Genomic DNA, 72089 nt, shown 5'->3' with positions numbered 1-72089 from the left:
TTTAAAGAATGCATTTAAATTTAACAACATAAAATGGTACTTATATTGTAAAACTAAACTGTAAAAAATATTATTTACCATAAAAATTCATTATTTCCCTTGCATTACACAAACTTTAAACTAAATCAGTCCCATTACTGAGCCTTGCGGTAATCCTACAGTATTTCGATTTATTTTTTTGAAGTTTAATTCAACTCCAATTTTATTTTTAAGTTTTTCATTTTCAATAATATTATTACTCAATTTACCAAAATAAAAGTTTATTTTTAAAAAAGTTTTGCTGTACTAATTATTTTTAAGCGTGACAGCTGTTTCGCCTTCTGAAGGCGAAAAAAAAGTTGAATGTTGAGTGAAGTTAATGATTAAAGTTTTTTTGTTTTTTTTTTTTAAATATGCACGACAGCTGTTTTTACATTCGGTGAAACATAAAAGATAAAAGAAAATATATACAAAAATGCAATTATAATAATGTCAGTAAGTACCTTTGGGACAAAAGTCAAAATAGTTTTTAAGACTTTTAAAACCCATATCGTCTTTCTAATTTATCAAACTACAAACTATACCTAATCTGTATTTCATTATCCTTTGTTTATATACCTACTAAATTATGTACAAGTATTAATGTTTCCTGAAATGTATTGTTATTTAATGTAATTTTCTGATAACTGCCTTTCAATTCGTATTCCGAGAGGAAATTACAAATAAAATCCATTTTATACCAACGGAGAAACCAACAATCTACAGAATATTAGTAGCTTCACCTTAATTTTATTATTTAATGTGTACAGAGTCAAAAATACATAATATGAGAATATGGGATTTGTTGTTAGAAAAAAACGCTTCCCAATAAATTGGGATATTCAATACGGTTTCATCCCAAATACATATCAGGGACCTGTTTTATTTGTATGGTTAAATTCTAACTAGTTTCTAATTTAGTTTCTTGTATGTTTGTGCTCGCAAAACTCGGAAAGTAGTCGACCGATGACGTTGAAAATTTCAAAGTTTGTTTTTATTAGTACCAGGAGTCTTTAGATATGTTTAAATGGAAAAAGAAGTCTGGGACGCCCAAGGAATACCTCTGCACCGTAAGGAGATACAGGTAGAATTAAATGTAATATAGTTTATTAAGGGTAACATTGCGGTATTCACTAGTGAATGGTGGAAGAAGTCAGTGGCGCTTGAGAAATACATTAGCTATAGCGAAGCATTGTGGGGATCCTTTAGTGATTATATATTTATCAAAACACAACTAAATGTTTTTAATACGCATTTCGTTGATGCTTCTTTTAAATATATTATAGAACATTATTTCGTAAGTTTGGGTACCATCACATTGATTTCCAAACATCTACCTGCACCTGTATACTATTTATATAGAATTTTAAACAATAATATTTCTATACATTATAAAAGGGCTACAGGAATAAAAGTTGTTAACATAATTATTATTCAACTGACTACATATTTCTTTTATATTTTTGCGAATAAAAAGTAAAATATTTTGTCGTTCATAAAACTCATTTGGCATTAAAAGATATTATTATATTAGGTAACAAAATATAAAATGTCCAGCCTGATTTGTAGATATTACTAGCTTCATAAAATACATCGAATTAACCCTTACTAGTTAGTTATTTTGGCCGCTAGGTTCGCACCTGCGTTAGGGTGGTGGGATGGGTTAGGGCTCAGCCGGGGGCGGGGCTTTAAAAGACCATATAAGCCCTTATTTAGCAATAACGAGTACCATTCTTACTTGATATTATCTATCGAAAAGAACAGTTAATAACTCAATTATAGTTTTTAAAACGAACCAAAAAGGATTATTATTTATAATATTTTGTGAAATAGCCGTTATATCGTATTCAAAGTGAGATAATAATCCATAACTTCAATTTGAGAGTGATTTAGTTTTCAAACTCGTTACAACTCTTGATTGTCAAAACTACGAAAATGGACCATCACATCAGCCTGGGTACAGTGTCTTCCAACCATTACTGGGATCGTCTCTGCATGAATTGGGAATCTCGTTCAATCGAGAGTCAAATCCACGACAGCTATCCAAACAATCGTGCCCGAGGAAGTGGGAAAAGACGAATGGAGGAACATGACAGCGTGTCGCAAGTGAAGAGGAGAAGGATATTTGCGGATATGATTAACGGGTCACCACCATTGTGGTCCTTAAATAATTCTGATAATGAGGACGAGACTGTGACATTTCCATCATCACCAAATTCAGATTCAAATGGGATATATTTCAATTTCTTCAACTCCGTGTGTGATGCCTTGGAGGACTTCCTGATGCAACATCCCGAAAGAGAAAGATCAGTCAACATCGACATCGACGAAGACGAAGCATACGACTCTAAAGATGAACTCCGCAAATTCGAAGAAAACGAGGCAAGAGCAAACTTCAACACGGAGACCCGCCTGACGATGCTCTGGGAACCTGTTTTTATCGACAATCAAGCTGAAATATCGCACAGCCAGATTTTCAACAGTTACCCAAATCAAAATGCAGAGAAAACATACAAAAACTTCCGCAAGCGGACGGGAAGCCTTCCCGATCTTCTGGCTCTGCCAAAAGGTGAAAACATTCATCCAAACGTGTCAGGAGAGAAAATGAGAATGGTATTTACAGAGATGGAGATTGAAGGGCCGCAGTCGTTGAGGTCATTAAATCGTCCCATCGCCAATGTTCAGACTCCGAGTCTTGCATCACCATTTGCTGAGCATATCCAAACACGTAGCGCTTCCTTCAACAACATATGTAAAGCCATGAACCAGCCTCTCACTCACTACCCTGGGAGGGCAAGGTTGAACCGTACCTACTCCGAAGTTTGGACAGATCACGAAGATAACCCACACGACTCGGAAGAAGAGCTCAGGATATTTGAGCAAATCGAGGGAAAAGTCTACGCCAATACGGATAGCGACTCCGACGATGAGGTCTTCGTTGAAAACCTATGCCAAGTTTTTAGCCATCTTAACACAAATCGACAGTGACTTATAATTTTTCATTTACTGTAGTATTTTAAACTATCCGCAATTTAATATAATATAAATTAAAAATTATCTGCGTCATTTTATTTTTGTGTAAATTATATTATGTATTACCTTAGTATCTACACGATAAGAACAAGATTATTTTATTAAATAGGTACCTATGTCATAGATGTGTATAACCAACTTCAGTAAAATAATTTCGACTAATAAAATACTTCCCATTACAAAAAATATAAAAATTTTGGTGACCCAATGGCACGTTTTAATGTACAAGCTTTACACTGCCATCGTGACAATCCCAACTAAAACGAAATAGGTATGTATTTTTATGCTCTCAAAAAGTTGTTTGACGAGAATAATTTATATTTATAAATAGGGAATTGATCGATGATCATTGATTGCCTTCGTAATTTTTATCCATCGCTGTTCCTTTTATCAGTCAAAGTTTATTTATCTACATCTGTTTATAGTTAAAAAATTAAAGTTGATGGAAACACCGAATTTCGCATTTAAAAGACAATGGAAATAAGTTGAAAGAAAATACAAACACTCCATATTATAGAATGGAATCACCACGGATGTGTTTGGGATACCACATTAAATTAGTAAAATCTCCATTATGAAAATGGGCAGATACTTTAAAAATCAGACTGGCGATTTACAACAAGGCCAAATCATTAAGAATGAATAATAATTTGTTTTCTGTATTCTATCTACCTTCATATCGGCTGTTGTGAAATTATTATAACGTTGAATCCATTAAAAACATATAATCATTCTGATGTATTTATGAATAACCATTGAAGGCTTGTGATGATATATTTTAATAACGTGCATGTTATGAACACTTTTGAAAACATTTTGTAAGAGTTATTAGTGGAAAGAAGTGAAATTCAAATATACAAATAAAATAAATCTCCACTCTTAGTCCAGTCAGTGGGGAGTTTTACCTTGCAAAAGGTTAGGTAGTAGCGATTTTGATATATGTTGTTAAGATTGGGACTCTAAGGAAAAAAAAAAGTTTTCGACCTTGGGAGGGTCGAGCTCGACCCGCCATCTTGGATTGAAGGTGCCAAAATTTGTTTTTTTCAAAATAATTGTGAAGTGGTCGTTTTTACAACCAAATTGTTGATAGCAAACTTAAAGACAACTAAATTACCTACATTTTTTGTGGAAAGTTTTTTTTTGTAAGTCTAATAGGTAACGAGTTACAGTGGCGGAAATGTGAATATTTTTCTAAAAAATGATGAAATTCCCAACTTTGTAATTTTTTCGGGTTATTCATTATATAATTATAATAATTTTGCTAACTCATTTCTACACCACCATGATGTAGAGAACATGGAGCATTTTTTTATTGTGGTATCCCCAGTAGGTCTACTCCACCAGCGATGGTAGATTTCGAAATTATGTTACATTACTATGAATTATGTTACTATAAATTATGTTACTTAATAACAGTCTTCGTCATCAATGTCATCATCTAACTCATTGCCTGTGATACTGAGATTCTGGGTTTCCATTGACAAAATCTCTTCTTCTTCGTCCTCGACATCGATGTGAACCTCTGGCGAATTTCGGCATGTTTGACCATTACAGCACCCACATACAATAGAACACTTCAATCCAGCTTTCCTGCAGCTACATGCAACGCCGCATCCTTTTTTACAATTGCATGAAATAAATAAGTCTCGGGGGCTGGTTTCTTTGTCATTATTACTGGAACAAGCCCGTTGGTGTCACGTTTCCAGCCCCAGTTTTCTGGATTTTTTTGGATTCCATACCATTTTTGGACTTGATGGTACGTTCTAAATGCATGGCATCATGCAGCGTCGTTCGTTGGTGGCAAAGAGGCAAGATTGAATTTGCTTTTTGTTGTCGACTTTGCGAAACGTTTGTAGCGGACTTCTTCCAAGGTTTCCTTATCCATGTCACCCCCGTACAAAGCAACAAGAAAGCGTGTTCCTGCAACTGCTATGTCTTCTGGTGTTGCATCATGTTGTTTGAAGATTCCTATCATGGCATTGAGTCTTGTGTCGTTTTGCACAAGCGAACAAAATTTTGTTTTTCCTTGGTTGAAGAAGGACGATGTTGTATCACAGCCGCTAAAGGCATGAAGAAACAGAATATTCTCAGCCGCCTCTTTGTATTTCACACTATTCGAGGAATACAGTCTTTCAAAAGTTTTGCCTCTCCCGGGTTTGCGAAGATATATACTACTTTTGGGTGGTGCTAATGCTTTCAGCAGAACTAGGAGATCAACGTCTTCGCCAATAATGAAAACAGCGTCATATGATGAACACAAGGAAATCGCAGTATTGACAATCAACTCATCAGCATCATCTTCAGCCTGCTTAACTGTAAAATCAACCTGTATAAATTGCTTTGTAAGCATCGAAATCAGACGGACTTTTTTATTTTCATTGGCTAAAAATCGTTCTTGTGAAACTTGAACTGGCATTGTTTCATCGAAAAGAACATCTGCAGACATGTGCTTCTTCGATCGGCGAAATCTTTCTGCGGTTTTCGTATTTTTTTCACCATCATCAAGCGGATATCCATCGAAAACAATGACTGCATGTGATCCATAGTGATTTCTTACATAGTGAACGTACTTCTCGCAAATTGACCCAAAATAATCCTTCCGATTCCCGTACAACTTTATGTAAAAGATATCCTCCATCCACAACATTAATTTTGCTACCTTCAAGTTGCACGCCTTCTGGAAGTTGTTTGAAAACACCATAAAATGATGATTTCGTACCTTTGCGCATTCCTTCTTCAGTGAAAAGCGACAAAGGAAATGGGGCGAGTTCGAATTTAAGGAAATCCTTCAATTCTTCGTCGGATTTCTTTACAATACACATTCTCTGGAACAACATTAGCGGGTTGATGGAAATAGTTGTTTCGCCGACCTTTGCTGCTGTTGACTGCTACTAATGGAATAACTTTGTCCTTACGTTTAAATTTTATAGATTCAAAATTTTCAGACGTGGTAACCATGTTCGACATCCTCTCGGTACCTATTTCTCTGGATAAATGACAGTTAATCTTTTCATCCCCGACAATTCCAGTACTGATAGAAAGAAGTGAATTGATTTCGTGGAAGGGACAATGCTGAGAAAACCAATCCAACAGCTTTTTATCAACAAAATTTATCAAGAAAACTGGAGTTTTACAATTTTTTGTCAAAATTTTCTTCTTTCAACCGCTGTAACTCGTTACCTATTAAACTTACAAAAAAAAACTTTTTTAAAAAATGTAGGTAATTTAGTTGTCTTTAAGTTTGCCTTCAACGATTTGGTTGTAAAATCAACCACTTCATAATTATTTTGAAAAAACCAAATTTTGGCACCTTCAATCCAAGATGGCGGGTCGAGCTCGACCCCCCCAAGGTCGAAAACTTTTTTTTTTCTTTAGAGTCCCAATCTTAACAACATATGTGAAAATCGCTACTACCTAACCTTTTGCAAGGTGGAGCCCTTTTTTATCCCCCACTGACTGGACTATCTAGTGTTTTACGGCATATTACGCCAAGTTTTCAAAGAGTCTTGAGGGATCGGAAGGTAAAATTTTCCATTTTTAAAACATTTATTTGAATTATTTCAAACATTCCAGCGTATTACAGTTTACATTTGTAGAAAGTTGATAATTATTTATAGGTTATAACTCTTTTGTGAATCATTTTTAAGAAATTATTTGTTGTTAAAATAGATGTTAGAGGAAATAAGTAAAATTCAATTTAAAAAAAAAAAAATTCTTATGTAACCATATAAAGAAATAAAGATTCTTTTTTTCAGATAGCATTGGAATAATTAATCATAAATGTTCCTATCAAATTATAAATGAAAATTGATGTAAGTTTTGATTACGACTCACAATTTCAGGTACCTCGTGACGGCAGGGATAAACATAGAAAAATAGCTCCAATTATTATTTTCTCAATTTGTAATGGTGAAAATAAACGTCTACAAGTTTTCACTTAACACAAGTAATCGGGTTTTGTTAAAATTAAGCTACTTTGATACTGTTTTTGATTAGTTTGTCAAATCCATAATCTCTGATTATATTTCGTATACAATATGCAGTACTTATTCTATAATACATATTTTCAATTACAGTATTTAATTTAAAATAAATATAAAGTACCAACAATAAAAATAGACATAGAAAATTAGATTATCATTTTGGTCGGTTTTAACATTATTATTTTTAAGTATGTTATTACCGCCATAATAGAGCTGTGTTGTTATGTATTTACCAATATAATATTTGGAAGGTGCCTATCACGTCAATTTTTTCTTATCTAATCTTGTTCCTCTCAACTTTTAAGCTAAATTTTTTTTACAAAAAATATTTTAAACGATGTTTTAAATAATCTAATGTTGTCTTATTAAGTATCATTCATTTCACCTAAATCTTATTTTCAAGCATTCTAGTCATGATTATAGTAGTACATGCCAAACACTCGTAAATCTAGATGTAAAGAAAAATGAATACGTAGAGGTTTCGTTTTTTGCTCCTTGTCAAATGGTTCCAAGAAAGAAAATTGTTTCGGAGACCCATATAAATGTCCATTGGTTTACCTGCATTTCAGATATTAGTCAAATTATATTTTTTTTATGAAAGTAGACACAGTGTTAAAGAATCCTTTTAAAATCTCGATGCAAATGGGTTGAATACCATTATTATTTTCTGGTAGATAGGGTAATGAAGACACAAATTAATATTTGAAAAAACTTTAATAAAATAGGAGACAAGATAAAACGTTCAAATTAATGGTATATAACATTACTAAACCAGATATAATTAATAAATTGCAATAAGATATACAATAAATTTATTCACATATTAAATAAATACGTTATGCGGAAATGTTATTTAATTTAGTGCGGGATGTCAGTTGGTGCTTGGGGTGCTCTGGGTGTGAAGAAGATTGAAATTTTGGCGGAGGTTTTCAACGATGACCTCATCGTGAGACTCGCTATCCGTATTGGCGTTTGCTTTTGCCTGGAGTTCCTCGAATTGCTTGAGCTCTTCTTCTAAGTTCTCTAAGGCTTTATAGGCGGTGTTGAACAGATTGAAAGAACCAGCCAAATCTGAAGGTGGTGATGGTCTTGGAGTCGCATCCTCGTTGGCAGAATGATTTAAGGACTTTAATGAAGGTGGCCCATTAACCATCTCTGCGAAAATCCTTCTCTTCTCTTGGGACACGCTTGGATGAATGACTATCGGCCTTTTCCCAATCCCTCCGGCACGAATGTTTGGACGATCGGCATTGCTCCTCCTCTTCTTCTGGAAGGCTTTGAAGTATTTGATCAGAGCTCTTTGATTTGGATAGCTGTTGTGAATTTAACAGTGCGTCTTATCTGGGATATCGATTGAATGAGGTTCCAAATCCATGCTGTGGCGGGCAGAGTATTGGTTGGAAGACACTGTGCCTAGGCTGATATGATGGTCCATTTTTGTTATCACTATCACAAACAATTTCATACAAATTACGATTTATTACTTTGTTATTTTTGTTTTATTTCGGAGGTTTATTTTTGTTTCGATATGATGTTTTAAATATTAAAATCGAGAACTTTGATCCACAAAATTCTTAGTTTCCTATAACCAAAATCAAAAAGTATATAAGACATGTATTGTTACCTTTTTCGTTTGTATACGAATGTATAATTTAATTTAACTCAATAAATAACAAAATATTAATAATAACGATATACTCATCTCCACTGTATTTAGATGTTCCTAATTACTCAATAATAAGAATATAACAGAATACTATATATGTACAACTACACATATAGATTAGTGTAAATCGCTCACAAAACACAAGAACCAGTTTCTTCATTGGTGAGATTGCGAACATAAATATACTTTTTAACCATTTGTACTTCTATAACATCCTGTACCCACTTATATATTTTAAATAAAAATAAAAAAATTAAAAAATATTAAAAAGCGCAGTGAAAGATAGCCGTAAGCTTGCTTGAAACCGATTCAGCATATTTTCAAAAACGTAAATCAGTTAGCTACCTAGTCAAAGTTAGCCATCTTGTTTAAATAAGGCGTGATTGAATAATAACGTAGATGCAGTAAATTTTCAAAACCGGAAAAGTCAAAATTGTATTTAGTAAATAAAAATTATTGACTAAATACATTTTTTTTCTTTTTCATGAATATGATATTACTGAAGCAAATGGATGCTACAGTTCCGAAAGAAAGATGAGCTGACAGAAGCAAATTTGAAACTATTATGAAATTAAAGCGCGCTCTACACTCGCGGCGCGAATGGCCGCGAAGGCCGCGAAACACGAGTGTGGATATTGTTCACGCCTTCGCAATCTTCGCATTCGCGCTTCGCTCCATTCCCCCATTTTTGTCGTTTTTTTAGCCCGCGACAAAGGGTTTGCGGTTAAAGTCGCGAACAAGACTGAAGCTTTGCGAGTGTGGATGGACACAGTTTACGCGTGGATCGCGGCGTATATTCACGGCGTGAATTCACGGCGCGACTTCGCGCGCGAGTGTAGACTCAGCTTTAAATTGTTCGCACATGTAGAGTGGACTGTCAGGAGAAAATATGTGAATAGATGAAGATGTCGGTGGCGCCCGAGGAGAGCACTTCAAAGATTACCGTCGATAGTTTGTATTTAACCCCTGAATTTTATTCATTTTTTAAAATATTAACGTGAGTTTGTACAACGTGAGATAGATACTCACAGTATCGCCCTGGTGAATCAGGAACCAGAACCAGACAGGAGTCTTCGTGGTTTAGGGGTAAGGTTCTCGACTAGCAATACAGGAGCCGCGGCTTCAACATTGCCCTTTCGCTGTTATACACAAAACAGCATGAAGGAATTTTAATTACTCACTGAGAAAACATTATTTCCTTTATTACCTGTCGGTAAAGTGCAAATACTGCTTTGCTTAAAGTTATTTTAATTAACGTTTTATAAATTGCAAACTAAATATCAAATACTCAAAAAGAATCCATGTGTAAAAACCGTAATTTCTTTTCAATTTGTAATATACCTACCCTTTTAGTCATAGTTATTTTTTTAGAAAAGAGTTCCCTGAAATTTACCAACCATTAGGTGTAATTAGCGGCTGTCTAAACATATATTGAATAACAATTAAAGTGAAGCTATCATTACTCTATCGATAGTAGATTTTTCCAAATGGATAAAATGGATTTTAATGGTTATAGTCTCTCAGAATAAAAATACCATTATAATAATCGCCAACTTTTGATACAATTCTAAAAACGAAACGACATAAAAAGAAAACGACATATAATGGCTGAATCAAAGTAAAAAATTTCTTCACATCGTGAAAAAAATTATACATAAGATTACCAATATGAAAATTAACTCTCCTTAATACCTCTCATACAAACAAGCATAGCATTATTCATTGTATTTATGAAAAAATAGGAATGTTTAAATAGTAGAAAAAATCTTTATGAATTATTATTGACTTATTGTGAATTAAGAAACTTTTGTAAATAGTCTTATGTAAATATATAATTAATAAAAATGTCAGTATTTGGGTTCATTTTTAATATTATTTATACGGACGATATCACTAGAATAGTAATTAAAATATAACATTTAAGTACCTTCATCACATTTTAATAAGTTTTATTGCGAATCATTTCATTGTTTTCAAAGTAACAAAATTATGTATTGGTTTAATAAAATGTCTGACATTAAGTTATTCATATTGCTCACTTCATTTAATCATTGATTGCAGCTGGTAAAAAAACTTTATTTACCTTTAAAGAATTCTAAACGTTCAGTAAATTCCCTCATTATGAATATTATGATGAAGTACATTATTAAAGACATTGTGTCCCGGTAAGACAGAAATCCTAGGTTCGATTCAAACTTGAGACAGTTATCATTTTATTTTCTGTGTCTTGTTCTGTTTCATGTTTCCTTTGGATTTTTTAGTATTATTTTATTCTTCAATGATATATTATAATGAGGTAGAGCCATCAAAAGTTAAAGGAAAGTTGTTCAAAAAAAATGTCTAAGAATATATTTAATGAATTTGAGTGATTATTTTTTGTTATTATCTTTATACTTTTTTTCCGATTCTTTTCAATGATTTCTTCGTTTCCAAATATATTATACATCATTGGTCGATGAATTGCAATAATACATTCAAACTTGATAAATTATAATAAATATGTGCTAGATCCCAAATGAGGGTTTCAAGCATTTTTTTTTAATTTTATAAGAACGTCTAGGAGTTTGCAAATCTTTAGAATTATTTAAATAAAAGTAATTAATAATTTATAGTTAATTTTTTTTTTTTGGTAAACTAATGTTTAAGTCAAGATTTTTTATGCATAGCACAAAGGGTAACAATTATTTTATAAGCAATAATTATTCGCCTGAAACACTCATCCACATTGAAAAATCTCCTGATTAAACGACGCCATCTAGTGAGAGAGTTAGCACTTACAATGCCTTTCTCATATAAAATAAAGTTGGTTGTTTTCAGGTGAAAAAATGTAACAAGCAGTAATTGTTGAATGAAACACTAGTATATATTGAATTATTTCGCGGATAAGAGATAAGCCGCCATAGCTCAGTGGTCAGAGCTGTCGACCGGAAATCGAAGGGACACGGGTTCGAGTTCCGTTGGCGTCATGTATCTTTTTTCAGGAGATTTTTCACTCAGATGTGGATGAGTGTTTCAGGCGAATAATTATTGCTTGTAAAATAATAAGTTTATTATTATTATGAGTCACCGGTCAAAAATAAATTTGTCCAAGCTATCAAAATTTCCACCTTTAATGTTGTCTTATGGATATTTCCAAGAATTCTATAACAAATTGTCAGAACATTGCGATGGAATTAAAATCGTCCTCAAATGATCTAGCCCGAAAATTCCTAGAAAAGTCACCTGATAAGTGAGTAAAACTTTTTATATATTTTTGAGTTATCAGGTCTTCATACAAACCTTGGTCGTCCAGATTTTTTAAATGATAATAGCTTTTAGTAATAAAATGATGTACCTAAGTATTCTTTTTATATCAACTTTAATAAGTACCTTCCTCGCTACAATTGACAGCTGAATTAAAAAATAGTGTAGATACCCATATCATAAAGAAGGAGATATAATAAATATTTATTTTTTTAAAGTAATCCAAATGATAATCCAATCAGAACAGAATCCAATTAAATACGTTATTTACCTATGTGAAGCACGTATTTAAATTATATTTTTTATCAGGCAGGTAGTGTGAAGAATTCTTTTAAATTAGCAATATAATATGGTACTTATATTCTTAAACTAAATTGTAAAAACAATATTTCAATAAACGCCGATTTACATTGACTGAATCTGAAAATAATAACACACAGAAATAACATTTTTAATAAATTTTGAATAGATTTTTTAGAAATAATTGTAACATTCAGTGAAAAAAATGAATCAATTTAACATTAAGTTATTTGAAAAAACGTTTACAAATACACACCTACTTGAGGGTAAAGATTAAAGAATAATATAATTATTTAATTAATATGAATTGAATGCGGACACTGAGATTAGGTTATTGATAAAATGGAGCTAAACAACTAATAAAAAACATGTACTAGAATATTAAAGTTATACATAATACTTCCGATTTTATGTCCGGGTTAAATCTTCCCCATAGGAAAAACTAAACCCTTCCACACACTTTTCCACAAATGATCGTCTAGTCAATCAACATTATGCAAGTGCATTATATAAGCAAAATAAATACAAAACAATACAAGAACAACACGTCAACCCACCAGAGATCAAATAGGAAAATAATTCACCGTCTCCAGATATGTTCATATCAGAGGGTTCGGCTCTGTAGAACTCCTAACAGAGCCTATAAATCCTACTGATCCCTCAACATAAATATTTAAAAAATCTTTCGTTATCCTACATGTATTCAAAATGACCGACTTTTGCATCTTTATATATAATTTTTTTATATATAAAGATGCAAAATAAATATAAATATAATAAGATCATTATTACGTCATAGATAGATTTTTTTATTTCTCTTCACATTACGCAAACTATAAACAAAATCAGTCCCACGACTGAGCCTTGCGGTAACCCTGGAGTATTTATATTTATTATTATGAAGTTTAATTTTTATTGAAAAGTTTTTCTCGTACTTATTCAATAATATAAATACTCAATTTACAAAAAAACTGTTTATTCACAAACAGGTTCGCCTTTTGAAGGCATTATTTAACTGTCAGACGTAATAATAATTACACAGCAAAGTTTGTTTTCAAATAACGTTTTTTGGTTGATTGTATTTTAAATAAATTTGGCATATCAGGGACCTGTTTTAATTTTGTACGAAAAAATAATAAAAAAAACCTAGTGCATCGCACTAAGAAACCAAATCCTGCATTTTGCATTGTTACTAGGGACAAATGCGGAAAGATGCTTTGGTTGAAAGGGAAAAGTTTTATTTGTATATTGTATATTCAAAATGAAATATAGATTTCTATATAGTGATTAAGGCGATACCATACGTAATAATGCAAAATCATGTGTTTTTGGTTTTAAAATTTGGTCGCCTAGAAATGTTTCTGATGCTTTAATTAAATACTGCGAGTAGAATACATCTTGACCTTTGAAATAATCGAGTATTTTATAAGTCTTTTTATAAGCCCAGAAAATAATAATGTATAGGCCTATGAAAACTGCTTTAAAGTTCAAAATCTCCTACTTGCGAACCCATTTTCGGTTATGATTTTATTGTATAATGTGGCAAATTAAATTATTTACAAAAAAATATTTATGCCTGAACATCCACAAAATAAAATAAAAGCCACTTTTTGGCCATGTTTTTTACTTGCGTAAATCAAAACAGGCGGATGGTATTAAGCCGGAATTTAAACCATATCGCCATCTACGTGAGGGTTGTTATTGATAGCGGCTCAATTTAAAATATTATACGACGTAGTGCATCGCCTTAAGTAATATGTGCACTTGTGTACTATCTATATGAAATTCAAAACAGTATAACAGAGAAAACGAATAAATATTATTAACATAATTTCTCTTCAACCGACTACCTACCTATTGAGTATGCGAAAGGCATATAAAAAGTAAAATATTTTCGCGTTCATAAAAATTACGTTGAGAAACAAAATCTAAAAATTCCAGCCTGATTTAAAAAATTTACTACCTTCTTAAAATACATGGAACTAACCCTTACTAATTACTTCTATTGGCCGCTAGGTTCGTGGGATGGGCCAGGGTCAAGGCGGGGGTGGGGCTTCTGAAGTCTATTTAAGCCCTTACTTAGCAATAACGATTATCATTCTAGCTTGATATTCCCTATCGGAAAGAACAGTTAATAACTCTATTATCTTCGTTATCCTAAACCAAAAAGGATCATTATTATTATTTGTAATATTTTGTGAAATATCTTGTATTAACAGTGACAGTAAATTATCATAATCTATAACTTTGGTGATTCAGTTTTCAATCAAAACTTCAACCAAGAAAATGGACCATCACATCAGCCTGGGTGCAGCGTCTTCCAACCATTACTGGGCTCGCCTCTGCAAGAATTGGGAATCTCGTTCAACCGTGTTCCCACAGTTCCAAATTCTCGACAGCTATCCAAAAAATGCCGATCGTCCAAACATTCGTGTCCGAGGGAGTGGAAAAAGGCCAATGAAGGAAGATCACAGCGTGTCAGAAGTGAAGAGGAGAAAGATATTTGCAGATTTGATCAACGGATCACCACCATTGTGGTCCTTAAATAATTCTGATCACGAGGACGAGACTGCAACATTTCCACCATCACCTAATTCAGATTCAAATGGGAGCAATTCCGATTTCTTCAACGCCGTCTGTGAATCCTTGGAAGACTTCCTGATGCAACATCCCGAGAGAGTAAGATTAGTCAACATCGACGAAGACGAAGCATACGACTCGAAAGATGAACTCCGCAAATTCGAAGAAAACGAGGCAAGAGCAAACTTCAAACTTCTGAGTCTTGCATCACCATTTGCTGAGCATATCCAAACACGTAGCGCTTCCTACACCAACATCTGTAAAACCATGAACCAGCCTCTCACTCACCACCCTGGGAGGGCAAGGTTGAACCGTACCTACTCCGAGGATTGGACAGATCACGAAAACAACCCATACGACTCGGAAGAAGAGCTCAGGATTTTTGAGCAAATCGAGGCAAAAGTCAACGCCAATACGGATAGCGAATCCGACGATGAGGTCCTCGTTGAAAACCTATGTCAATTCTTCAGTCGTCTTAACACAAATCGACAGTGAGAGTGTATTACTATAGTATTTTAAACTATTCACAGTGTAATAAAGTGAATTCCAATTTATCTGTATCATTCAGTTTTTGTGTAAATTACAATTTTAATTTTATTTATTAGTACTTTAAACTAAAAAAATACTTCCCATGAAATAATTCTATGTGTATAAAATAAACAAATTTTGACAATAAAATCACATTTAACTATACCCATACTTATCTTTATTATTAAATAAACAAACTTCGATTTAAACACAGACTCTGGCTTTTAACAGCAAATTGAAATAAGATGAAATTTCTAATGTTTTTAGCATGCTCCTGTGTTTTAAGTATTTTGAGCGCTAATTAAATTGTTAAAAATACAAAACACACCATAAAGGCAAAGCTTGATGCAAAATCACAATTTTCGATCAATATTTATAACAAATTGGTTTACATTAGGAATACTTAAAATATGCTTTAGATAAATTGAAGCTTTCTTATCTGTTCCCTTGAGTAGAACATAAATAAAAAAATAATTTCTCAGTAAAATATATAAATGAAAATTACTAAAATTTTAATTTTTTCAATAGAAATGTATGAACACATTCAATAAACAATTTTAAAAAAATACTTTAATATACCTAAGAGCATCTGTGACAGTTTCCCTTGATCCCTTTTGCTTTCTTATAAAATTTTTAACAAAATAAATTTTAAAAAACATTTTTTTTGCCAAGCGATTTTAATGGATATTACCTATATTCGTGACGATATAAGGCATACCAAGAACATACATATTTTTGGCTTGTAGCTTCCTTTTAATACTTGGTAGAAAATTTTGTCAGCATGGATGTATTTAGGCTACCACAAGGTTCATATATGGGACTTGTATTGTTTGTGCTTTCTGAAATACCGTGAAAATATAAACCGTATTCCGCAGGGTTAGGTTCGCCACTATCATGTAATTATGTTACTCTTCTGTTATTCTGACTCTTGACATGCCTTATACTTCTTTCATCGTTCATTCGCTCTTCATACCGGAGAAGAGGAATGTGAGGAAGTAACTTACTATTCAGATCTGGACACCAAACACGATTAATGATATTTTAAGCAAGGTTTCTGTTTGAACTTTTTACACCGGGTTTCTGGAACGTGCCGCTAATTTACTATAAATTCGTATAAATTAATCAAATAAAATGTATCGACTTATTTATTAGGTATTAGGTATACCCGGGACCTCCGGATTCGTGGCTAAGGATCGTAACAACTACGGAGTCCGTCGAATAATTTGTGCATCAAAAAATATTGAATATGTGTGACAAACTAAAACCCCAGGAATTTTTTGTGCGGAATCATTTGGATAATAACAAAGATATTAGAAGAACGAGATATGCTATGTTGGCCGCCGGACCGTAGCCGGAGTACTACCTAATTAGGGTACTTTGAACGGTATCGGGACGTGTACGCACAGAAATCTGTTCTATGTATTAGTGCGGATACCTTAGCGCAAGCGAAGGTGTGCAGTAGTATTGGTGAACAAAACCGGCGACACTCGGCAAAACAATTCCACTCAGTACGAACTGCGCATAGCACATCTCGTTCTTCTAATATCTTTGGATAATACGGAGGTTTTCGCCTCTCAAAGTTGGTGAATCGTTACCTGAAGTGACCCGATTGAAAAAGTCAAAGAAGGCTCTCGGTTAGTAATCAGAAGGTCGTGGGTTGAAATCTCGACGTGCCGAAGATTTTATTTGAGTAATTTGTTTTATTTCATAAATCTTTTAAAATAATCTGTAGTATACTCGCGGCACGTTCCAGAGTCGAAGATAATCCCATTATCACCCTGGTGTAAGACCATCATCCAGAGTTGAAACGTTTCTTGAAATGGCTTTATCCGTGTTTGGTGACCAGATCTTAATAGCCAGGTTCTCCCCTACCTTCCTCCTCTCTATCTTCTTTCTCTCCCCGCTACCTTCAGCCTCACAACATACCCCGATTGGGGATCCCATAGTTTCACTGACTCCAGACGATTGGGAGCAGTTTAGACCATGGTGTGGTATTTTAAAAAAAACTTTCTAGTTTAAAGATGTATAAGATGATTAATGCACTGAAGAAAGGAAATTGTCAAAACTTTGCTCTACAGAAAAGCCGATATTAGATCAGGGGTCAGTAAGCGGGCAAATAAACATGACGTTTTATGATTATAATTATTGGTCATTAGACGTACTGCAGGACATAGCAACTAATAACAACAAATTATCGATAATGTATGCAGAAAATTTTATAAACAGCGTCTGGACACTCGATGCCCATAAATATATATTGTTATTTACACATTTATAGCGCAGTCAATGAACACATTGAACTGGAAAATATTAGGTGAAAACTGAATTTTTGCAGGTGGATGGTACCTATTACAGGGAGTATTTTTACAACAGTCCCCACTTCTACCCCGCTTATTTCTCCTTTGTGTCATCCGAATCATTGAAATTTTAGAGTTTTATTAAAGCCATAAATAATAACTCCTAAAGTAAAATGTATATTTGAAAAAAAAAATTACATAAAAGTAGTTCCTACGAAACTGTTTCAAAATAAAATTTTGTTATCTACAATCATTTGGAAAATAATAATGACACTGTTGGCAAAACAAATTGTCTAAAATAGTGACTTGATGTTGATTTTTTTGTCTGAGGGGACACGCAAAAATGCTTCCAACAAGCGAGTTGCAAAATTTAATAAGCTTTACAGTCATAATAATATATAACATTGCTTACATATGTCGTTAATACTCGTCAAAGTCCTTGTTTCTTTTGTGTTCATTTATAAAAGTTTTTGTTATGTTTGTACATTATTGCAAAAATGACCTATTTTATAATTATTTTATTTTTGTTGTTATTTTCAATTGTTTTTTACTATAATAAATAATTGCTCTTTGTAATATTTTTGTCCACCATTATTTCTAATATTTGTTATTTTTCAATGTACGCTTATCCTCACGAAGAAACCATTAGTTTCGAAACATGTAATTTATTTTGATTAAATGGCGGTTTACACCAAGTTATTTATTTTCAACTAGCCACAGCAAGGCGCGTGTTGCTTTTACGTCCAACAAATCCAACAAAAAAACTTTTTTTTTTCGTACGAAGCAATCACTTTGTGGTTAGACATTATACAGGGTGTATCGGCACGTACCCGACAAACTTTAACCAGCTATTCTTTAGCATATTTGGAGTAAAAAATGTTATGGGCACTTTGCTGTCCGGTAACATTTTTTTTAATAAAAAATTTATTGTTCATATTTTCACCACATGACACCAATGTTTTATCCTTTGTCAAAGTTTGAAAACCCGTCTGGCAATATTTTGTTCGAGTTTCGTTGAATAATGTACGTACGTACCTACGTTGGCGCGCTTTTACAATCACAACGAAATGGCACAGCACCATTCGTCTCATTTTTAACTATTATTATTCAGTGTGTACGAAAGAGCGAGGACACTTTTTGACACACTTGCTAATAACAGCTGTTGAACACGAAAAACAATTCAAATGACAGTGACGGAGTGTGGATTTTTTATTTATTTTTTGTTTTTAATGGGAAAAAAAATGTTACCGGACAGCAAAGCGCCCATTAGATTTTTTACTCCAAATGTGCTGAGGAATAGCTGGTTAAAGTTTGTCGGGTACTTGCCGATACATCCTGTATATTAAATCAAATAAAACACTTTGTTTATTAACCACTACTTTTTAATTATTACAACTACCGGTTTCGCTACAGTCGAACTTCATCCGGATGTGAAATATAACTTGTTATAAAAAACTTGTTTTCACCTGTCATAGGTGACATTTTTATATTAAATGTATATAAAAACACACGCGTATTCGAATCCAACGTTGTGTCAAAATTTCAAATCAATCGGAGAAGAACTTATAATTTAAGATTTTGAACAAACGAAGACTTTATTTTTTTATATACCTAGATTATTTATATACTAGTGGATCCTCGCAATGCTTCACCATTTCTCAAATCAGTTTAATTTAACTCAACCATTCGGAATGCATTGTTATAATAATAATATTTGGCTAATTTACAAAGGTACCAAATATAAAAGATATAATATAAGACGTTGTCCTGCCAACATACCGCCGTGTATGTAGGGTAGTTAAAACTTTTGGCTAAATGTATTTTTTATTCATGGTTTTTTGGTTCATGTTGCATTAATGATTATGTTCAAAGTAATGGTCAAAATTAATCTATAGGGTTTTCCAATAAGAGGTGTTATTTTAAATAGCTCGTTATTTCAGTAGATGTTACTTTTGAAGCTCTCATTTTTTGACATTTGACAAGTAGAAACTACGCCATTAATAAAAATGGAACGATACACGCTTCAACAACGCATTGAAATTATTAAAATTCACTTGAGTGAATCAAATGCAAATCATCTTGAGTAATGAGGCCCATTTACACCTCGGTGGCTTCGTCAACAAGCAAAATTGTCGCATCTGGGGCACGGAAAACCCAAGATTTATTGTTGAAAAGCCTCTCTATCTTCAACGTGTGACTGTTTGGTGCGGTTTATGATCCGGCGGAGTCATTGGACCTTACTTTTTCGAAAATGAGGCTGGAGCAACAGTTACGGTGAATGGATTGCACTATCGAGAGATGATTAATGATTTTTTATGGCCGAAATTGGATGGTATTGATCTGGACCACGTTTACTTTCAAGAAGACGCCGCTACGTGCCACACAAGCAACGAATCTATTAATCTTTTACGATTGAATATCAAAATAACACCTCTTATTGGAAAATCCTGTATTATCCTTAAAAATTAACCCGTAAGAATTTTTTTTTTCCATACGACTATTATTGGTTTGACTGAGGATTGAACCCTTCCCAGGGACTGGCTCTTAACGGCAGTGAACTTTTAAAACTGAAAAAAAAAGATGATAGGATTGAACCTTCATCCCCTTATCACCAAATCGACTCCAAGCGCGCTAACAACTGTGCCAAATCCCAATTGGGTAGGACTGACATTTATTTCATATATTAACTGCCAACGTCATCCATTTTCAAAGAAATGCATATATGTTCGCGTGATTGCCTTGTATGCAATGTCATCGACAACGAGACTACCTGCCGAGTTTCAAGGTTTGTCGGGAAGTGGGTTAATTTCTTCCCGAAAACAAATACGAAATTTAAATAGATATATTTAACCGTTTGAGTGCCATAAAAATTCATACAGTTGCTTGTAAAATGCCACCAAAAAAACATTATTTTTTATGAAACTATATATTTTTTTAAAACCCCATAAATTCTTTGAATTTTCAAGGATTTCGATGATTTTTTCGGTGTTTTATTAAAGAATATTGGTTTAGAATCACGCGGAGGAGGATCCCGAAGTCCAGGCGTTTCGAAAAAATGAGAATTTTACGTACAGACGTACGCGCGAATCAGAACACAACTGACGCAATCGACGGAAATCGACGATCGGCAATCTTCGTTAAAAGACGAATCAACGAAAATCGACGATTGGCACCCAAACGGTTAAAAATGAGAACTGTCCTATAATTAATGAATATTTTGCCAATCGATCTAATTCCAAACATTAGTAATACACACAAACATTAGCAATACACACAAACATTAGCAATACAGAAAAACATTATCAATTCACACAAACATTAACAATACACAAAAACATTAGCAATGTATACAGACATAAGCAATATACAAAGACATTAGGAATACACACAAACATTAGCACTACACACAAACATTAGCAATACACACAAACATTAGCAATACTCACAAACATTAGCATTACACACAAACATTAGCAATAAAAAAAACATTAGCAATACACACTAAATCCAAAACAATAATTAGATTATTAATAATAAAATTTAGCCTAAAGTTAAACTTTTAGGCTAAAGAAGGAGTTAGCGCAACACGGCATAACACCCCAAAAACAAATAACAAAAATACTTTTGGCCGTGAAAATCTTAAATAATAATTAGATTATTGGTGCATTCACATTACCACCCTCCTTATAATAATATAGGGATGAAGTAGGTACTTTCCCGACGATTTGTTAGCGATATTATTAGATGTATGATCAAATCGATGTATTAATTATTCCTAAAAATGTCTCAACTTGCCTAAAATAATAATAATATTTATATGCCTAATACGTGATAATATAGGTAGGCATATTGTAAATATTTTTATTTTTTTTATTAGGTACAATATTTTTTACATTTCAAAGTATTCCAGTAATGTTGGCCTCACTGGGTGGCTTGCCCGTGCTGAGGCCAACACACTTTTATAAATACGTGTCGGGAATATTGCATGTCAGGAATAATGTTAATAATAATAATGTTTGTACGATTTGTATAGCGCCACAATCAGTTATAAATCTTATAGCAAAAGATCGCGTCCACCGGTTCATGCTAAAAATAGTAAAAGATTTGTAAATTTTATATTTATGTATGTACATAAATCGATCATTCATTTTTATGACTGCGATATTCCGAACACCCTTTATTCCCTACATTATCATTATACAAACATAATGTGTACTATCCACGCGAATACAAAACTTTGAGTCTAATCAAATTAACAATAAATATTCTTTGAAAAATCAATAAAAAATATTCATTAGATTTGTCTATTGAACAGAGGTACTTTGCCAGTATTCGGAGCAGAAATGTTGATTGAAATGACTTTAACTGTGTATAGAGACCAGAACTAGAGGTCATATTTTGACAGATTGTTTATAAACCTGTGTATTACAAAATGTAAATAGTCATAAATGAATCCTGTTTAAATTTAAATGTCTTATCATCTCAAATAATTACATTCATTCTGTAACTGTTGAAAGTGAGTGTTGTTTGAACAATATAAGTGAGAAGCTGGAGTTTCTTATCAAAGAATAAACAATAACTTTGTACCATAATACTTAACACAGCATAAAATCTTAGTATTCTGAGTTATTGTGTGAAGTGTAAAGCATCTGTGTTTATGAAAATCAAGTTCAATTTTTAATTAATTACTTTTAAAAATTTAATTTGTTGGTCGTTAATATAATGAAGTGCATTCAAATGAGAACAGTTTTTGTCAATTTGTTTGAATCAGCTAAGAATTAGATTTTTTTGTTAATTGTTTCAAAATTAATCATGTTGTCGATATTGAGAAGAACGTTGATTCCCACAGTTCGGATCTCAAGAAGGTAGTTTTTTTTTAATAATTTACAAGTACTTTTATTACGGACTACCCGACTACGCTACAAATCTCTTTCAATAATATATTTCAATTGAAAAATGTGAAATATATTAAGCAAATTGTGATATTTTTTTGCTTATTTTAGAAATCATTCTATGAAAACAAAAAGGTTGCAAATTTCATGAATTTTAGCCAAATTACCAATTTTTAAAATCCACTTTTCAAATATGTATTAAATTAACAGAATTCGACATTTTTCATATTTCCGCTGAACATCATGGGATCTCTTTTACAGTGTTGCGCTACCTCCTTCTTGAGCTCAAGTTTCGGACAGCATTGTAGTTTCCTTCATCAGGGCAGATGTGTAACGATCACATACACATATCACATACCCAGACACATCTGCCCTGATGAGGCAGGGCCGGTCCTATGCGGGCGCAATTGGAGAAGTCGGCTCCGGGCGCCGAATTGCAAAGGCGCTTATAATACCTAACACCTAACAGTCCTTGAAATTATTTTTGGCCCTGTGATGAGAGACACTGTGATGCTGTACGAAACGTTGGTCAAAGAAGGAGGAAATAAATCTCAAGTCACACATGGGATCCCTTAATCATCAATCAATCATTATCAAGGTACAAAGCAGCATACACCCTTAAACAGTGAGCTCTCGAGTCTTGAAAATTTTACATTTTCAGTTTGTAATTGCTAGGAGAATCATTCGTTTGAAATATCATCATCCATCGTGGTAGTTTTCTCAAGAAAATTCAAGTTTTTTTGTAGTGTTGTTACTAGTACTTAATGTATTCTAGGACTATTACGGGGTAAGAGGGGACTGCGGGCGAGTTCAACCTTGATCATATTTGATTGATGATCAAATCATTGATCAACGCCATTTGGAATTTTTGAATTTTTAACGTACCGCGTTGACCGCAGATTCTTGGCCCATTTCTAGTTTTGATCAAATTGGGATTTAAAAAATATATAAAATTAATAATGCTCAAAATTTAATATGCACTAATCAAATATGACGGTGGTCGAAATGCCACAAGTTTTGATGTAAAATTCACATATAATGACGAAATTACAGTGCTAGCAATTTGAGTGGCATTACATTCGAAGAGTTGAAGGAGAACCGCTATGAAGAGGTCATGGATCACCTTCGAGAGGTGACCTACAAGGATGTCCCCCTGTACAAGGCCGCCGGACTGGTGGGGGAAGGTAGAGCCCCCGTTGAACTGGACAACGTTTATCTGAACAGCATCAAGGAAGGGGTATCAATGGTGGCGCTTGACAAGGGAAAGGTAAGCCTGACGATTTCGTTAAATTATTGATTATTTCGTTAAAATAATAGGATAATAGTTTTTTATTTATGCGGTAACATCATTGATTGACTCTGTATAATAATAATTGATTGATTCGATAAAATTATTGATTGATTCGGTAAAATCTTTTAGTGAAATGGAATTTTTTATGTATGCAGAAACATCATTGATTGACTCGATAAAATTTATGATTTAATCGATATTTATTATTGATTCGGTAAAATTATTAAGTGAATAGTTTTTTACGGTAACATTATTGTCTGACTCGGTGTATTTATTGATTGATTCGGTAAAATTATTGATTGTTTCGGTAATATTTTTTATTGATTCGGTAAAATTATTGATTGATTCCATTTAATTCCTGATAGTTTCAGCCAAAATATTGATTGATCGGGAATGGTAATGATTGATCAATTCTGCATAATTATTGATTTATTCTGTACAATAAAGAACTTCCAATCTAACCAGCATGATCTCAGGGTGAGAGATAAGCAACATTATCGTTTTTTTTATGATTTAAAATTTTTATATAGCTTAAAACTTCCGTCATCTCGTATATAAAAAAATAAGTTAGAAACGCTGCTTCCATAATATTTGAAATAAGAAAAAAATTAACCAAGTAACATTTTTACATAAAGTTATTTTGCATAAATGAATTAATCAAATTACATTTTCGTGCGTAAATCACTCACTATCTTAGAACAAATAAACTCTCCTTGCCAACAATGTAGCGTTTACCTAAGTAAGATCCAAGAGCATAAGTAGATACCAAGAGTAGTTCTGTATCTGATATTATTTCGGCATATCTCTAAGAAATTATTTAATATTTACCCACCTAATTAGATTATGATAGAAAGAATTTTAATGCTAAATTTCAAGTTTTTCTTTTATATTCGACAATATTATTATTCAATTTATTAAAATCACTGAAGAAGAAGATAATACTAACAATAATCTAAACGAAACAGAACAAGACAAAGAAAATAAAAAGATAACGGTCCCAACTGGTATAATATATTATGATTTATGATTGTAAGAGCCAACATTCATCTGCCCTGATGATGGACACTGCAAAGCCGTCAGAAACGTTAGCCAAATGAGTACGAAGCGCGATACAGTTTATTACCTCAAAAATCAATCGAAACAATTCAACTCGGAATAATATTTTGAAATTTTGAAAAATAATATTTTGAAAATCATGCTTGTTTGTTTGCAGTTTGCTGGTGTTTTGATAAACGGAATTCTAACTCCGGATGCCGTCCCCGGGGCCATAGAAGCCATGAAAACATCGACCAACGAAAACTACAAGAAAATGGACTATATGTTTCTGAAATTGTTATTGGATCTCGATCTCTTTAACAGGTGAAAAGTTGGTTTATTTTCATTCCACAGAACAGATATACACTTTTTTAAGTTAATCTCTGGTACAATACATAATCCGCCTATGTTGAAAGAGGTTAACTTTTATGTACCTAACAATTATACTCGAGGGAGATCCCATGCACTCTTATATGCTCCGAAAGCGAGGACTTCTGCCTATCAGAACGCGCCAATAAACAGAGCGACTCAACTGCTTAACGATTCTGCATTAGCCATCGACATTTTCAATGTCACCTACAGACAATTCAGTAACTATCTTTTAACACATGTCACAAAATAGTAAAACTGCCTCTGTAAACTTTATAATTTGTAATCTTCTCCATGATATATTGGTGTATAACCGTTTTATGGAGAACATGAAAAAATAAATAAACAGATATATTATTATCTAATTACTGGAAAAGGAACGAGGGGGGGTTGGGAATCTTGGGGTCAGTGTGTACAGGGATGACAGATGTATGAATCCATCCCCAGTGTAAGGCGATGGGTCAAGACAGTTCGGCTGGAGGGGTCAAAAGGTCTCCATCAACCGCCATCACCTGATCCGGCACGTCACGCAGTTGGTGGTTGATGAAATAGCTCTAACTTAGCGAATCACTTGGGGTGAATTATGTCGAGATGTTCGTTATCTAATGAATAGTTCCCGGGGCGGCGGTACACATACCCGTATCCTAAAATGATATGCTGTAAGTAGCCAAAAAATCGAAAATAAAACTCTGGCAAGAACATAAATACCTTTTTTATAGTTGTCCTTATTTTAATTAATTTCCAACACATTTTCGTAGTATAATATTTCGTAAAGAAATTTAATTAAATTATCGCCACCATAAAAAGCCGAAAAACTTGAGTTTATCAAAAATATTAATTTTCGGTTGTGGGTCTGTTTGTATAATTCTGGTGAATTTAAGTGTCATTTTTAAAATTGGAACTGAATGTATGAAGAATTACTATAACAAGCGATAAAGTACATACTTACTAATAAATACGAGTATTTTTACTGTCACTATCAAAATTGGTACTGATTTGTCAAGAATTCAGAATAACCCTTAATTTTTCACGTTAATTATACAAAAATAATAAATTCGGTTATGTGTAACTCTGGTTCAATGAACTCGGATTTGCTTTGGATTTAAGCGCCATTTAGAAAATTGAAACTGATTGTTTGATGAATTCTAACAGGCAGTAAAGTATGTATTATTTTTAATTTTCAAAATTGGAACAATCAGTGGCTGAGTCGGCATTGTTTGTCCCAAGCGTCGTGCGTTCGACTCCTCGGCTGGCTAAGTCCTCCACCACGACACAAGCAACATTTTTCGCTTAGTGTGGTGGTACTAGGAGATTTTCAAATATTGTCACGTTATTCGTAATCCGGGAATGTTTGTCATCTTTTAAAAAAAATAATAGTAATTTGTTTAAAATTGAGACTGCCTGTGATTGTTCACGGATCTGCGCTATTATAATGAATATTTTGTTTGTGTTTTCTAGATTTGGAATCGACAGAGCCATGGAATGCCGTTTACTATCGACTACCAGGGAGTATAGGGGCTCCGGGCTAGGACGAATGTTGGTGGATCAAATAACTACAATGGCGCGGGATTTGGACTATCCAGTAGGCATCATTTTTCATTTTTACTTGTTACAAGATGTTACTTTCCAAGATGAAACTGAGAAAAATGTGTTTGTTCATTTTCGATAATTTAGCATCGATCTTCGAATGAATCTTACGTTTGATAATAATTTGGTCGCTAATGTGAAGGGCCGCTAAATAAATTTTCGCACTCTTCAAACCTCTGTATATTTTTAAAAGTGATAACAGTTTCGCCTACCAAATGCATTGTCAAACAGTGATGAAGCCACATTTTTTTTACAATGTGAATCAAGAAAGTCCCAATTGCTCTCAACTGAGGCTATGTGGTATGTTGGGTGGCTGAAGGTAGTGGGAAGGGGAAGGAGAAGGTGGGAAAGTACCTGGTTTTTCAGATCTGGTGACCAAACACGGCCAAAGCCATTTCAAGCAACGTTTCAATTCTGAATGGAATTACACCAGGGCGATACTGAGAGTATTTCATCAAATTTGAATTGAAACAATTATTTTTAGTCCACTTACCCATGCCTCTGTCTCACTTTCCATTTGAATTTCGTAAACTTAATGTTATATTGGACATATATTTCAGTCACGGAATACGCCAATAAGACATTTCATATTTTATGTTTAAAGTCAATTCACAGATGGGTAAGATACCTACATGTGTTTTAATTTTCAATGTCCTTAATTACTTTTTCGAAGAAATTGACAAATATTACAAGAACCCATTAATAATAACTACCCTACAAACTTTCCCCATTAGCACTTTAGCATTATTGTTGTTATTTCCAACTGTAATGCGGTCATAACCATTAATATTAATTTGTACATTCCTAATTATTTATATTCGTGAATGTTGACTATTGACAGTTTTGGGAGAGGTGGGGTTTTCACCGTGTAATAAATAATATTATGATAGAAGCATCATTTTTTATAAATCTTGAACCATTTACGCAGTCATTATAATTATTGGCAAATAATTCCAAATTTTCATCTACAATTCTTGGAAGAACAAAAATCCAACTATTAACAAAATTCATAAATAATAATATAATTAATGTGTCGCCTGAAATTACTAAAAATATTCTAAAAAACCTATTATTTGGAGATATTTCTAAGCCATCAAATGTAACTAACTAACCGTTTCTCGTCAAGGATATGCAGAGAGCTTAGACCGCCACACAACTCTATATCGGCACATACTACGTACTTTAGTCACATCATACATTTTGTTTATGAAAATAATATATGATTTAAAATTTTCATGACCAAAGGATTAAAAATTATGGTTAGCGTGATTTATTTTGGTATTATGTCGTGTTGCGTTTCCTTCACCTTTAGTTAACGTTTCATACAACATTGCATTGTCCATCATCAGGGCAGATTCCACTGCTCTCACAAAAATTATATAATTCTATACAGAGTGTCCGGTGCACGCCGGAAACTGTTGAATCTACATCACATTAAGAGGAAGCTACAAGCCAAAGATGTGTATATTCTTGGTATACCTTATATTGTAGGTAATAGGCATTAAAATTGCTTGACAAACGGATTCTTGAAACTTTCGATTTCAAGCACAAAACTGGTTTTTATTTATTTTGTAAATAATTTTATAAGAAAGCAAAAAAAATAATCAAGTGAAACTGTCACAGATAATCTTAGCTAAAATACTGTATTTTTTAAGTTGTTTTCTTTATGCGTTCATACATTTCTATTGAAAAAATATTTTTTTAGTAGTTTACATTTATATTTTTTACTGAGTAATTTATTTTTTTATTTGTATTCTACTCAAAGGAAACGATAGGAAAGCCTTCAATTTATATAAAGCATATTTTTTAGTTTTCATAATGTACAATTCGTTATAAAGATTAATCAAAATAGTGATTTAGCATTAAGCTTCGCCTTAAACTCCAAAAATCTTCGGTTTTCGATCTCACAATTTTTTTTACTTCTTTCAATTTTTTCGGCAATGAACGAGTTTAAAAAAAGATTTTGTTACCGGTTACACATTACGCTATACGCATCATATGTTGGCCTATTTCAGCATATCGTCCGCCATCCACTACCAATGGGAATGTATGGCGAGCGATATGCTGAAATAAGCGATGCCACGAAAATATAGCGTGGCCTGTCACCGGCATAAAAGACAAATAGCTAATACTAACCCGATTCTGCATTGGCCATCGACACTTCAACGTCACACAGAGTTCAGCAACTATCGTTTGACGCATGTCACAAAGTAGTAAAACTGCCCCCATGATTAGCTTTTTATACTTGAATGTAGGTACCTCAAATTTGTAATCTTTTTCGTAATATATTGGTACATAACCGTGCTATGAAGTACATGACTAAATACAAAAAAAAACTTTTTTTATTTGGATTTTTTTTAACTAACAATGTTTGAATCTATATAGTTAATTTCAAATTATAAGAAAATTTGATTTTTCTTATTATTAGATTGTCCTCGGAGAGGCTGTGAACGACTTCCTGTGGAAACTCCTTGTCTCTGAGGGCTGGATCATGCTGACGGAAATGCCCTACTCCGACTACACCAGCGAGGCCACGGGGAAGCCTCTCTACAAAGTGGACCCCCCTCATCACATCCTGGGATTGTGTGCTAGGATCATTGATAACAGGTTCAATAAATACATTACCCTATTATTAATCAGTACCTTAACGTCTTATCAAAAACTAATGCATTATCATTAACGATCAACTTAAAAGAATTCATAATCTGCTTTTACATGGATGGCGCTAATTTAATTATTTTATAAAAAAAAGGTTTTGGAAGTTATGTTTTAAAATATCAAAATGAATTACTGACTCCCATAAAACTTGCCCGTTATACTTTTATCCTCATGACATTCCTTCTCCACCCATCAGCTCTACACGGCATTTAGCACTCTCCCACCATTCTTAATCTTTTTTGATTTCCCTTACATTGGCGTTGTATTCCTTTAAAGAATTTCCTTGCACAACCTTCCAACAAGATCGGATGTGTGAAATGGAAATTTTGCATATACTACTTTTTAAAAACATTTTATTGGTTTTTAGAGCAAGAAATATAGGAATGTTTTGATATTTTACTTAGTGACCCGATAACTTATCAAAATGACAATTCAATACATCTTTAAAAAGTGGTATGAAGACATGAACTAGGATGGGTTATTTATTATGTCAATGCTGTCAAGCAACTAGCCTATAGTGATATAATAACAGAACTTGAATAGGACTTTCACAAAACCCGAAAATGAACGTTGAAATTTGATGAATTGTTCAAATTCTCCACAACAACCCATCCTAAATAAGTTAGGAATATATGTTGTTTTTTTTTCATGGAATTGTCATGGAACCATTTTGCATAAAACCCTATCTTCAATGGAAGCAAAAATATTATGTCAACTTTAAACAGCTCTTATGCAAAGTTACCAATTTGTTTATCCAACATTTTTCATTGGGACAGTCGATTTGCTACACGGTTGTAGAACCAGAAACTTTATAGTCGATTTGTTGTATGGTTGTAGAACCAGAAACTTTATAGTCAATTTGCTATACGGTCATAGAACCAGAAACTTTATAGTCGATTTGACATGCAGTTATAGAATAGGGTGGAGTGACATTGCAAAAATCAAATCTCGGTATTGTAATAGCTGCCAAAAGATGCTTCATGTCATTCATATTCTCGTAAAAATACTTTAAAAAATCTAAACTTATGTCTTCATTCAACAACCTAGCGATTTCGTAACGTAAAAATCGTAAATTTAGCCATTTATTCCCAAAATCTGAGTACAGTCTCAAAAATATAAAATAATATCCATTACTTTCAATTGCATTTACCTTATTGAACATTAAATGTTTTATAAAAAAAAAAACACTGCATAAATTGCTCTTAAACTAGTGAGTTTGTGAGCGCTGTGGAGGTGGGGGGGATAATTTCGCTCCTATTGTTTCGTCGCAGAAACTAGATGCGACTTGCATCTAGTTTCGTTTCGGCTACCGCTGACCGTAGACGTGTTAGAATCCTTGTCCGATTAAATTTTAACACATATAATTGTTGTGAAAATGAATGCAAATTACACGAGAAGCAAAATTTTATGTCCAATATTCGGGGCACCAACTGAAATGAACTCTCAAGTGTTACCTACTGTCTCAGAAGTGATTAAACATTATTTGTTCTTACGATATGAGCGTAATCTTAACTCTACAAAAAAACCGTCAGTATTCGAAATAAAAAGTGTTATATCTGCAATTGTTGAAGGAATTTGGAAGCGCGCTTCTATTCCCATTGTTTCACACAATCGAGTGATGAAACTGATCCAAGATCATTATAACGAATACTTAAAACTTAAAAATTGGCCAAAAAAAGTGTGCATTATTATGTTAAGTTAAATTCTTATAAAATCAAAATGAATAAACTTTTCGATATTGCTTCATGCAAATATAACAATCTGAATATGTGTTCCTGCGAAAAGACGCGCAAGGTACCCACCAAAGAACAAGCATTCCTTGAAGACCAAAGATCCTTGAGAAAAATGATGCTGGGAGCAATAGACACCGACACAACAAAAAAATTACATCGGAAAATGAGGATGCAAGCTCGTTTATCTGAACTTGCTTCGAAGGTCAGCTCATCTACAGCATCAGCGACAAAACCACGTCAACCCTTTTTTGATGAAAACCAATCATTTTCTTCACATTCTTCGCAACCTCCAGAAAATTCCCGTATGATGTTAAAACTCCCCACTTTGGCCAGAATCTGCGATCAGTATGGTTTGTCAGACAGGTCGGCATCAGCTGTTGCAAGTGCTACATTACAAGATTTTGGCATAGTAACCGAAGACGACTCTAAAATGGTGATTGATAGGAGCAAACTCAGACGAGCTAGACAAACGTGTTGCACTTCTTTAATAAAAACATGGCAGATGTCGTCGGAGTCAACAAAAAATTCGAGGTCTATATTTCGATGGAAGGAAGGATAAAACACTGTCTCAGGAAAAAATAGGGGATAGATATGATCGGAGAACGATTTCAGAAGAACATTATTCCATTTTATCTGAGCCGGGGTCTCAATATGTTGGACATGTTACACCATCATCAGGAACTGGAAAAAACATCGCAAAGAGCATGTTACACCATTTAAAAGTGAACGGTTTTAATTTGAATGATTTATCAGCGATTGGATGTGATGGGACTGCTGTCAATACAGGCAAAAGAAATGGAACTATTAGATTCATGGAATTGGAATTAGTTCATCCGTTACAATGGTTTATCTATCAGCTGCATGCAAACGAACTTCCCCTTCGCCACTTGTTTCAACACTTAGATGGTGCTACAACAGGACCTAAAGGGTTTTCAGGACCTATTGGAAAACTTCTTTCAAGCAGCTCTGAAAACACCGTTATAAATTATTCACCAATACACTTTGAGATGCACAAACTCAACGCAGAGGAATTGAAAAATTTGAGCACGGACCAAAAATACTTGTACGAAATATGTTTTGCAGTTACAACAGGTCACTGCCCACCAAATTTAGCAAACCGTCATCCAGGTAGTATTTGTCACTCACGCTGGTTGACGACAGCAAACTCAATACTTCGATTATATATAGGAACAACTAACCCTTCAGTGAACCTAAAACTTCTTGCTGAATATGTTGTTAAAGCATATGCTCCGACATGGTTTGAGATAAAGAGGCACCCGTCGTGTAAAGATGGGGCATTACATGACTATAATAAAACTCACCCGATATTTGAGCACCGATCTACGAGATATAATTAATCCAGTAATTCAAAGAAACGCCTATTTTTGCCACCCGGAAAATCTGCTACTATCCATGATAATGGATGACAACCTTATTGTAAGAGAATTAGGTTTGAGACGAATATTAAAGGCGCGAGATAGATGTCCGAGTCCATCTGTTGTTAGAGACTTTATTATTCCAACAATAAACTTTTCAGCAAGTAAATATTACGATATTATCAACTGGCAGGAATGCGAAGTTACACCGCCACCGATACTATCCGAAATCAGTAATGATGGCCTAGTCAAAATGATAAATAATTTCGGTGAAGAAAAGGACAGTATTGAATTTCCCAGATTTCCCTGCCACACTCAAGCAGTCGAGAGGTGCATCAAATTAGTTACCCAGGCATCGTTGTCTACAGTTGGGCCTGAAGCAAGAGATGGATTCATTCGGGCGACAATAAAATCTAGGCATATAATGCCCGAATTTCACACCAAATCTCATTTCAAAACACGATAAATATTATAAAACTTCGATAATGTTTAAAAAAATTCTCTTTGTTAAAGTATTTTATTTAATAAAAAAACATGTTTCTCAAAAACACGAAAAAAACAATAAAAATCAATAATCCTCTTCAAAAAACCAAAAATAGACCCCGCCTTGAAACTATGGTAATTTTATTTTTATTTTCAGATGTGTTATGCACCTTATTAGCTATAAAACCCCTAATAAAATTGTATTTTTGCTATGAATATCGCTTGTTTATAATGCTTGGCAGAGTTTTCAGCGACTTTTTTCATAATTTTTTTTTCTAAATATAAATGTGCTGGTTGTTGAATAAAGGAATGTTTCGATCGAGTTGATTTTTTTAGACGAAAGAGGTGTTATATAAAGGCAACTTTTTTTTGCTATTACAGTACTGGCATCTTAAAAAAAAAAAGTCCCATACAACGTCACTCCACCCTATTATAGAATCAGAAACTTTATAGGCGATTTGCTATACGGTTGTAGAACCAGCAACTTTATAGTCGATTTGCTATATGGTTGCAGAAAAAGAAACTTTAGTCGATTTGATATGCAGTTGTAGAACCAGAAACTTTATAGGCAATTTGCTATACTGTTGTAGAACCAGAAACTTTATAGTCGATTTGCTATACGGTTGTAGAACCAGATACTTTATAGGAATTGTGTTAATTTGTATACTATTAACATTGTAGCTATTCAAATTTCAAGGATTCCGAAGACCATAATAACAACTGCTTTAATCCAAATAATTGTAACTAATCAAAATTATCCACTTTATTTTTTTTTTCAGATGCAAGTGCAGGGACCCTCTACCTCTTCCAAACATAAAATTAGTCTACCCCATAAAAATGGATTAAAATTACAATTAATCAGTATTATAGAAATATGAAATGCATAATTTTTTTTACTCAATAAGAAAAAATATTATTTTCTACAATGATATAAAGTATGTAATTTCATTTATAATGTGTCCCAATATTGCATTTCATAAAGTAAACCGTGCTTACAAAATTGACTCAAGTTCTTGTAGAACGTTTAGTTCATAGTTCATGATAACAATGCGCACAGAGAACTTGTATTGTAAAATAATATATGTATTGATTGTTTGAGCTATGTATTAAATAAAATGTGTTATTATTATTATTTGTTTATTATTTCATAAATTATTGATATCATTAATTGAACTTTTGATGAGACAATGTAAGGATATTCACACGCATTCTTTAAGATAATATAGACTAATGTTTGTATCACACAGTGTAGAAATATTGGAGAAGGTTTATAATATTATTGAATATCGAATCTACTCTTTGGGGTCAAAGAAGTATATAATTTTTTAGATAAATACATAAACGTTTATTTGGCATTTGACACGTGATACAAAGACTGAAAATTCGAGACGATTAAATTTTTGGTGGTATTTTATTGATTGATAAATATTATTTTTCTTTATTCGAGTCCTGTCATCTGGCATTCTTACAACATGTCCAGCTCATCGCAGTCTCTGGAACCTACAGAATCTTACAACATGTCCAGTCCATTGCAGTCTCTGGAACCTATAGAATTTTACCACAAGTCCAGCCCATCGCAGTCTCTGGAACCTACAGAATCTTACAACATGTCCAGTCCATTGCAGTCTCTGGAACCTACAGAATCTTACAACATGTCCAGTCCATTGCAGTCTCTGGAACCTACAGAATCTTACAACATGTCCAGTCCATTGCAGTCTCTGGAACCTACAGAATCTTACAACATGTCCAGCCCATCGCAGTCTTTGGAACCTGCAGAATCTTACGATAGTCTCATGCTCAATTAAAATTTCTAGTTCATTGTTCATTTTCATTATGTATGATCCATTATCTAACAAAGAACCAAATATTTGTCGAAATGTTTTGCGTTGAAAGAATTTTAATTCCGTAGCTCTTTGTGCAATGGTGATTTAGTCATACAATTCTTGGAGATAGTCGATATATGCGCTCCGAACATTACGAAACTGTAATATTTACAGTTACATTGAACCATTGGAGTTTTTTTTTTAAGTTTGCAAAAACTTTTCGAGTGATCGCTTGCCATAATGTGCCATATATGTAGAAACTAAAAGTATGGAATGAATGACAAAGTTTAGGTGGACTCATTGGCTTTAAACAGCAGTAAGCAGTTTCATATGTTTCCATATTAATATACTGAGAAATGGTATTATGTATTAAATAATATGGTAAATGTACATAAATGACATCAATCACTAGAGTGGATATGTACATGTATGTAGTCTTATCAACCGTTCTGGCTTTTAAATATTTTTACCTACAAGTCCCAACGACGGTGAAATTTGTCATGGAATTTCGGAATGTTTCTGAGGTATTTATAATGTGCTATATATTTCTTATTAGCTGACATGTACCCGGCGATGCTAGACTTTTCTCTACTTTCAATAAATATAATATATATATATAAACCTTCCTGAAGAAATTCTCAAAATGATAGTGAAAACCCTATCAGAATACATTGCATAGTTTAGAAAAACTTAGCGCACAAACAGACAGATGCTGATAGTGACTTTATTTTATACTATTTAGAGACACCAATGTATTGTCACAATTACGAATTTACTAAAAGTTTATCAGGAAACGACCTGTAATCCTGTTTTTAGTTCCCGAACGTTCCAGCCTATTCCCGAACATTCCAGTTCCGGGATGTTCTGGAATATAGTGGAATGCTCTCGAATACTCTTGAATGTTCTGGACTGTTCTAGAAATTTCTAGAGGGCAAAACTTCCAGCCTTTATACCTTCGAAAACATGCCCTTTAGTTAAAAACGGGAATCTTCTTCATGGATGAGGGATAGAGGACGACCACACCATATAACTCCTTTGACCGTACCACCGGGACTCGTTTCTGAGTTTTAGTGGCAAGCACACTGTACACTTACTTTTATAATATATATTATTTGTGAAGTTGCCGTAAAAACAAAGGGTACCATTTTATAAACCAAGAAAATATTAACAAAAACTAACCGAAAAATTTTGACTCAAAACATCCATAATTTTGAAAGAATTCAATATTTAGACAAAAAATTCCTTTTGTGAATTAGTAATAAAACTGTCACTTCTGTTTTTATGCTGTTTATGCAATAAAAAATAATAAAATAATTTTTTACTGTCAATGAAAATTTGTAATCACACACTTTGACAAAGTTTAGGATTTCATCCATTAAATCAAGCAAACTGAAAGGAATAATTTATTATTTCTCTTTCCAATAATGATATACAAATCGCATATCTCCGCGTAATCAAAAAAAATATAGAAATAGTTAAATAATGTATGGACACCTTGCCTCGTTCAGATCTGTTCTTCAGAGGCTCCCATGGAATATAATGTCAGTGGCTGTTAGTGTTCTTCCAGGGCTCGAAGGATTAACGTCTCATCTCATTACATACAATATCTGTGGCTATTAGTGTTCTTCCAGGGCTCGAAGGATTAACGTCTCATCTCATTACATACAATATCTGTGGCTATAAGTGTTCTTCGAGGGCTTGAAGGATTAACGTCTCATCTCTTTACATACAATATCTGTGGCTATTAGTGTTCTTCCAGGGCTCGAAGGATTAATGTCTCATCTCATTACGTACAATGAGCTGGTCATTATTTTTATTGCAATGGATAGTGAAGAAATTGCAATGGTGGATCATAGATGCTTCTGTGATGGAGACCAGCTCCAGCTTTAATGTCACATGATGGAATGAAAGCATGCGGGGAACTCTTGTTGAAGGTTGCAGAGTCCTGGGGATTCGGGTGGATGACGGACGGAGGAGATTCATCCTTCTTCACCGACTTATCCGCAGAATCTGATGCCGAATGATTCTCCTATGGAAGTAAAATAATTGTGAATTATTAGTTAGTGAACAAATTGCTAATCACAACAAGAAATGCAAATTGAAAATAAAATAACAGCCGCCATAGACGATTTGCAGGATTAAAATTTTAAATAGTTATCAATGGATTACTATATTAACGACCTTTGTAGTCGAGCGGTTAAGATCCGTGATGACGAATCCAGAAGTCATGGGTTCGAATCCCAGCGCACACAAATAAATAAATGTTATTTCATATTAATCAATATGTATTATCGTCTATGTAGGTTTAATATCGCTAATGAGACAATAATTTTAAAATACATTTTTTGGCACTCTCACGTGATTGATAATGAATAAATGATAAAGTCTATGAAAAATAAATGCAATTGGTTCATTATGAATGTGATTTTCACGTTAAAAAGATGACTTAAATCATATCAAAGATGAATTTGAATTCTCAGTGCCTCGTAAACTCTGGTAAGGACCACTGAACATGTGCTCAACGAATGCCCGCTCTATTCATTCCTCACAGGGATTGACGAGTTCCACCTCTAGACTGGTTCGCAAACCTAGACGTCCCCTTTTGACCCCTCCTCACGATATGAAAGAAGAAGAACCAATGACTCATGCCATAAAGGAAACCAAAACAGAACACTGATAAAATAGAACACAGTAAAAGAATATGTTAGGTTAGGTGTACTGTTTGTTTGTTCTTCACTTTTCTTCGTTGTAACTTACCAAATCGTCCGAATCCTTCGTTACACCTGAAACATCATCAGTTGAAGGATCATCCCGTTGACCACCACCAAACTTTGCGCCGACACTCCCCAGGGGCGGCAGACCAGTTGGCGACAGTCGCTTGCAGGAGTTGAAGTCTTCCTTAGGCTCTCCATGAGCACTCTTAACATGGAAGTTGAGAGTTGACCTCTGCGCAAAGCCGTGCTTGCAGACTAAACAGATGAACGGACGCTCGCCTGCAAGTAGATGGATTCAGTGAGTTATATATGGTTAAACTGTGTATCGGCACATCTTACATTTTTTCGTTACATAATTATTTATTTATTAACAGACTTACATCCAATTGAGTTGACCAGTGTACAATTCTGGACAGTGGCGAATAGTATTCGTATTTAGTTGAGTGTTGATTGAATAAGAGTAGTTAATAATTTCTGAGTCCACGGGAGAGAATATTGAAAGGAATGAAGTAGGTGAAATAAAGTAGGTAAATTCAATTTCATCATACGAGTAATTGTCTCTTTCAAATTGTATTCAACACAATGTAAATCTTCATTTCTAGCAACAAAATTACCACAAGCATTGAACTAAATGTTTGTTCAAATATGAAACATTGGGTCAGGGCGACAATTTTTTTGTTTTCCGTTGCGGCCTGATACAATGTTTTTGTTTTGTCTGATGTTTTGAAAACATTTGGTCGCTAGAGACCCGAGTTAAGAAACAGATTTTTAAAATGTTATTATCATTATGTATTCATATTTTTTAAAGAAAAACAAACATTCCCTGGTTACGAATAACCTGACAATATTTTAAAATCTCCTAATACCACCACAGTAAGCGGAAAATGTTTGCTTGTGTTGTGATGGAGGACTTAGCCAGTCGAGAAAATGAACAAACTATGGCTGGATGTGACCCAAACGCGATGTCTACTATACCGGTTGATATTATATATTGGAAATCTCTAAAATAGGTTTACAAATGTTGGGATTTATATCTAGCTTATTTCAACAATATTATCCTCTCAGACAAAGATTTTTATTTACTATGTGTTCCTTTGCGAACTGTCAAAACGTGATAATTTTTATAGTATTTACGAGTTTTGCTAAAAGCTTCATAACTCACGTTTTGGGAAACGTAGCCTCATTCTAAAAAATGTTTTGGAAAGATTATGAAATTCACTATCGCATTGTGTTGTAATACGTAAATATTTGCGTTTCTAAATATACATTTTATGAAAACGTCAAAAATATCTAAAAATCGCTTACCATTATTTCAAAGCTGTGAAAAATGTACTTTTTTCTGAGTATCATAAAGAAATAACACTTTATATATTGAAGAAATATTGATTATTATTTGACGGCCGGCATAGTCCAGTGGTAACGCATTGGACTGCCATTCAGGTCGCGGGTTAGAACCCGGCGTGCGCAAATAAATTTTATTTGATTAATTTGTGTTATTTCACAATTAATTAATTAAAATAATATATAGTATATTTGCGGCACGTTCCAGAGTGGAAGATACTACCAGTATCGCCCTGGTGTAAGACCACCATTCAGAATTGAAACGTTGCTCCAAATGGCTTTAGCCGTGTTTAGTGACTAGATCTGAATAGCCAGGTACTTCCCCACCTTCCTCTTTCCCTTCCCCACTTACCTTCAGCCTCACAACATCCCCCAATTGGGGATGCCATAGTCTCACTGGCTCCAGACGGGAGCAGTTGGGACTCTTGTGAGGTATTCACTATAAAAAATAAAAAAAAAATAAAAAAAAATTAGAAACTATTAGTCACCTCAAAATATTAACCGTCCAAACTAAAATATTTTTAATAAATTATTTAGAAACGCAATAAATTATGAACGAACAAGATGACAGATCCAATCGGCTTAGATAATGCACCTCTACATTCCATAGATATTCTTGAATACAGACGCGTAGCGTTATTCATTATCGATACTCGGTTTTTTAAATCATGGCAATCCGTACACTAGTGATGGAAATAAATCGATTTTTGTAAAATCTCGCGCGTTTACGTGAAAAGACGTTCTAATGTCTTGACCGCTATTATCATATTTACGTCTTTTCACGTTCTAATGTTCTGAGTGGTTAAGTGTTCTTAATGTACATAAATATTATTTTCGAATACAAACTTAATAATATTTGCTTAGCAACTGTTACATCTATTAAAGACCTTGGTGTCTCTCTTGATAGCAAGCTTTCTTTTCGGGATCACATAACTGCAATCATTAATAAATCCCTCAAACTACTTGGTTTCATCACTAGAATCACTTCGGACTTCAAAAACGTAAATACCCTTAGAACTCCTTACTGCTTCTTGGTTCGCCCCCATCTGAATATGCTTGTGTTATCTGGTCTCCTTTTTATGCTGTCCACATTCGACGCATTGAATCTGTTCAACATCGATTCTTAAGAGGGATTGCTAGGAGGCTAGGATTAGAAAAAGACAAATACTCATATGATGAAATTGAACTAACTCTAAACCTCTCTCCTTTGGAAGTCCGTCGGGAAAGAAATGACCTCATTTGCTTCTTCAAAATTATAAATGGTATTATTGATTCACCTACTCTACTGCAACTCATTCCCTTCAATATCCCCTCGCACAGACTCAGAAATAATGAACTGCTCTTCCTCAACCATCATTTGACAAATTATGGATATTATTCACCATTGTCCAGAATGAGTAGACTGGTCAACTTAAGTCAAAACCTTAACTTTTTTGGGATAAGTCTGAATGATTTTGCCAGTCACTTTATTTTCTTATATTATATCTGCCTTATGTCTTTGCTTTCATGTACCTTTGTCTACTCCTGTATTTTTCATTTACTATATTCGTGTTATTATTTTGTAATTTGGACAACAGTACAATTCTTACATCTGGAAGAATGGAAGAATTTTTCTTACGTTTTCAAGTTTTACAACGAACTCTTTTAAATGATCTGTATATACTTAAATTGTCGGACAGAAGGACTTTCATTGACTTGGTTTTTCTATATAAAATTCTGAATGATGCATATGATAGTCCAGAATCACTTGCATTAATAAGCTTTCAGATTCTACTATCTACATAATTCTAGATTGATTAATATCTAAGATTGTTGCTGGGGACCTTCAGTTATGTATAAAAAGAAAGAAAAAAACGGTACAATTTTTACTATTTTTTGTAAAAGCCAACAAAATAATTAAATAAATACCTGTATGCGTGCGCATGTGTTCAGTCAAATTTCTATTCTTGACGAATCCTCTTCCGCACTGGGTACACACAAACGGTTTTGCTCTTTCACCTGCATACAAATAAACATTAAAACAAATTATTACATGGTAAATATACACAGTAAATCCAATTACAAGGTTTCCATATATGTATGTAACTAGTTTTTTCGGTCCCTTGAAGACAGAAATTTAAAAATGGCCCAACTTATCACACATCAGTTTTTCCAAGGAAGGAAGTTTATTTTCCGCTCCCTTGGAAAACTTTAAAAGAGAGTTTTACTGCACTTTAATAAAACAACAACAAAAAATGGTTAAATGGTCGACTGCCCAAAGCTAGTGGGACTATGGCATCCCCAATTGGGGTAGGTTGAGAAACTGAACGAAGTGGGGAATGAGAGGGAAAGAGAAAGGTTCAGAAGTGCATGACTATTTAGAATTGATCATCAACACGGCTAAAGCCATCTCAAGCAACGTTTCGATATCAAATGGTGGTATTATACCTTTATATTGAGAGTATCTTTATAATTACATTTTTAATTAATTACTATGCACTGATAAAACAAACAAAAAAATGTGTTGTAAGTTTTTAGATTCTCACGGCCAAAAGCATTTTTGTTGTTTGTTTTTGGGGTGTTATGCCGTGTTGCGCTAACTCCTTCTTTAGCCGACGTTTCGGACAGCGTTGCAGTGTCCATCATCAGGGCAGATCCGGTAGATCCGCCCAAAAACAAACAACAAAAAAAAAAAAAAAAAAATAAAAATGTGTTGTTTGAATCAACTCTAATTAAGACACCTATAGTTGCAATGTTTTGGTTAAATTTTATTTTTTTTTGCAAAATAAAAGAATAAGCAGAATCACCAGAATGTATTTTAGAATGCTGCTTCAGATAGCCCTGATTGGCAAAGCGCCGGTCACAAACGGGACAAGCAAAGGGCTTGGCGTTGGAATGGGTCCGTATGTGGACCGTCAGCTTGCCGGCGTGAGCCACCCGATGCCCACAAATGGGACACACAAACTTCTTCTCGCCTAGAATTAAAATACATAAAAAATTAAGCATAAAAATTATTGTAACTATTATTGTATTATCCTACAAGATTTAAAATTTTCACATATTATAGTGATTAATTTTTGATCAGATTATCTGCGCTGATGATGGACACCGTAACGCTGTTCGTTGGCTAAAAAAGAAGGATGCAACACGGCAAAATAATCCAAAAATTTATCACGATAATGACTGAAATTGTGTACGAAAGAGAAAGTAGTAACTACTGGGTGTTCACCATCGGAAACTTTGATGCAAACGCTAACACAAAAGTTATAAATAATAATGGTAATCCTAATATGTATTAGGGAATTCTGACAGTTGGTACATTAGGACTGTTAGCAGGCGCGGTCCGTCCATACATGCTGTGGATGCTCCGCAACACTTGCATTTTAAAAAAAAGATAAAAGATTTGGACTTCTAGCCGTAAACAGCAATACTGCAATTTAAATATTTTAATATTTCGTCCATCCAGCACCTGCAGCCAGTCGGTCGCGGGCCGTCGTTAGATAAGGACTCCTCGAACGTTTGTTTAGCATCTGCCAATGGTTTTTTCATGTTTTCAGCAATTAAATTACAATTATTATAACTTTTGATATAAAATATAATAAACATAAGCGATTAACTATGAATATTCATATCTTTCCGATATTAAATCGCTTATTTTGAGATGTGTATTGAATACACAGCACCGGAACGGGTGGATTTTTTTAAGCACAGTAAGGGAAAGGTTAAAAAAGAACAGAAAAAAAATGTAATAAAGCCCACCAGTGTGTGAATACATGTGTGCCTGCAGTGAAGACTTCTTGATGAAGGCCTTGGAACAGGTGCGGCAGACATAGGGCTTCTCCCCGGAGTGTGTCCGCATGTGGATGGTAAGCTCTCCACTGCGGGCCATCCGCTTGCCGCATATCGTGCACACAAAGTCTTTCACGCCTGAAAGTATGAAATATTGATTACGTCGCAGAACAAAGAAAGGATAGTCTTAAACTAAAAGTAAAAAGTTTGTTGAGCTTCCTAATGTGAGGGCAAGTTATTTTATTTCTGGGGGCTGGTATCACCAGTCCAGCGAAACTGTAGTCTGCTAACATCAGCTTACCTTCAGTGTTCTAATAGCTGCTTTCTTTCTGATAATCATAGAGATATCTGAATTAATCAATTGTCATTGTCTTAAGTTCTTTAAACCTTGGGATGCCAAGCTAAAATACTGAGCTGCCCACCGTGCACCGGCTGGCACTGTTTTGTAATAACTTTGTGTTTTGAAAAATTATGTTGTTGTAAAATGTTCTGTCTTATCAGATAATATTATGTTCATATGTTTATAAAAAAGTGTATAGAGATAGCTATCTATACTACATGACTACGAAAATATTCTTGAGTTTTATTATATTTTTGAGCTAAATAAGCATCTATCAAACGACGTGCTTTTTCACAGATAAAATAAATATGTTTGCAAGTGACGAAATGACAAGCTAGAATAATATAAAAATACATAATTTCCTTGCCAAGCGAATAAAATATATTTTAGTATGCTAGGAGCATTTTTTAGGGTTCAAAATACCATAAAATCGAGGTAGTGCGGTGAGCTACTAACATAACTGTTGGATATTTTTTTTTACATTAGCTCCACACAGGAGGCCCTGAAGAAAATAATTTCCCTGATGGCCTATAAGGAAATTCTGGGAAGAAAACAGGTATGAGGGATGGGTATGAATGCTATTCACCCATTGCGGTGAAAGGCGATGGGTCAATAGAGATCTGCTAGAGAGGTGCTGACATTCAAGCAGTTCAGCAATTATACATTCTTCAAAAGGTAACTATATCAGATCATCGCTACCAATGATCGTCTAGTATCCTGCCCGGCACCCCTCTCTGATTGTCTCATTCCCATCAATCACACTAATAGCTTCCCGGGTAATATTGTGTTATATTAACACATTGTCGTCGGGACACGGCATTTGCCGTTTTTCGCGGACTGTCGGTCAACTGCGGGACACGGCAAATGCTGTTTTTGTCGACTGTTGGTTTTTGGCGGGAAACGGCACTATACGGGTTTATTATCAGCGTGAAATAAAACGCCTTGAAGGGTAATTTGCTACCTGGGTGCTAGGCGACAGTCTGTCCACGTTATTTGAGATGCCTTGTCCGGATTGGGTAGTGTGCCGCTTGTAAAGGCGTCGCCACAAATCTAGAGCTTTTATGCGATCTCAATCTCCAGTTTAGTTTGAGTCATTTCACGTATTGGACTAATTGTGAAATTATGATGTAATCAAAGCAATTATAATTTATTTTTGATGATCAAATGTCATATATGATTTCTTTGAAAATTTCAATCGACAATATTATTTGGTTTAGAAATTGTGTCAATTTTAAGAAAGCGATATATTTTTGCGCTAATCGCGAAAAACACCCGCTGTAGGCTAGAGTCTATTGTTTTAACTGCCCGACTACAATGTGTTAAGATTAACGGAAAGAATTACAAGTTACCCGTGTGCACCGGCATGTGGAGCGTGAGACTGGCCCCGTTGGTGAAGGCCTTTCCACACTCTTTGCAGACGAAGGGCTTCTCTCCAGTGTGGAGGCGCCGGTGGATGACCAGGTTGTTAGGCTGGATGTAGCTTTTGCCGCACACGTCACACACGTGCGGCCGCTCCCCTGTATGGGTCTTCTCGTGGTACTGCAGCGGCTTTCTGGGGAAACACTCATTTATCAAAAAACAAATCACAAATGCTATACTGTTAAGAGTCGCACATGTCCGGAATAATAATAATAGTAAATGGTCAAACAAACAAATGAATAACCTAACAATATTTGGATTCCTCATAGTGCCTTCTTTGTAAATGAACTATTTGCCCCCTTGATATACTTGATACTTTATCTTTCTACCTGGAGAAATGGCGTGACTTTCAATAGTTATAAAATTTTTGCATTTTCTTACTTTTGTGCAAACTTTCTATCGCAGTAACAGCACTTGTACGGCTTGTCTCCGATGTGTGACAGTCTATGATCGCGTAGTGAACGTGCATTCGCAAAACTGCGACCGCATGCGTCGCAAATCAATCCGCCGGGCCCGCTGTGCACTCGACCGTGCAATCGGAGACCTCGAACGGATGTGAAAGACTGATCTGTAAATTAGAGCACTCCTTTACTAATCAGTCTTATTGTTGACGCCTTGATATTTCTAATGTTAAGGTACAGCAAGCATACTCATAAATAAACATGCTTAAAACTAGTAAACTCTTTAACTGTACACATTTGCTTGTGTTAGGTCTACTTGTATTAAGCACACTTCTGAATAAGCATGTTCAAAGTAAACAGTTATCGGCTAAAATGAAAACTTTGCAAGAAAATACAAATAATCAAAACGGTGTCAGTTCCCTGCAATAATCAATAATAGATGTTCATAAGCCAACCTGTTCAGACATGCTGTAGCGGTAATAACTAGAAGGTTCGGGAACGTTCACGTGCAACCTCCATCGCCTTAGGGCCTACTAGCGAAACCTCGAAGGTACGGCGCATCTATCTACTAGCTGGATTATTCTCGAAAGCATTTGTGCCTATATAAACGGCCACGTCAATGTACATATTTCAGTCAGTAGTTAGTAATTAGCAGCTATAGAGAAGTAAATCCCGGGCAAACGGCAGCGGCTACTGGGGGGGCATTCCCGCACGGAACAGGTGTGACCTGTCCCGCACGCCGGACCTCCGCATCGCGCCCGGCTCCTACCTCACCGCACCGCCATGGGCCACGAACTTAAATGAGAGGCTACAGATCACGACTCCGCAGGATCATAACAGCACCTTGGCCTTATGACATCATCCCTGGCCTGCGTTCCTCACGCAGCAAACTCATCCGCGCTCGCATCTTCTGCCGACCAGGTCAACCCTACTTTCGGCTCTCTTACTTCACACTGGATTACCAGGAAGACTCAATGTCATCCCCAGTGCTAAACACCATCCTTTTGTCCGGTCTCCACCAACGCAGTGTCAATCCACCGACATCATCGCCTCGACCGCTCCACCACCGTTTTCTCCGCTTACATCTGGCGTCGATCTTCGACATGGAAGATTCCCTGCTGATTACATCCACCGACGCGGTGTCGATCTTCGGCCCGGGGAATTCACTGTAGACCACAGCCACCGACTGTGTGACCATCGGTCCGGAGTCATCTCTCGCTACTACACTAACTCAATAAACACTGTGACCCTATAACCTCTTTCATTCGTCTTCTTACCACATCCTCAAACATAAGAGCATACCCCCGTCCATCTGCGCCTCAGATAGCACTCTTAATACTAGCAATGCTTTCGTTCTACTTATGTGCATGTCTGCCAGTAGCTTTAAGCATCCATGGACATGCATTTTGACCATCCTGTCTGTGGTTTCAAAAATGGTTTTTTGTAAGCACAGCACAAACTGCCTGCAGCCAGTTGACTACGGCATCTCCAAATCGGTTAAGTTGTGGGGCTGAAGGAAGTTGGAGAAACCAGTCAACCGTGCTGTCATCTGTCATAAAAACCGACCGTTAGAAACAGGCTGATGAAAAGATAACGCCGGCTTGTCAAGGATAATTTAATATTTAAACAAACAGCGTAGCTAGCCTCGTGAAACAAAAAGCAAATGTTAGTCCGTAATTGGCGCAAGCGATTCTGACCTTTTGCTTTATACATAAGGGTTAAAATCGCATTTAAAAAAAAAAAACGCCGGATTTCAAAAAGCCCGCCGGCGGTCGAGCCACAGTTGACTGGTTAAAATGGGGAATAGGAAGTTCGGGAAGTACCTGGTTATTTACTTCTCATAAACAAACATTAAAAGCAATGTTTTGCGATTCTGAATGGTTATATTTAATCAGGGCGATACAGGGAGTACCACTCTGGAATGTACTAAAATACATTCCATGTACTTAAAATAAACAACAAATCTTTAAAAAATTTAGAAGGTACATACCACAATCTGAGCATTCATATATTTTGTTTTTCCCATATTTATCACTAAGTGACCCATTCTCGGTTAGGGTATTAATTTGATTGTGAGAATGTTTAGTGTTATGTAGTAATAATTCATCTTTGGCTATGAATACAATATCTTCTTCTTCTTTTATTACAACATCTGCATCTTTTTTGTGAATGTTCGACAGCTAGAATAAATAAATAGACAAATTTAAATCATTGGAAATAATTCAAGTTTATTTCTGCCAACAAATGTACACACAAAATTATGGGAAAAAAATATATGGATTTCAATAACTTCTAAACAAATCTTAATGTTCATTATTTTTAATATTGATATTTGACTGCGACTACTTTCAAATTTAAATTAATTTATTAAAACACAATTTCATCACAAAATGGCAGCCGTGTAGAGGAGGTACGGTTCAACAACAACCGGACACACCAGTTCATTACAAATGGCGGCCGTATCCAAGAGGTATGGTTATTCCCAGTGGCGGTTCTTCCCTTAGGTCAATTGGTGTTTGACCCCCCAAAATTATAAGACAACAATAATAAATATAATAATCAATTATGTGCATCAAAACATTTAAAATGTAACGCGAAACAGCGGCGGCGGCGAGTGACTAGCAGTGACATCTGTTGTCTCTAATAGAAGCTTTCATTCACAAGTCCACACGATTGGCTGGGTCAATTTAAAGAATGTCCAATTTGGCATCTTCTGTCCCTACGCGCGCCATAGAATAAACGAGATGGCACTATATTTTTCGTCGAAGTAAAAATTAGCTTCCGAAGAAAGTTTAGGGACGCTTAGGTCATGACCGTGGGGGAGACAACACGGTGAATATTATATGTTTTACAGAGATGGTGACATAAACAAATGTCGTTTTTTCATTTTACACGCTTGTAGTGTGTGGAACAATGGTTGTTTTTCAATTGCATAGTTCGGGAAAGGATTAGAATAATTATTTATGTTGTTATCGATTTAGAATGAAACAAAACAAAAAACGTCAAAAATCATTGTCAAATAGAATCAAACACTGATTTTATTTATTTTAATGTTGTGGACAACTACATTAAAACTTAATATCTTAAAAATAATTTGCCGTAAGTACATGGATTGTGTATTTATTTCCAATTTATTATATGAACATAATATTTATTTAGAGTCCGCGACTCTAAAACTCTATAACAAATTGATATAGTTAATAATATATGGGCATTTTTCACAATATCAAATAAAGATTAGTCACACATTTTTTTCAAATGACCTACCACGACTGAATCCCTAGAGCCGCCTCTGGTTATTCCATTCCACTCCGGATTATTAAGAAGATTACAATTTGATCTAAAGCTGAAACGGGTCAAGAATCGGCGTTTGAAATGTTTAATTGTCGAATTGTTAGTCTTCAAAATGCTTAGAGTTTGTAAAAACTCAACTAAAATATAAATATAAACTGACACAAATTATTACTTGTTAATAAGAGCTAAAATAGCTCTGTCATAATGCATCAACACTAAAAGGACAAATAAATATTCTTGTAAGTTTTTAGATTCTCACGGCCAAAAGCATTTTTGTTGTTTGTTTTTGGGGTGTTATGCCGTGTTGCGCTAACTCCTTCTTTAGCCTAACACGGCATAACACCCCAAAAACAAACAACAAAAATAAATATTCTTGTTTCATTGATTTACTGTTTGCCATTTTAAATCAACTGTCCCAATCAACAATGTCGGTTTTACAAATTGATCACTTAGCATTAGCGCTGTTAAACCCTTAGTTACACGCGCCGCGGTACTGCAAACTGTTTTTTTTTTCTAAATTTGTAATAGCGCGGTAAATGCAAGCCGAAACATCAGTAGCGCCAACAGTATTCAAGGTTCACTATTCTCACCGCAGATGGCAAGTGCTGAAGGTTAAAAATTATCAACTTGTAATCTGTCATTGAGCGTCAAAGTGGAAAAGTCACTAGAACCTTACTGAGTGCCGTGCGCTTGTTTTCATGTTTCAAGCGCTGCTTTACTCAGGACCAAGCATTTTGAGCAGGTATGGTGTGACATTTTTGTTTATTCTGGAGCTCACTTGGAGCTACTAACACTACTTACTTGTTTTATGAATTTGGAAAATATTCATACTATATTTGTCGTTTTACTTTATTTGTATTGGTCATACATTTTATATTCAAAGCTATCAGACTCAATTTAACGGTGATTTGGTGTACCAGAGGTATTTTTGTGATTTCTTATTTAATTTTCCTAACTATCCAGTGTCTCTTTCGAAAACTAATCAGTCAAAAATGGTCAAAAATAAATTACAGTACGGAAGACCGTGCGCATTTACTAATGTCACTCGCCATTGCGCGCGTTGCTAAGGGTTATTGTTTGGATTTTACACACTTAGCCATTCAAGCGATATCTAGCCAAATTTAGGCAGGTGATTCTTATGAATTAAAATCAATTATAAATTTAATGATATAATTTTGAACCCTAAAAAATTGTGATAAATGGAGATAACTATGTGGATTCATTGGCTTTAAACCTCAGTAAGCAGTTAATAAGTTTCAATATAAATACATATTTGGAGGTAAGATATTAATTTAATTGAATGGTTAAATCCAAAACCGAACACCCAGAAATTTCTAACGTTCGTGTGGTTAACTATCTTGCAGCCAAGTGGGGGATTAGGTAGTACCCAAAATTACTATCCTTCTTATACAGGGTTTTCCAATAAGAGGTGTTATTTTGATATTCAATCGTAAAAAATCAATGGTTTCGTTGCTTGTGTGGCACATAGCACCGTCTTGTTGAAAGTAAACGTTGTCCAGATCAATACCATCCAATTCCGGCCATAAAAAATCATTAATCATCTCTTGATAGCGCAATCCATTCACCGTAACTGTTGCTCCAGCCTCATTTTCGAAAAAGTATGGTCCAATGACTCCGCCGGACCATAAACCGCACCAAACAGTCACACGTTGAGGATAGAGAGGCTTTTCAACAATAACTCTTGGGTTTTCTGAGCCCCAGATGCGACAATTTTGCTTGTTGACGAAGCCACTGAGGTGGAAATGGGCCTCATCACTCAAGATGATTTGCATTTGATTCACTCAAGTGAATTTTAATAATTTCAATGCGTTGTTGAAGCGTGTATCGTTCCATTTTTATTAATGGCGTAGTTTCTACTTGTCAAATGTCAAAAAATGACAGCTTCAAAAGTAACATCTACCGAAATAGCGGGCTATTCAAAATAACACCTCTTATTGGAAAACCCTGTATTAGCTTAAATACTTAACATATCATTTTAGTATTTTACGTATTCCTGTGCAAATACATACGTTACCATTAATAATTGACTGAATAATTGGGATTTCTATAGTTTAAAAGCCCATAAGACGGAAAAATCATGGGGTCGTCCGAAGAACCACTTGGTTACAGACATTTTGTTTTGCATCTTGTCCTGTCAAGAATTAAATTACAATGTTGACATTTTTATTGTTTTGAGAGGAAATAATACAAATTTGTTTCGATATTTTTTTGCAGAAACCCCTATTTATTTCATTGGAATAATTTAACAATTTGCACGTCCAACACTGTACATTGGACAGTTGAAATATTCCCCTTATTGAAACAAAATCAAATGAAAAAACGAAAAAAATTGTCCAAAACATACTAAAAAGTCCAGCATAAAATAAAGCGATTCATTTTTTTTATTAATTAAGCATTAGTCATGTGTAACTTACTTTGTAAAGTGATATGTTATCATCCACGTCATCGAGGGAATTATCACTTACATATCCACTGCGACCAGCAATGGATTTGCTTTCTCTCCGATTGGACTGAGTTTTACAATTTTTTCTGGGTTCATTGTTTTTTAATTTATTTTTTTCTGAAAAATATTATTATTTTGAAATCTCCATTTCATTTACATCTGTTCTTCTAGTTAGCTTATTTATGTGAATACCGCACAAGAGTTCCAACTGCTCCCAACTGGGACTATGGGATCCCCAATTGGGATATGTTGTGAGGCTGAAGGTAGTTGGGATGGGAAGGAAAAAGGGAAGAGGAAGTTAGGGAATTACCTGGCTATTCAGTCACCAAACCGGTTAGAATCATTTCAAGCAACGTTTTAATTCTGAATAGTTTCGTCTTTCACCAGGGCGATACTGAGAGTATCTTTTGCTTCTTATTATTTAGTCATTGAGTTTTACAGTTAAATGCGGGCAATCAAAGTTTGCAACACCTCTCCTGCACCGACTCGTGTACGGGCACCAAGAGAAATATATGAAATGGAGCGCTCTCATTATTACGCATTCTTACTGAACCCAGTTTATTTTCTTAGTAGCCTAAGTGAGACAAACAGGATTCATCAGATTTAGTAGCCCGGCGATTCTGTTTGCTACTTTTACAAACCATTATTATTCATTTTCGTACGTAATTCGAACTAGGGGGACCCTGAGTTTATGGCCCCTGGTTAAGTGATTATTTAGGTTGGCAGTACCTACCTATCGAACCTCACATTGATAAGCTTCCACAATATTACGTCAAATATAAAGGATTTGTATTAATATTTACTATATTTAATGTGTTAAAACTTTATATATAATATTCAATAGCTCACTAGGTATATAGTGTTCTTAATATCTGTGTGAAAGCCCGACTGGGCGTAAAAACAAATTAAATTAAAATAAATAATTTTCCATTTCCGGAAAGTGAAATGCTTACATTTTATGTAAATGGGTACTGCAAAGTGCATATTAAAGTATTATGCGTGTCCCTATTTCACATATATTTACCTGGTATTGATTGCACAATTTCTTGTTTCGTTTGAGCACTGTAAGCAATTTCATTGAATGAACCGAAAATAAACTTGCGCAAGATAGTATCAGCCTTTTCACATTGTTTTTGGAAATTATAAGCTGCAGTAAGACTTGCTTTGCAGTCGGGACAAATCAACGTTGGCATTCCATCACCCTCTTCAATCTTAAAGAATAATAACACAAGTATTACAAGGGATTGAATGTTTGCAATTATAATAACTAATAACATTGATTGATGATTTTGTGTAAGCATTCTGGTAACTAGTTGGAACTTATATATATATGTATAATAACCTGAAAACCTAAACAACGATTAAGAAAATATTTGGCATCAGATATTGAAGAAGAATCAATTAAAAAGAGCGATTGCATATCCATCTTATTTGTGAGACATGATCGACAGATCTCATTTAGGCACAAAAACCCTAATTTAGACAATATAACACTCTCTTCCATCTCAATCAGAGACATTTCAGTGTATCTGAAATATGTTTCATTTGCTGAACATGATTAAAGAAAACTACAAGCTTTTATAGTTTTTGAAAATGAAAACGATGAAAGCAAATAATAAACACCACCAAACACCACAAACGCTCTCAGCTGTCAAACTACCATAGACTAAACTGCTTAAATAAATTTATTTTATAAAGTACCTACTTAGATAAATTAAAGGTTTTTTGGCGTTCTAGCTATAGAATTTTAATTTTCGATCATCAAAACGTTGTTGAAAAGCTGATCTTAGCATTAATTTGTAATGTTTGTTTGTATATTCCAATCTGGAAGATTCGCCCGGTGAATGTTTAGTGCCCGTCTGGAAGTAGCCTGAAATTTTCACATGTAAATTTAAAATTTAAATACACTATCCAATCATTATTGGTATTGCCATTGTCTGTGGTTTGTAAACAAAGTTGACATATGCGTTGAAAGATAACAAAATAGTATTTTTAATTGTATTACGTACGCTTTTCTTGATACAGACGTGCGGTGTACTAATAACACATAACAAGTGATAAAATCAGTTTACAACAATGGCGTTGACTTGTGGAAACTTTTTTGGTGCATTCTTCAGTTTTATCGGAATGATTTTAGGTTATTCAGCCTTTCTCACGTTCACCTTTGTTTATCAGAATTATCATGCTGGAGTTCTAGCGTTTCTATCAGGTGATTTATAATTTGTATTCATCCCTAAATACTTTTCTACGTTTGGTTTCCGATTTTTAATGCGTATTTTTACAGGTATCTACGCCTCAATCGTATTCCTGGTGAACATATTGGAGATTCAGCACCGTCTGAATGATTGGTATTCGAGGGAACATTTGAAATCCATGAGAACATTCTCGTTTATTGGCATTTTGATCGGTGCTTCCGCAACAATATGGTATCTTTTCATCTACATTTACTTCAGAATACGTAAGTTTATCCATATGTTATTCGTTTTCATAATTGAGTTCTGCTAAACAGCAGTTTTCAGGAGTTTCATACTATTGGAAGTTATGTTATTCTTGTGAAAATTGTTACATTCGAACTTTGCCATATCCTCGGATAGTGCATTTCAGTAAGCAAGTAACCGAGAGGGGTCATTTGAAACATTTAATTTGAAAAATATCGAAATAATTTCGTCATGGCTCCAATGAAGAACTACAAAATCTTTCGCAACATATTTTTCTTCTTTTTTTTATATTACAGGTTAATTTGAATAAAATGGTTGATCTTTTTAAAAGGGTAATCCAAATTATTGAAATTCTTTTCAGTTTTTATAATAGAATTCATGACAAAGTAATTTTTTTAAGGTTTTGCTTGTGTAAAATAATTTGTATCCGATTTCATATTTCTGTTATTATTAAAAACATTTTTTCTTTGTTGATGTTATGAAATGTCATATTAAACAGGGTCTTCCTACTTACAGTTGAGTCATGATAGCTGATAGCTATGTATAGCTTTGTTTCCAAAACTAGGTGTCCGTCCCCGAAAGCGTGTCAGGGTCATATATGACCGGGTGTCCATATTTTATAAAAGAATTTTTATCTTTTTTCCATCATGCATAAATCTGTAATTTTTTTGATGTTAGAAGGAGAAATAATAATTCATTCCAGTTTACTGGATGTCATTAATAATAATAAAATCCTAAAAATAGCCAAAATGAATAATTCATATTTGACACCGCCATCGTCACAATCGGTTTAACTTATTATATGAATGAGATAAAAGTGAAGTTACAGTTTTCTTACAAATTCCCCAAACAAAATGATTTTTGAAATATCGAGTTCTCCACAGACATAGGAATTAATAGACGAGAAGCTAATGGCGAGGGGTAAAATCAACTGTTGAAGAACGAAGGGAGTAAGGCTGACTGTGATTCGTCAATAAATCAATCTGACAGTAAATAGGCATCTCGCATTATAATATCACCATTTAGTTCTTAAAAGTGAAATCTGCTTTTGAATGAATAGACATTTCTACATGGGAGCGCAAATTACTCGCCACGTTATGAACTAATTTGCGAAGTCCAAATTCGGCAAAGTAAGGCAGCTTCTATTTTCAGAGTCGTAGTTAGTTTCAGAGTATTTAGTTAAGACACTTTTACAAATGTCTCATAATTTACTTACCCCAGTAAACAACGATGAGCACACTTGAGAATCGCTACATTGTTATGTGATAGTATATGTTTCTAAAACTGATCCATATAATACGGTGTGAATAAGCTTAAAATAAAGTAAAATAATGCTTACTTATGGAATGTAATACGACAATTGGGTTTATTCTCTTTTTCACATCTATTTTTACAAGTTTTCATATCACAAGTCAACATTTTGCCGTTTTATTTCGTAAAATGAACCGATGATGCCTCGACCATAGTTCGCACAAGAATGATGACGTCACGTTTTCAAATTTCACTTGAGGCCATATGCGAGCCCAGCCGGCTCAATGGAACCGGTATGGGGAGTGGGGATAATACGCTTTTAATCACTTAGGGCAGGTCTACTAATATTCATATGTCTATGGAGTTCTCTCAATTTTTCTACGCTTGGAGTAAAAAATGGAGTAAATATGTGGTAAGCGTTTTGACTACATTTTTCACATTCAATATTAAATTTTTATTATTTAGAAATAGTAATGTTTATTTTAAATGCGTATTCGGGGAAAGATAATTTTATCTAGTTTTTAAAACAGAATTTTTATTTTTACAGAAAATTAAAAAATAAGATGTAATAACACATTTCAAATAGGCAAAAAACATTGCAAACTGAACAAATGTGTTGAGAGTACTGAAGGGTTATAAATGTACAATATTGGTTTGTGCTTTTTAGTGCTCAAAACAATAATGTTCATTCGTAATAATTATAATTGAGCCCTTATGCGGACAAGCAGCGTTTTGGAAGTAATTCTGTTTTGTGCAAATTCATTCAAATGCGCCATATGGACCTTAATGGGTCGATTTCGGCTTGCTTGGGGTCCATGTCAGCGAGAAAAAAATTTGGTAGTCTGCGAGATTTAAAAAGGGGTACAAGCGAGCAGACCCCCATTTACATCAAGTCATTATCAACATTCAGTAATTCTGTAAATGACATAATACACTTAACACAGATAACACAGTGTATATAATACTAATAATAGACATGGAAATGACTTTTCGATCTTTCATAAAATTGTTTACTGAGTTATATAAATAGAGTCTACGTTCCTTTTCTTGTCAGAAATAATATATTGAAGCTAAATATTGCACATTGGAAGGTGCGGATTTTCCCAATTGTCATCGACAAATGTCCAGGATGATGACGTTTTGGTCTATTTCAACATTTAAATGTATTTCACACAGACGTCAAATCTAGGTTTGAGAATGTTTTGACTATAGAAATGAAACAATGGAGAATTGGTTATCATATGACAAGAACGCATAAGATAAGCAGTAACGGAGAACTTAGAGGGCAGTTCTAGCTTCAGAAAGAAATACCCCTTGCTTATGTTAGATGAGGTGGGAACCCGATATTAGCATCCACTAAGGTTGGTTTGCTAACTTTTTCTTTTAAAGAAAGACAAAATTTATTAATAATCTGATAATATTTGACAAACTCCTTTTACTATCATTGTAAGCGGAATATTTAGCTTGAATAATTACAGAGGATTTAACTAGCAGAGGTAACTAGCTAACAACCAATGATGCCTGCTTAGGAACCCGGTGCATTTGTCCACTCGGTTACTAACCAGTATTTTTGTTTCTTTCTAGCCATTCTCCCAGTCAACACGAGCATGGTCATACCATCTGTCTGGTCCTTCATGACCCTCAAGTGGAGCATCGTACTGTTCTTCCTGACCAAGAAGTACACCAGAATCATCGATGAGGAACAGCATCTCCTACCTCCTCGCACTGGCAGATATTACTAGACTCCATATGAATCTTACTGACTGGGTTTATATTACAATGCAAACACAACATATTCTGCTTATTTAATGGCTAAAGTCCTTTCGATCAAAATACAGTAAAACTCGCGTACAAGGTTCCCACATAAGAAGTTCACACGCTTAGTTTATTTTGATCTGGGTTTATCTAAAACACAAAAATTATGCTTATTTAACGGCTAAAGTCCCTGTGATTAAAATTCAGTAAAACCCGCTTACAAGGTTCCCATATAAGAAGTTTTCACGCTTAACCAGTCGACTGCCGATGGGTCTCTGGAGAACATGCGAGCATTCTAATATTATTATCCTTAAAATAATTGGCAATGCGATTTTGATCTTATGTTTCAAAAAGTGTATGAAAAACAAAATCGGCATCGTTTGGGTCAATAAAACTTTAGGTTCCACTAATATTTTTCTGTTTTATGCTCTGGCCTTCAACAGGTTTAGAAGTTTTTTTTGATCCCTTGAAAACTAAATTTAAAAATGGCCTAGCTAAACCCACAAATTATTATTGAATACCATCCAATATCGAGTATTTTAAGTTAATTACTATGTTTGGTAGTAGGTATATCTTTTAAAAAATCCTGACAGAAAATTAATCTGCTTTTGGAAACGGAACCGGTGTCGATGGAACGTGCGAGAGCTGCTTATGTAGGGTACCTTCATGCGTATTTCAACCAGTAAGTCATCCAGCCCTATGGGATCATAGCTAAGAACTTTACTAGTGTGGCCCATCACAATTCGGAAATTGTCGGCCGGTTGACGGGATTGTGTGACAAACACTCGATACTTTTGATGGTTGTTATTATTTGATTTACTGTATCGCGGATTATGAAAATTCTGTACGCATATTTTAATGCCAAATTTCAATAATCATTTTGATCATTCTAAAAGCCATTATATTAATGATTTGATAATAATATGTCATTTACATATATAGTTTATACGAAACGTTGACAAATTGATGGATGATTTAAAAAATGTTGATCTCATGTCTGCCCGAATAAAGATGGATTCTATGGGTTCTTATACGATTTAAATTATATTCTTACGTAGTTATAGAGAGAATTATTTCATGCCAAGACATGGTTAGACAATTTAAACTCTGCAAAATTAGCAGGGTGAGGTGTTAACCGGAAATTTCACAACTGTATTGTCATGTCAGCAACTGGAAATAGTAAAGTACTTATTCATGTGCCAATATTTCAACAACATTTACAAATCGATAGCTTATGCAAAAACTAGCCAGTCCGCAATTTAAGCAAAAATAAGATATTGTTTCATGTTTTTAACCCTTAGGATACGACCAACTACAATAGCAGTGCAGTGAAATCATGACTACCTTCATGTGCACTGCAATGTGCAGTGTGTAGAACTAGGTTTTAGAAGTTTTGAACGCATTTCAATATTGTTTGTGAAAATTCCTAAGTAAAACGTTGACATTGAAGATGCCTGTCAATTATTTCAAATATAATTTTCAATATTATATTTGGCTTTGAGATATTTACAAAATATTAGCCTTCTTCTAAGGGTTAAAGAGATTTTAATGATCTTTGTTTATCTTGGAATATTGGTTTGCGGAGATACAAAATTTTTTGGCTGTAAGCCATTAAAATGTTTTTATAGCTATGTAAGAATTTTTTTATTACTATCTAAATATTATGAATTGATAGAGACGATTTTTTGTTAAATCTGCCTCATCAACATTATGCTTAAACTTATTTAAAAATGTTAGCCTATCTTCAGAAATGTTTAGATAATAAAAGTAAAAATTAATACACATTATTTTTGTTAAAGAATTGAATTTTAAATGCTTATATTGAAATGGTCTTGTACTTTTTTTTTCACCTGTAAGAATTGTCAACTGTTTATATTTTCAAAAATATAACATTTTTTTTATTGTTGGAAATTATTAATTACTTCAAACACAGTTTAAATGTTAGTATTTAAGAAAATTATATTAAATTTTTATTTACTAGTAACAATAATGTTGGTGTCATTTTGTTGACTTTTTTCAGCAAGCCAACATGAAAATTGTTTTTAATTGAAACACAGACTTATTCACTAAACGAAACTTGCATTGAGAGTGTCGAACTCGAAAATTGTCGATTGATTCTTCTAATTAATACATCATTGACCGGTCGGTGGCTGCGTTGACGTCACGTTTTTATTTATATGTCCTACCCAGGCGTGGTGTTTTCAATTCCTCGGCTGGCTACTCTTCAATCACAACACAAGCAATATTTTCCACTTACATTAGTGGTAGTAGGAGATTTTCAAATATTGTCAGGTTATTCGTAACCCGGGAATGTTTGTCTTTCTTTAAAAAAATTAATTCGTCGTTAATCTTAGAATATCTTACATCACCACATTTTTAGCCAGCTTCGAGAAGGTTTTAGAGAATATAGTGTAGGTACATATTAAGGAAATGTAAATTCTTAAATACATCTATTTGAATTGCAATTTTCTTGTTGTGAATGAATGCAGATCTCGTAAGTGAAAATGAACTTACTTCCTGACATCTGATTGAGTCAAAACTCGGCAGAAAGATTCATTGTCGATGACAATGCAAATGACAAATTAACTTTTGTTGGCGATTACGCACATACGCGCAGAGATATAAGCATTTTTCTGAAATTCAATGACATTACAGCAGTATGCAATAAATGTCAGTCTTATCCAATCGAGATTTGGCTCGGTTGGTAATGTTGTCGACTCCAGTTTCTGGGTAGGAATGTTCAATCATCATTAAAATCAATGCATTTGTTATGAGATGATTTTTTAATTATTAATTGTGCTTTCGCCTGACAAATCAGACTTGACAATTTTTATTAATTCAGTAGTATTAAATATTCAGTGTATCACCAGTTAGTCAATTAAACAAAAGATAAACAAATTTAATGTCAAGGTCTTGCAGTTCATTTTTGTTTTATTATGTGTCTGCTATCTTCAGTGATTAATAATTTACATATGTTTTTAAAATTCTTTGATAAATAATGTGTATTATTATATAATGTTTAATTAATATTTATTGCACTGTAAGTACTTTAGTGCATTATGCCAAAACAGTTTATTTTTTATTTATTTTGCATTCTTGTTTGCATCAACATTGACATCCAGCGCTACATGCCGAGGTGGGATTCGGCCTTCACCATAAAACACCCTCTATGCCTCATTCATATTCATACACCCCACTTCTGCAACTACACTGTCATAAGTTAAAAAATGTCACAATGGAATATTTAATGTTTTAGGTGCATTTTTAAATTCATCTATTTGAAATTCACTTTTATTTTTGGTGATTAATAAATGCAAATCTTGGATGCGGAAATTAAGCACTTCCCTACATCCAAATGAGCTGAATATCAGCAGATAGACGAGTCTAAAGGTCATTTATTCATTTCTTTGAAATCGAATGACATTACGGCAGTAACATACGAAACAAATGTCCGTCCTCCCGATCTGCGTTGAGTTGTCAACTGCAGTTCCTGGGCAGAAAGGTTCGATCGGCAGTCGAACATTTTTAACTAGATGTTTTATAGTTTTAAAAAAACTTTCTTCTTTAGGGGTTGTTTTTTTTTAATCTTTGTTTTCTATTAAAATATCATAGTGCATCATTAACTAGAGCTCTAAACGTTAGACAGTATTATTATTCATATTATCAAATCGTGATACATGTCATATGAGGTGTGTACTTACACAGTGATGATAATACACCAAAGTTTATAATCCCAATTTGACATACATATTTGGACTTACAACACTACTCTCACACAGTGATGATGTGACACCAAAGTTTATAATCCCAATTGTACATACATATTTGGACACAAAACAGTACTTATACAGTGATGATGCGACGCCAAAGTTTATAATCCCAATTTGACATACATATTTGGACTTACGACAGCATAGTTGCGAACATGAGATAATATGTGACAAATGTGTCATGAATGATTAAGTTTTTGTTGTGTTCACAACCCAGAAACCCGTGATATACAATAATCAATTAGAGAAATTATTCAAAAACTCGTATGCATATTTGAAAACTACGCTTTTTGATTTAATACATTAAAGTACTTGTGGTGCAATATTTGTCCATTGTAACAACTACTGATAACTCACCCAGGATTTTCTCTTGAACTTTCATATGATTTTGAACTCTTGTCTCTTACGGTGATAACAGAAACTCCATAAACAACAATTTTTCTGTATTATTATTTCTTGTTACTAAGTAAAAAAAAGTTGTTTTTTTTTTCTTGTATGTTTTTAGAATTCTTAGTTGAATTCAAATGTATGTAACTATGTTTAGTTTTCTTTCTTCACAAGTGAAATCTTTTATTTCTTACAATCCATTCCATTAAAGAACTGATGTCACGTATATATAAAAATTAAAGAGTGTATGTTTACCATTTTATATTAGTTATTATATTTTTAGTTTGTAAGTAAAGAAATTATTTGAAAATGACATTATGATTTGTTTATATAAGGCAAAGTGATACGCAAGATTGGTAGTTAAAGGGGGTACACAAAATTGGGCTTCACGATTCCAAAATAAAACACCATGTCTGTTTAGGCCGTATTGCTTTGAATAACTTTGGAATATGCAGTTACTTATCACCACAAATTCAATTTGTTTTAATTTTGTAAAAGTAATTGAATTAATTTATAATGTTAAAATTCTAAAATGTTGCAATTTTTAATGCGTAAAGGTTATCGCACACATATAAGCTCGGCATTGGATCAGCATCACCTCGCCTCGTCATCAACCGGATCGGCTCGGCACCTAATTAGGCCAAGGCGCGGTCACGGCTGGGCAACGGCCCATTGGGCTTATACCATCAGCTAGGGGACGCCAGCGCATACCGCGTGCAATCCCCGTGAAGACAGCGAGACGTAAGAGCGATGACTGCACGTTGATCACGCACCATATGTCATCCACTAGCTTGTCCCATGACAAGGTGATTCCGTTACGGTGCTGATTAGTGTGCGTTGCCGTATGTAGTTTATTAGGTAAGGTGATACTGATCCGGTGCCAAGGTGATAAGTGTGCGATAACCTTAATGTTTAAAAGCCAATTAATCTTTAAGTCTGAAGGTTGTCACTGAAACTTTATAACACAAATATACATTGTAGATATTGCTAGGAAAACCAATTACACAGCGCAAAAGCTCCTATGAAGTGTGAACTCATGTTAACAACTTTCAAATTTATTATTTTGCTAGAAGAAGTCCCATTTTGTTTATCCAATACCGCATATGATACATGTTTATATATTTGCAGTGTTAGGTCAATATTATGATAAGTGCATAAATTGTATTTTTGCGGTTACTTAACAATTTCGTTTTGTGTTTTTTAAATTATATATATTGAAATATAAATAAAATGATTCAAGATTTGGCTATCAGAGCATTAAGTCCGTGATGCAAGGGTGGAAACCTAATTCTTTTGACAATTCGGCCACTAACAGGTTCTCCTGAGTTCTTCTCCTTATCATATTTAGACCCAAGACTATAGATGTTTTTGACGCCTGCCAAGAATATATATTTTTGTTCATATTATTGTAACATAATAATGTTATGTTCAATATTATTTTACCTGATCGTTCAATTTAATATTTTGTAAAACACAATGAGATCAAAAACATTTTTTAATGTAAGGGCGCCAGCAGACGAGACACCCTAGTGTCGCTTTGTTTGTGTGCGCATCTCCGTATACCACCATGGATTTTTATGCCCGCAACTGTTGCAACACAACGCCACTGTAAAAACAGTCGCCGTGACTAAAGTCTCTCGTCTGCGTGTGCTCAAAATGTTTTTGCTGTGACAATGGCACAATTCATGAAACATTTAAACCAAAGGCCAATAATTTATTGTAACACATATATTAAATCTCTCGTGTGTGACTAGCTTAAACGTAAAACTTAATTCATATTTCTAAGAACAAGATAATAGTCTTTTTCTATTTGACGTGTAATTCAGTATTACAATATTGTCTCTTAAATAATATTCTATCATCACAACCATTCTAATCTGTCTTCTACTAATAATAATTGGATAATTTGTATCGCGCCTTTTTTGTGAAAAATCGCCTCATGGATGTCGAAGGCTTTTACGTATTTATTTAAATCTAATTTATATCTGGTCAATACATTTAAGATTCCTGTGACACTCCTTCCTTAAAATTTCATCTCTAATATTATGTATTTTTAGTATTGTGTAAGTCATAGATAATAAAAACGAAGAGAGATATGGCGAGGAGGTATGCCGACTGTTGCCGAGGTAGGACCAAACTTCACGGATTATCAAAGCGACAGAGCCAATGAAAGTTGTTTTGGTGTGAAGGTAGAATCAAAGGCGGAGCGCCGCTGTGCATAGATGTAATTTACAGTTGTATGGGTGAATGATGTTGTCGACACTTTTGTGCGCACGGATTTATGTTTCTTTTACCTACGGTGTAAGTATTATTTAAAATGTTTCTCCAATTCGTACCTCCTTTGAAACTCATTATTCTTCCTATCAAATAATAAGAGCACAAAAATACATTAGAGATTAATAAATAAATTATATATGTATTATTGAAATAAATTTTTTTGTAATTCCTATATTTTTATACATTATTATGTGTGTTAGTTCACAAAAAGTGTTTTCTCGTTGTTATTAAATACCTATTTATATATATTTTTTAAATGACCACCATTTCATAAATGCGTAAGTAGGCATGTGTTATAATTTGGGTTCCAATGTATTTGTAACGCTTTAAGTTAGATTCTTTGTTTATTTTTATTATAAATGTTTACTCCACTTTATCAAAGTTTACAAAATATGGGTAGAATTAATTTACCAATTAGAAACTTTGAATAAATGTTTGAGTACATCTCACATACATATTTTAAGAAATTATTAAAGATTTAACTTGCAAACACTGAACTTGGTTTTATTTATAAAAAAAAATTATATTCTTTGTCCGGAAAGTTAAAGAACAACAGCAACCTCTACAGGTCCAAATCAAGTGAATCTTTGGATTTGTCTGAACACAATTCAATGAAAAAAATTATTATCACCATTCTTCAAGCTGAGATGGAAGCCTGCATTCAGGAGAATGTATGTATTGGATGCAGAAGCATAAGCATAAGACTAAATATATAAATTTAAAACAATATATTTTGCACTTTGCCAATCAATTATAGAATATGGAATTATTGCTTGGGGAGGAGCAACAAACTCAGCTATCGATTCATTAGAAATCGCACAGAAAACGATCTTAAAGGTAATACTAAAAAAACATAGACTGACTGATACAGACCAAATATTCAACAGTTGTGACGTACTAAGGGCGGCTTGCACCATAAGTTAAATTTGATTTAAATATAATTTTAAACACATTATTTGATTTAAGTCGACTTGGCGTCTTGCACCACAAAATTTAAGTCGTTAAATGCGTTTAAAGAACTGTCAAAGTTAAATACCCAAAAGCGGCTGTTTAACCGAGTTAAACGTGTTTAGCCCTACTCTAAGCAGTACTGTCAAATTTTGTTTAGGTTATCTCTTCGATTTCTGATTGTGGTTAAAATCTATCTCATTTTAATTTGTATTCACAATGAACATTTGGGATTTGTATTCTGACGATCATGAAGAAATTATATTATAGAAATTATAATATAGTCAGAGAAGTAAACACAAGAACAAATTGATTTGAAACACTCAGTGCCAAGAAGTTTCAAAGAAGATTTCGTCTCAGTAAAGAAACGACATCATTATTAGTGCAAGAAATTGAACCTCAGTTAAAATTCAACGCCAATAAAAACATCAGCGAGGTGCTCGTCACTTGGAGCTAACGCTCCTTATCGAGGAGTACTTTGCAAGGTTGTAAACTTCTAATCATACCTACAGCATTCTTATAATACTTTAAAACAATATAGTATGTAAAAGAAATAAAAAACAAAATTACTCGGATAATTGTTTTATTTTTAATTCCAACAACAGAAGCCCTTTTTGTCTTATTTCATCATTATGTCTATTTGCTTTAACTTTTTCTTCATAAAATAAATGAAAACACTATTAAACCACACACACAATCACAAAATATTTTGACACTTCAAGTAAAATGAAACATCGTAGCTGTTTTATTTACGCGTTAATGGCGGTAAACACGTGGTAACTGTTTTACCGACGCGTTAAACACGTTTAACTAAAATTGCCACCGAACTGCGTGGTGCAGGACGTAACTAAACGCATTTAAGTTAAATGTATTTAGGGTCTTAAATACGTTTAGTTAAATACAATTTAAGATAAAATTTGCGATAGTTGGTGCAAGTCGCCCTAGATATACGCCAATTATATGTTAAAACACTACTAAACTACATTTTAGACCCAAAAAACAAATTTCAACATACACAAAAGATTACTAATGGACCAGTTAGACAAGCGTTAAAAAAAAACATGAAAACTCCGACGGTAAATACAAGCTTTGGACAAAGACACTATCAATACCATGCTATAAAAGCTTTCAACAGTCTAACACTTGAAAATAAAATTGAGAAAAACAAAAATAAATTCAGACAAAATTACAAAATGGATTAAAGAACAAAAAAGATAATATTACCAAAATTACATAACATAAAATAATAAAACCTACACGTAACACACAAAACCAAATTAAAACACACATCACTCACAAACACATAACAAATAATATAAATATACCAATTTTTTGCTGGGTTTCTTTTAAATTTTATTTTACTTTAATTTTTATTATAATCTTTTTTTTCTTTTCTTCACCAACATTTAATATATTTTCTTTGAATGTATTATGAAAATTTTTTTGTATTTTAAAATTTAGACCTCAGCACGGGTAAGCCACCCAGTGAGGCCAACATTACTAAATTGTACTAAGAAATGAAAGATATTTTACCAAAATAAAAAATAAAAACTTTCCAGGAGACTATGAAAACAAATATTTACAAAGTCGTAAAACTAGTTCAAAATTTTGATGTAAAATTTTATAATTCTATTTATAACTAGGTGTACCCCGCCACGCGTTGCTGTGGCTCAGACTGTGCAGATTGAGAAACAATAGAGCGTGTTGCTTTTACGTCCAACAGATGGCACTGTTGAATAAAAAAAGCAACTCCGTCCAACGCATTAAAAAAAAATATTATTTTACTATCTTAAAACTATTTAAGATTTTGAACATTTACATATTTATTTATAGAGATTTGAGAATTGAATATTTTTATTTTTGGTTTTCTCGAAATAGCCTAAAAAAAAATTATGCATAAATTTAGTTTTTAGTATTAACACCTGAATCAGGAAAAATTACATGATCATGTTGTGCATTGAAGAATTTTTGTTATAAAACGACTGAAAAGTAACGTTCCTAAAAAATGTGGTTTGAAGGGTTTTACTAAAACACAATCGATATGTTCTGATGACCAGGCAGCACTAATGGCACTGAAAAGTAACCCATGCAACTTCCGACTGTTGATGTAATAAAGGACTATTCCTTAAGAACTTGCTACCATCAATAAAATAATCTGGGTACCAGGACTTAAGGGTAGCGAGAGGGCTGACGGATTAGCAAGGAAAGGGGCGAAAGCACCACTTGCAGGAGCCAAGCCAGACGTAGGAGTGGCAGCTTACCATACCAAACTACATATTGAAAGTTGGGTCAAATCCCAGCATTGAAGGAATGGGATAGGGCACTTAGATTGAGGCAATCGAAAGTAGGTACTCAAAACCGGACCAGGCAACTACTCGGTTTGGACCGAAACCCACCGAGGGAATTGGTAGGACTACTAACAGGACACCACCATTTCAGGAGACACAGGCAATTGTTGGAAGTTGAATACACCAGTAGATGCAGAAAATGTGAAGAGGATGAATGTAATTCACCTTTGGTGCCAATGTCTTGTTGGGAACAAGGCTCAGTTACCTGGGAAGACACATTGTAGAACCAAAAGACGTAGCCACATATCCAATGACAACCTTGGTGAACTTTCTTAAAGGGACCGGGTTACTGTTAAAGAAATGAGGTAAAATGGGAGATAGCACAATGTGCCTACGGCCTAAGTGCTCACCGAAACTCTACATAAAGTGCCTCCGCTCTATGATAATTATAATTAAAGTTTTTTTCTTTTCAATGAACTCCACACAGGAGGCCATGAGGGAAATAATTTCCAATTCAACTTTGGAGATGCTGTGTGGAGGGTTTTTGGGAGAGGTGAGAGTGAACATATTATAGGTCTCTTCAAGATTCATGTTGTAAAAGGGAGGAGACTGGCAAACCATTCCACAGCCCATCTTGTGGATAATAAAAACATCAATTTACTGGGCTTTTGCGAGCCTGGGGGGCCAAACAAATTCCGTTTTCTCAACATCTTTGGTACCCAAATCTACTGAATTTTTTTCATTTATGATAATAATTGACTGTTAATTAATTTACTAGTTTTATATTTCATCAAAATGACAACTAAACACACCTTTAAAAAGTAATTAAACAAAAACTAGGTTAAATAGTTACCTATGTAAACTATTTCTAGTTTTTGTTTCATCACTTTTCATGACTTTATATCAATTTTTTTAGGTGTGTTGAACTGTCATTTTGATGAGATACCCGGTCACATAATTTACTAGACTCTGCCTTCCATTCTATGATCCACAAACTTGTCACTATCCCTCTATGTAACACTAACTTTATTGAAGAACTAGCTATACCTAATCAAATCTAATGCAACGAATAACGGATATGCAAATACCTTGATAGATAGAATCCTTGCAAAAAAACTACGATTCATATGTAGGTACTAATAAATTCCTGTATACCCAACACTAGAGTCAATAAAATCCACGGTTGGCGTAAGCTGTCACATGACTAACAAAAACATAGTAATCATCCCAAGGTGATGTTCTTTCTAAACAAAAATATTAATAACAAATATAGAAATACTAAAATACATGAACCCCAAGCAGAGGTGGTAATTAGGATATCCAGAGAAGGTTACTGACGACCATAATCTTTCATCTTAACCTGAATCTTGACAATCTGGACAATCCTCAAAATCTTGACCGCTACCGGAGCAATGGCGTAACTCCCGGGTCATACCTTACTAACATGACTGCAAAGTTGGAATTTAGAACACCTGGTAGCCCCTAAGAAATCGCACACACGGCAGGCATTCAACCCAAGCTAGCAATGGCCGTTGTCGATAAGAACATGCCTATCCTCGGGATGACAGGTAACCACCATGTTCATGGTTGGCTGGCCTCGTTTCCCACAAAGTGACGTACGATGCATCATTCTCAAGTGATCTTCCTTAGAGATCCCAGTCCTGCCTTCAACATTGTTGATAAAAATTTCCTTAAACAATTCAGGGTCAGCAGTAGAGTCCCCACCGGGTACATCATAAAGAACCATTTTAGGTAGTATACAAGTATACCCTGTGGTTGGATCATTTTGATGCCGTTAGCAGTCAATTTTTCAAAATTGTTCTTGATGATATCCAGTCCTGAAGCGTTCGAGCCTGCAGAAGGATACTGGCACCTCTTAGTTTGCTGGAAGAACAACCTGGAAACCGTCCGTCTTCGGATCCAAAACCGTGGTGAGAATCGTCCGGGTTTCCTCTGATGTCTTGCCCTCGGTGATGCTGGGATAAGATAAGATAATAATATGTAGTTGAGGAATAATCATTTCTTAGCGGAGCGGTCATCTGCCACAGTGTTAGAACAGTCTAGAGTACTCTAGAGACACACGGTTTGGAAGATTGTCCTACGAGGATTTTTTTTAGCTTTTCCGACATATTTGCCTGATCACACATGATATCATCCACCATATTACAGCTACTCTTGATGGCGTTTAAGTCCAGAGTAAACATTTTCAAGTCCGACATTAGAGAGTTGACATTATTGCAGCCTTGTCAATCGTATTTAGCATATTGGCACCCTCATTTATTATCCTCATACACCTTTCCATTGAGGGAACAATACAATTTTGGTCTGCTTGGGGCGAATCGCGATCCTAACCATTTTCCTCTTTTCCTGGTTGAAGGATTGGTCAATCGTAATAACAGTAGCCGCAGTGGTCGGAACCAAGGGTGTGAGATCCTCTACATCACGTACGGGAGTGGAGGAATCATCACGGGGGTAATTTGATAAACAGGTTCTGACCAAGGCTCTTGAGAATCTGTAACAACTTGTGACATCTGTGAGGATGATACACTGGAAATGGTAGAAGCACCAGCCGAAGCAAGTAAAGTAACATAAGAGAAGTACTTTGCAAAATGTCAAAGGCTTTAGAAGTTAAGTGCTGTAATAAAGGTATCGATATATAACTATGTATAAAGCACACTCATGAACAGCTATTTATTTATAGATGAATTAAGGCAAGTGTCATACGATAGAAACGAAAACAAAATATTTATATTGAGCGAATACGTGAAATAATAAAGTAAAATTTTATAATCATAACGGTGGAACTACATTATAAACTATGTATAAATTCTTCACCAGAAACATCTGTGGGCGACGTCCATCACGCATTGAACATATTTTTTACAAATATTAAGGATAAAAATAACAAACTTACAAATGGCATTTTATAAGGCCTCAATTACCGATCATTACATGAGGCAAATCTACAAAACGGACAAATTACTAATAATAATAATGAAATAGATGATTATTAAAAATGTTCAAATCATTTTGTGAAATGTATGTATAAAGAAAATAAAAAATCATCAGCTATAAAATCAAGCAGAAATTAAAAAAAAAACCACACTCAATAAATTAGGGGTTTTTAAAAGTTTTTCTGACTTCCATCCAGTGACTAAATAAAAATGCTTTTGTTTCCAATAATGGAGGAATGGGAAGTGAATTTATATGTATTATTATTATTATTCGTCCGAACTTTTATTCAAACAATTTAAGGTCAGGAAATTAAGTGCATTATACTTCTACCATGCAACATTACAGATTTATAAAAACTATATTCAAAATAAAATTGCACCCTTTAAAAATAACAGAAATCTTAGACAAACGTCAATACTTCCTACTCCTAAATGTAAAAAAAACAATAGGACAGTTCAACCATGAATATCTCGGAGTTAAATTTTTTAACTCATTACCAAAAAAAATAGAAACATGAATGCAAATATAAACGAATTCAAAAGCCACCTTAAAAAGTATTCCGAACAGTTGAACTGAAACATATCAAATATAAACCAATATAACAACACCCCCATACACACAAGCCCTGCTTATTTATGGGGGGGTACATCAAATACTAATATTATGTAATTAATAACTGAACTATATTGTGTAATTATATTATGTAATTGTTATATTATGAAATTAAAAAAAAAATCGATATTTAGCTATAGTTTTTATCAAAATGAAATTAAAAAATATGCATCTGCACGTGAAAAAAAAAAAAAAAGTTCATTTTATTTAAATGGGAAAATTTCATAATTATTTGAGAGATTGGCTTCCAGTTCAGACTCAGAAAAGATGAATGTCATATAAAAAACAAGCAAAGCTCAAAACACTCCAAGCTTAAAGCTCCTAAAAGCTTCAAGCTTAACCTTCGGTGCCCGGTCACCATTAATGAAAAAAAAACATCAACTCCACACAGGAAGCCCCGAGGAAATAATTTCTGTCGGGTCTACGTCATCTTTAGGAATCCTGTGTGAAGTGTCTTTTTGAGGAGAAGGAGTGGACATTTTGTAGGTTTCTTTGAGAACCATGTTGTAGGAGGGATGAAACACAAAGACAAAGGCAAATCATTCCACAGCCGACAATAAAAACATCAATTTACTGGGATTTTGAAAGCCTTGGGGTCGGACAAATGCCGTTTGAATTCTTCCCTCCCACTGGGGTGCTAGGCGATGGGTCGAGAGAGTCATGCTGGAGTTGTAAAAGATCTCCCTCAACCAGCCTCTCCAAATCCGGCTCGCCACACAGTATTTATACAGTCGCACCCACCGCTAAGACCTAGGCAATCCTCATCCCACAAACCCGGGCACCCCTACTAAGTCACCAAAGTAGCGAACCACTTGGGGTGACCTATTGCGGAGGTATTGTTTTTTTAATGAATGATACCCGTCTCCCAAATGTTAATGGCTCTTTAGAGAGTTGCTGCATTGTGATGGTTTATAAATCGGGACATTATAGCTTTTGTCGGGACATTTGGACAGCAACACTTGTTCATCTAACTACGGTATACCACAAGGTAGTATATTAGGTCCGTCTTTGTTCCTGTTGTATATTAACGACTTATGCAACATTAATATTCAGGGGAAAATCGTTAGTTTTGCCGATGACACCGTCTTACTGTTTGAAGCTGACACTTGGCTAGCTGTCTACAAAAAAGCTGAAACGGACATAAGCATGGTAAAAAAATGGTTGGATATAAACACGCTCACACTGAACACAGAGAAAACTAAATATGTCACACCTAGTATTAATATTACTGGTCAACCTCCTGATGATGCCTCCATCAGAATACACTCGTGTTTGAATTCCGATGAATGTTGTCAGTGCCCCTACATTGAGCGCTCTACTCAGATGAAGTACCTCGGCCTCACCATTGATCCATATCTCAAATGGAACCTTCATACCCAAATAATTGCAAACAAAATTAGAAAAACCATGCACTTTTTTAGAATCATACGAAACTTTCTCGGCTTTCAAGACCTGAAAATGATTTATTTTGCAGTCTGCCAATCTATTATTGAGTATGGTATCATAGCATGGGGAGGCGGCACTTCATCTGCACTAGACCCAATCATAAAGGCTCAGAAAACAATTTTAAAAATAATTCTAAGGCTACCTATAATTACAGACTCAAATCTAATTTTTAATATTATGAATGTATTCGATGTTCGGCAGCTATATGCAAAAACTATCTTAACTCATCTATACTCAAATATAAATAATTACTACATAAAAAGTTCAAATACACAATGTACTCGAAGCAATAACAAAATCTTATTACAAATTCCGAAAACACATACTACGTTTGGTCAACGAAATTTTAAATACTTTGCGACAAGACTCTACAACATTCTTCCAGACAGCATAAAACAATGTGATTCACAAAAAAATTTCAAAGATAATGTAAAAATTTGGATTAAAAATAAGAATAGGGCCTTTACCGGTGCATTCACCCAAATTTGCAGTTATTGAAGTCATCACATTACCACCACATTATTGAGCGAATACTTCTTAATACAAGTATAGGTATGTTCAATGGTATTAGGAACTAACACAAATAATTCTGCCTCAACACAGGCTAGCCTAGTGAGGCGGTATTTGAGAAACCACAACTGTGCTTTTATTTTCTATTTACCTTCAAAATATTATGTTTGTATAAATAGTTCTTAATTTTTGTTAAATTTATAACCTTAAATATAAAAGTTACAAATTAATGTACACCTTAATATGTATGTATAGTTGTAATGTGTAAACTTTCCTAAATAAAGATATTATTATTATTATTATTATTATATTTAAGGTTTTGTCGGGACAGAGGGCTCGATAACGATCACAGTCCTAATATATCAGGACAGATGCCACAAAAAATTGCCTACGTCTTCAGTGACATTAAAAAAATAATAATTATCAACTGTGATAGAAAAGTTACGTAAATTCAATATACATAAAACTTAATCTCGCAAAAACTTGATGACTCCTACGGTATTTTTCATTTAAATTTTCAGTTTTATGTGACCTGCATCTTTAACTCACTAGGCAGCTTTACATGACCTGCACTTGAGTTTTAATAGTTTGTTTATGAGTCACTCGTCTTGTACCTGTGTCATATTATTACAGTTGCGTACATTTTTATGCCGTTCACTAACCGCTATTCCCGCAAAGTACCTAACCATATTTCAGAATAATAAATGTACCTTAACACATAAACAAGTTTTTTTTCGGTGAAATTGTCCCACAGTGAAATTAAATAATTGACCCGTCGATGAATTTCTTTTGATCAAATTATGAAAAGGAAGATAA

The 72089-nt window shown here is 34.2% G+C and overlaps 3 protein-coding genes across 4 annotated transcripts; 2 read left to right on the top strand and 1 right to left on the bottom strand.

The window, feature by feature from the left end:
- The first annotated feature begins 21960 nt into the window (after positions 1 to 21960).
- LOC149415325 (uncharacterized) lies at positions 21961 to 34166 on the top strand. Its single transcript, XM_089642432.1, has 6 exons — positions 21961 to 22513; positions 23594 to 23807; positions 25045 to 25190; positions 26694 to 26817; positions 29251 to 29429; positions 33852 to 34166. The coding sequence occupies exons 1-6, from the start codon at positions 22461 to 22463 to the stop codon at positions 33916 to 33918; spliced, it is 783 nt and encodes a 260-aa protein (XP_089498558.1). The 5' UTR covers positions 21961 to 22460; the 3' UTR covers positions 33919 to 34166.
- A 2147-nt stretch (positions 34167 to 36313) lies between these two features.
- On the bottom strand, positions 36314 to 52266 carry LOC149415324 (uncharacterized). Of its 2 annotated transcripts, XM_089642295.1 has the most exons (11): positions 51979 to 52266; positions 51661 to 51847; positions 50608 to 50753; positions 46869 to 47058; positions 44859 to 45045; positions 44408 to 44610; positions 42689 to 42856; positions 41737 to 41904; positions 40859 to 40948; positions 37653 to 37888; positions 36314 to 36924 (listed from the first exon to the last, which is right to left on the bottom strand). In XM_089642295.1, the coding sequence occupies exons 1-11, from the start codon at positions 52153 to 52155 to the stop codon at positions 36709 to 36711; spliced, it is 1968 nt and encodes a 655-aa protein (XP_089498421.1). In that variant the 5' UTR covers positions 52156 to 52266; the 3' UTR covers positions 36314 to 36708. The 2 variants fall into 2 exon arrangements, with proteins under 2 accessions (XP_089498421.1, XP_089498422.1); XM_089642296.1 differs by lacking the exons at positions 46869 to 47058; positions 50608 to 50753.
- A 315-nt stretch (positions 52267 to 52581) lies between these two features.
- On the top strand, positions 52582 to 57107 carry LOC149415323 (heme transporter hrg1-A-like). The gene is made up of 3 exons (XM_089642523.1): positions 52582 to 52845; positions 52921 to 53094; positions 55910 to 57107. The coding sequence occupies exons 1-3, from the start codon at positions 52713 to 52715 to the stop codon at positions 56065 to 56067; spliced, it is 465 nt and encodes a 154-aa protein (XP_089498649.1). The 5' UTR covers positions 52582 to 52712; the 3' UTR covers positions 56068 to 57107.
- Positions 57108 to 72089: the final 14982 nt, after the last annotated feature.

The sequence above is a fragment of the Hesperophylax consimilis genome, chromosome 18 (assembly GCF_061612785.1).
Source record: "Hesperophylax consimilis isolate HC1 chromosome 18, BYU_Hcon_1.0, whole genome shotgun sequence".
In the NCBI taxonomy this organism is placed as follows: Eukaryota; Metazoa; Arthropoda; class Insecta; order Trichoptera; family Limnephilidae; genus Hesperophylax; species Hesperophylax consimilis.
This window is presented reverse-complemented; position numbering and strand designations above follow the sequence as displayed.

Excerpts from the sequence above, each read along its gene's own strand:
- LOC149415325 (XM_089642432.1), top strand. The coding sequence starts at position 22,461 with ATGTTGTCGATATTGAGAAGAACGTTGATTCCCACAGTTCGGATCTCA. Across the intron at positions 22,514-23,593 it reads ACAGTTCGGATCTCAAGAAG|TGCTAGCAATTTGAGTGGCA; the intron begins GTAGTTTTTTTT and ends ACGAAATTACAG. Across the intron at positions 29,430-33,851 it reads GCTAGGATCATTGATAACAG|ATGCAAGTGCAGGGACCCTC; the intron begins GTTCAATAAATA and ends TTTTTTTTTCAG.
- LOC149415324 (XM_089642295.1), bottom strand. The coding sequence starts at position 52,155 with ATGTCTCTGATTGAGATGGAAGAGAGTGTTATATTGTCTAAATTAGGG. Across the intron at positions 47,059-50,607 it reads ATAACATATCACTTTACAAA|CTGTCGAACATTCACAAAAA; the intron begins GTAAGTTACACA and ends TATTTATTCTAG. Across the intron at positions 44,611-44,858 it reads GATAGAAAGTTTGCACAAAA|AAAGCCGCTGCAGTACCACG; the intron begins GTAAGAAAATGC and ends GTGTTTCCCCAG.
- LOC149415323 (XM_089642523.1), top strand. The coding sequence starts at position 52,713 with ATGGCGTTGACTTGTGGAAACTTTTTTGGTGCATTCTTCAGTTTTATC. Across the intron at positions 52,846-52,920 it reads AGTTCTAGCGTTTCTATCAG|GTATCTACGCCTCAATCGTA; the intron begins GTGATTTATAAT and ends GTATTTTTACAG. Across the intron at positions 53,095-55,909 it reads CTACATTTACTTCAGAATAC|CCATTCTCCCAGTCAACACG; the intron begins GTAAGTTTATCC and ends GTTTCTTTCTAG.